The sequence below is a fragment of the Engystomops pustulosus genome, chromosome 6 (genome assembly GCF_040894005.1).
Source record: "Engystomops pustulosus chromosome 6, aEngPut4.maternal, whole genome shotgun sequence".
In the NCBI taxonomy this organism is placed as follows: Eukaryota; Metazoa; Chordata; class Amphibia; order Anura; family Leptodactylidae; genus Engystomops; species Engystomops pustulosus.
In genome coordinates, this window is record NC_092416.1 from 17,679,927 (window position 1) to 17,752,015 (window position 72,089).

General features: G+C 45.2%; 1 protein-coding gene across 1 annotated transcript; it reads left to right on the forward strand.

Annotated features, from left to right (window-relative positions):
- The first annotated feature begins 6,604 nt into the window (after positions 1-6,604).
- Positions 6,605-37,618, forward strand: LOC140134616 (trypsin-like). Its single transcript, XM_072155062.1, has 5 exons — positions 6,605-6,764; positions 22,206-22,362; positions 36,040-36,293; positions 36,739-36,875; positions 36,977-37,618. The coding sequence occupies exons 1-5, from the start codon at positions 6,725-6,727 to the stop codon at positions 37,139-37,141; spliced, it is 753 nt and encodes a 250-aa protein (XP_072011163.1). The 5' UTR covers positions 6,605-6,724; the 3' UTR covers positions 37,142-37,618.
- Positions 37,619-72,089: the final 34,471 nt, after the last annotated feature.

Genomic DNA, 72,089 nt, shown 5'->3' on the forward strand with positions numbered 1-72,089 from the left:
TGCCCCCTATGTACAAGTATATAACTACTATAATACTGCCCCCTATGTACAGGAATATAACTATTATAATACTGCCCCCTATGTACAAGAATATAACTACTATAATACTGCCCCCTATGTACAGGAATATAACTACTATAATACTGCCCTCTATGTACAGGAATATAACTACTATAATAATTCCTGATATCAAAATGTCTATAACAAGAGGCAGCATTATTATACTGATGAACATTGGGACACGTATACTTAGAGCAGTGCAGTGTATACTATGTGCAGTGTCCTGTGTAGTGTGCAGGGGGCGGCAGATTCAGGATTTCATGAATCTGACTGACTCCTCTTATATACCTGTGCAGGCAGTTTACACTACAAAGAACGTGCACTGTCTGACAGAAACGTAGTAAATTTGCCCCGTTCTGTTGTGTTCCTTGATGGATCTGATTATTTTCGTCCTGTTAGAGACGTATCCTGAGGTTCTGCAGTGTCTGAACATCACCGTATTCTCTGATGATGACTGCCGGCGATCCTATGGGGACAGTATTACTGAGAACATGTTCTGTGCCGGAGTCCTGGAAGGAGGGAAAGATTCTTGCCAGGTAACATTTAGGCACTTTTCTCCCACCTTGCTTGTGGACATACTTACTTTCCATTTTAGACTGAAAATATCTATCTATCATTTAATGGGTTTTCCCATAAAAGAACGTCCTCAAATTTCAATTTTACACAATAAATCATTTTTACCCCATACTTTACAATGTTACTCAGTGTTGTTGCTGTTTTAGCTCCTATCACTCAGTGATGGTCAGTGTTATATTCCACAGTGTGAGCGGACACTTCATTATCCCTCTGTGCTATGAGATGCTGTGAGCTGACAATGTGCTTAGATTATCAGGGTACAGGTTTATCTACACTTTCATTTACCTTCTGAACATTCTACTCGTATCTGACATATAGGAAGAGACATGAGACAGATCAGAGATGATGAGATCTATGAGATGCATATAACACACAATGGGGCAGATTTACTTACCCGGTCCATTCGCGATCCAGCGGCGCGTTCTCTGCGGGATTCAGTTTATAGACAATAAAACACGATCCACGACCCGACTCCATTTCTTTTCCTCTGGCCCAATTGATGACCGTTTCACTACTTTGGAAAACGCGCTGCAGTTCTCAGACCAGCCTGACCAGATTTAGGCTGTTTCTGTTAAACTACAATTTTAGCCATAGGTAATGTGCACTATGGATCTGTTTTTCTTATACATAGTCCATGAAAGAGCCTGTACCGGGTCGGGCCAGTCGGAGAACTTTCTGTTATCCTTTATGGAGTTTCTGGATCCCTGTAATCTAAGGTAGAAGCTTGCCATTTAATAATTTTTATTTGCTATATTTCTGGGGTTGACTCTTCCTAATGGGGTATTCCCACGACAATATTCTTATATGTACTCAGGATAAGAAAAAAACACATTCTCTAATTCACTTTTATTAACAAAAATACAGAATCTCACAGATATAAGTCCAACCTGTCTCTATCAGTCCTGGTGTATACAATTTTGGTTGGATCCAACTGTAAATCTTCTGATTATGGTTGGGCAGGACAGATTCTTCTCATGAATTGCTTCTCCTGTCTGCACACTGCAGTGCTCTCTCCCTCCAGCCCCCGTCCCCTCCATTACAAGACGAGCTCAGACACAGGCACTAGTGATGGGAATTCCGGCTCTTCTTAGTGAGCTGGCTCATTAGGCTCCGCTCACTAAGAAGAGCTGGATTTTCTGGCTCCTGAGCGGCTCCCTATTAAATATATAATAGGTAGCCACAGGCCAGTCAGGCACCCGCACCACTCCACTTTTAACCCAATATTAACAGGTTAAAGGGGGCGTGGTGAACCATTTAGGGGCAGGTTTTTTGTGCCGGCTCGTTCGCGAACGACCTATCACTAACAGGCACGCGTCAAAAAGACTTACTCTACAAGCTACAGATATTATAAGATCTTTATAAATAGGAAGTTTGGCAGAGCTGACAGTGTGTGTTATAGCTGAGATGTAGCAGAGCTGACTGTGTCATTGTGTGTAATATGCATCTCTTGGATCTCATCATCTCATCTCTGATCTGTCTCATCTCTCTTTCCATGTGTCAGTATGTTAGTAAAATGTTCAGAAGGTAAATGAAAGTGTATATTAACCTGTACCCTGATAATCTAAGCACATTGTCAGCACAAAGCATCTCATAGCACTAGAGGGATCAAGAAGTGTCTGCTCAGAGAGTACCCACTCACACTCTGGGATCTTACACTGACCATCACTGAGTGATAGGAGCTATTGAATTCTATTCCTGTTGATTTATCATCTATCTATCACTATATGTGCCATTAACTGCCCTCTCTCCTCTCACACAGGGAGACTCTGGGGGTCCTCTGGTTTGTGGGTCACAGTTATGTGGGATCATATCATGGGGGGATCCAATCTGTGGACAAGAGAATAAGCCTGGAGTCTACACCAAAGTCTCCAACTATCTGGAATGGATTAGCAATGTGATAGACACCGAAGATCCCGATATTTGTAGGGGCGTTTAGAGGGATCATCCTCTCTGCTTATTAGGACCTCAAAGCTACATGACAATAACTGAGCAGAATATGAGGTCTGAAAGGCGCCTAATAAACCAAGATCACTGTCACCGAGGTCTATTTCTGAAGATTATAGTGGTATCTATCTATCTATATCTATCTATCTCATATCTATCTATCTATCTATCTATCTATCTATCTATCTCATATCTATCTATCTATCTATCTATCTATCGCTATCTCATATTCATCATCATCCATCTAATGAACTCAATATAAAGTTTTTTTTGGACACAGATGTCAAAATGTGGCACCTCATAGGGCGAGTGTAGACGACGGGTACTGTTTAGCAGAGGCTGTTGGAACGGGATAGAAGGGCTTAAAGGGGTATGCTCATCTGGGCATTAACATTTAATTTAATTACCGTATATACTCGAGTATAAGCCGACCCAAGTATAAGCCAAGGCCCCTAATTTTACCACAAAAACCTATTGACTCAAGTATAAGCCAAGGGTGGGAAATGCATTGGTCACAGCCTCCCCAGTATATAGCCTGCTGGACCCTGTCCCATAGTATATAGCCAGCACCGGCCCCCCAGTATATAGCCTGGCACCCCATATCCCCCACTATATAGCCTGCCGGACCCTGCCCCATAGTATATAGCCAGCACCTGCCCCCCAGTATATAGCCTGCAAGACCATATCCCCCAGTATATAGCCAGCCCCCTGCCCCAGTATATAGCCAGCCCATTGCCCCAGTATATAGCCAGCAGCGGGGAAGCCGGAAAGGTGAGTTTTGATATATTTCTTTTTACTCAAGTATATGCCGAGTTTGGGGTTTCAGCAATTTTTTTGTGATGAAAAACTAGGCTTATACTCGAGTATATATGGTAATCTGCCATATACAATCATTTCTTCAATTGGATGTTATTAAAAAAATTATACCTGTGTGAATATAATTTTCCTTTAATGTCACTTAGTTGTCCCTTAGAAATGAAGGACAGCTCTCCTTGGATACGGACACATCTACTGGAGAGATTGCATAAAGATACAAATATTAACATACAATATATAAAAGATACAAAGTTTTGTATATGAAATGTCTGGGAGTTACTAAATGTCCTACAGCCGTCCTGCGGTAATGATCACTGAATCAAGGTGGTCAGGTGCATCAGTAGTGGCTTTGTGGTCACCACTTGAAGAGTACAGGAGTGGTTGTATCCAAGGACAGCTATCTTGTGTATAAGGGACAGCATGATTAGATTTATCAGGAATTATTTTCATAATGATAAACATTTTTTAATCACGCAGTAGAAGAACTGCATTTATATATATGGCAGATGAATTAAATTAATTGTGAATGCCCAGATGATGAGACTACCCATTTAATGAAAAAAGTGATAGTGCTCAGATGTAATGTAGGGGACAGGGACATTAGGGTTAAAAAAGCTGGCTGTAGCTCTGTGGGGTGCAGGTGGGCACAATGTGTAAGGCAGGCACAGTGCTCCTGCATAGGCTGCCCTTGCTCATCAGGTGGCTGGACTGGGCTGGTGGTGGTATCTACAGGACAACCTACAAACCCAGGGTCCCATGAAATATCTGTAGCTCCCATCTATCATGTGCCACTGATAACACTGGTGCCCTCCTAGGTGGCAATGTGCTCCTAAAGCGCAACAACCCCACTGGGGACCAACAGTATGTGGGGTCAGCTGGATGCTAGGCTCCGGAGTAGCTGACTGGGCTGGGCCATGGGTGTCCTGGACAAGGCCTTATCCACACGCATCTGGGCCGGCAAGGTGAAACAAGAAGAGGGGGTAGCTGCATGACAATGAGGAATTCCTCCTGGGGCACTCCCGGTGTAGGTGACAAATTCCCGGAAGATGGTTGGTGGGAGGCCCATGATGGTAGCAGCAGCCCAGGGATACACACAGCAAATGGAGATCTTTTTGTAAAATATGGGGGGATTTATCACGGCTAATACAAGCTGTGATTTAGTCACAATTCTCAGAGCAGAGTCAGGAATTGCAACTTCTGAGCCCTCTATACCAGTTTGTCGCAGTGCTAGGCCATTTATAGGGCCTGTGCAGGCCATGGCCCAACTCTATTCCCTGGCGGCATAATGCATCTCAGAATTGCTGCCTGCCAGAATTTATCAATTTATCTGGATCCTCTTGAAAGATCCAGTAAGTGCTGGGAAGGGGGGGGGGGGGGGAATTGCAGGAGCACTTACCACCAGTGTATGATAAATGTGCCTTTTTTGGAAGAACTATAACTGAAGCACGGAAGAGGCTAAAGACAGCTGCATGTTGGTCTTTGCTTAGCAGGAACCAGTGGTCCATTTGGCAGGCTAGAATCTCTGGTGAGCTGGGTCATCATCAGCAGCACAATAATTAGACAAAAATACTTGTATTTTTTGCGTTCAGTAACTGAAGACTGACCACATACATCTCAAGAGTGAGACTAAGTCAGAAGAGAATACACAGAACCCCAGACTGAGCTTCTCAATTCTGGAAGGTGCTGAGGAACCGGCCAATCACAGCTTGCAAAGCCTTAGGAAAATACATAATATGTTACAATTATAATGTAATCCTTAGTTACATATAATTCACTATGTAACAGCCTCTTGTTTCCTCTTGCTGGTAAAGTTGTGCCAGGCTACATAACTAGGGGATGTGATATAAAGTAACGTGCTAATGAACAAGGCTTAAATACTAAGATAAATGAGTTTGGAACCTAATGGGGTGATAGATCCGTAGGACAAGAATTCTAGAGCTGAATTTAGTAACGGCTCAACTCTAGGACGCTACTCATGTACAAAGAAAGGTAAACAGGAAATGTATGTCTGGAAATCTTAAAACCTGCCCCATATAACGGTGTCCAGACTATTGGGGTCAGTTGAGAACTGGTGGTAATAATAGATCAAAACTTTTTTCCCCGAAAGGATAATTTGGGAAAGCAGCAGGTGGAGATCACATGGCACACCCATATCTTCTCTGTCGGTCACTACACACGAGACCAGAGACAATTATCTGACTGCACCAGGAGGTGGAAATTTAATTAATCCAGTTGGATCCCGATAAAAGTGTCACTTAATGTTCCAAGTCTGATTGTTATTAGTCACTAATTATTGCAATTCTTTTCATGGCAACAAGTAAATGCACACCCTGCAATAGGTCAATAAAGTGTTTGACATATCAGAGTATAGAAATGGGCGGTGACCTTCATGTAAAGTACATACAAATTGCAGAGAGCTAAGAGCACAACAGTGTGAGGACACTCCCCAGTTAAACTTGGAATCCTAGACTATAAACTCATTTCCCAGGTTTCTGCTGCTTCGAGGGATAATACTAGTGCAGAGATCTATGAGAACAGCAGTGTGAGGACCCAACCCCAGGTCACGTGGAGAAACTACAATCCTGAAAAAAGAAGCCAGTGATCAACAACATGCAGTACACAATAGTACATGCACTGTCTGCTGTTGAGGACAGAGCACGGCAGTGTGAGGACAGAGCACGGCAGTGTGAGGGCAGAGCACGGCAGTGTGAGGGCAGAGCACGGCAGTGTGAGGGCAGAGCACAGCAGTGTGAGGACGGAGCACAGCAGTGTGAGGGCAGAGCACAGCAGTGTGAGGGCAGAGCACAGCAGTGTGAGGGCAGAGCACAGCAGTGTGAGGACAGAGCACAGCAGTGTGAGGGCAGAGCACAGCAGTGTGAGGACACTTCCCTAGTGCATTTGGAAAAGTTGCAATTCCAATAAAATATATCCATTTTTAAAGTCATGTGGGCCCAGGTACCATGGAGAGGTCACTCAGGGTTGCCCTTCAAATTATGGAAATGGGGGAATCCAATGTGGGAGGAATTGGGGTAGTATTGGGGGTTGTATCATGGAGGTCATGAGTTACTGTAAATAATCCATCTCTGTAGTACAATAATGAGGTGAGGAGTGACGCCAGCAGAGCCCTTCAGGTGTATCACATGATCTATAAGTGACGTATTCCCGGACGGATATATATATATACACAGTATAAGCAGCTGGGGAAGCTTATTCCACTATAATCTGAAGCGAGACGAGGGTCACCGGGGTTAATAATTTACACCCTAATCTCTGGTGGAAGGAAGGACTGGCAGAAGTCAGAAAGTTCCTGAGCCTGAGGATCGTCACCATGTACCTGCTGCTGGTGGCCGCTCTCCTGGGGACCCTCGGTGAGTGCAACTGGTCACATACACAAAGGCTTTAGTAGATTTTGGGTCCCCCTGCTCTGCCCTAGCTACAAACTATACACATTATGTGTCCTGAGGCCATTAGTGGGGACCCTAATCAATTGCTGCATGGATACAATGTAGCCCCACGGGGGCAGACCGCTGCCCATTGTGGGTCCCCTTCATTCAGTATATCACATTCCTGGAGAAGCATTGGAATCTGCTAAAAGAATCCCAAATATTCCAGAGGAAACCTATTGGAAATTTTTGTTTTAGGGCTTGGGGGCCAATCGTAACTTTTCATTTTTTAAAGGAATTTTTAGGAAAATACTTTTGAAGGTAATTGTGGGACCTCATGTAACACTTCATCCATTTTTGGGAGAATTGTTTTGTAAGCAATTTATGGTGGAAAAAAATTAGGACATCCACCAGGAACGGGTGGAAGCAGCAACTCGATTCGATACACGTGACTGTGAGTCGGGAACATCAAGGGGGTCATTTATCTTTTCCCCCTCCCCTGAACTGTTTTTTGCGCCTCCAGGGAGTTTTTCTTTGCACCACATTTGCCTTTTTAGTCTCAGCTCTTTGTCAAATTTTTGGAGACTTTTTAGGCACAACTTTTTTGCGTAACTCATACGATTGTCTTTAAACCAAAAAACATGCATTAGACCAAGATGAATCTTCCCCAAGGGATCTCCTATGTCTTAAACAGGGGGTACAATATATGCAATTCAGGAAACAGCACCACACCTGTCTAGAGGACATCTCTGGTATTGCAGATCAACTCTATTGAAATGAACGTGATTGAACTGTAATACCACTCACAACCTGAGGACACCTGTGGCGCTGTTTTAAAAAGAAAGTAGCATCATTTTTTTTTTAGAATCTTGGGTCACCCTTTTCAAAGGTGATTGTATCAATCAATTATATACTGTATCTGTCTATCTATCAATTATGTATCTATAATCTATTTAATATTAATCATTGATATAATATCTATCTCCTATATATCTATATATTTAGCGGCACATTAATCATAGGCTGGTGCCACGTGCACCGGTGTATGATGGTGTCCCTACAATTGCTCGAAAATCACAGCTAAATGTCCCTCATAAACCGGTATACATATGACCCGGATGTATCACTTAATTTTTTTGTTGTTTTTGCGCCCTCTCATATTATCGCATTGTTCATTTTTCATTTGGAGTTTAATTGCCCGGAGTGTCAAGACCGGATTGGGATTTGCACCCACAATGGGGGTTACCCGAATATTTCCGATTTGCGCCGCTTTTCCCTGTATTGCCCCGGGATTTTGGCGCACGCGATCGGATTGTGGCGCATGCATGCACGCGACGGAAATCGGGGGGCGTGGCCGAGCGAAAACCTGACGGATACAGAAAAACCGGCGGATTTAAAACAATAAAATGTATTATCTGTACTAGTGTCTGTACTAGTGTCTGCAGTGTCTGTATTATGTGTACTAGTGTCTGCAGTGTATGTAATGTCTGTATTATCTGTACTAGTGTCTGCAGTGTATGTAATGTCTGTATTATCTGTACTATTGTCTGCAGTGTATGTAATGTGTGTGTATTATCTGTACTAGTGTCTGCAGTGTATGTAATGTCTGTATTATCTGTACTAGTGTCTGCAGTGTATGTAATGTCTGTATTATCTGTACTAGTGTCTGCAGTGTATGTAATGTCTGTATTATCTGTACTAGTGTCTGCAGTGTATGTAATGTGTGTGTATTATCTGTACTAGTGTCTGCAGTGTATGTAATGTCTGTATTATCTGTACTAGTGTCTGCAGTGTATGTAGTGTGTGTATTATCTGTACTAGTGTCTGCAGTGTATGTTATGTCTGTATTATCTGTACTAGTGTCTGCAGTGTATGTAGTATGTGTATTATCTGTACTAGTGTCTGCAGTGTATGTAGTGTCTGTATTATCTGTACTAGTGTCTGCAGAGTATGTAGTGTCTGTACTAGTGTCTGCAGTGTAATAATGTCTGTACTGGTGTCTGCAGTGTATGTAATGTCTGTACTAGTGTCTGCAGTGTATGTAGTGTCTGTATTATCTGTACTAGTGTCTGCAGTGTATGTAGTGTCTGTATTATCTGTACTAGTGTCTGCAGTGTATGTAATGTCTGTATTATCTGTACTAGTGTCTGCAGTGTATGTAGTGTCTGTATTATCTGTACTAGTGTCTGCAGAGTATGTAGTGTCTGTACTAGTGTCTGCAGTGTAATAATGTCTGTACTGGTGTCTGCAGTGTATGTAATGTCTGTATTATCTGTACTAGTGTCTGCAGTGTATGTAGTGTCTGTATTATCTGTACTAGTGTCTGCAGTGTATGTAGTGTCTGTATTATCTGTACTAGTGTCTGCAGTGTATGTAGTATCTGTATTATCTGTACTAGTGTCTGCAGTGTATGTAGTGTCTGTATTATCTGTAATAGTGTCTGCAGTGTATGTAGTATCTGTATTATCTGTACTAGTGTCTGCAGTGTATGTAATGTCTGTATTATCTGTACTAGTGTCTGCAGTGTATGTAATGTCTGTATTATCTGTACTAGTGTCTGCAGTGTATGTAGTGTCTGTATTATCTGTACTAGTGTCTGCAGTGTATGTAGTGTCTGTATTATCTGTACTAGTGTCTGCAGTGTATGTAATGTCTGTATTATCTGTACTAGTGTCTGCAGTGTATGTAATGTCTGTATTATCTGTACTAGTGTCTGCTGTATCTGTAATGTCTGTATTATCTGTACTAGTGTCTGCAGTGTCTGTATTATGTGTACTAGTGTCTGCAGTGTATGTAATGTCTGTATTATCTGTACTAGTGTCTGCAGTGTATGTAGTGTCTGTATTATCTGTACTAGTGTCTGCAGTGTATGTAGTGTCTGTATTATCTGTACTAGTGTCTGCAGAGTATGTAGTGTCTGTACTAGTGTCTGCAGTGTAATAATGTCTGTACTGGTGTCTGCAGTGTATGTAATGTCTGTACTAGTGTCTGCAGTGTCTGTAGTATCTGTACTAGTGTCTGCAGTGTATGTAGTATGTGTATTATCTGTACTAGTGTCTGCAGTGTATGTAGTGTCTGTATTATCTGTACTAGTGTCTGCAGTGTATCTAATGTCTGTATTATCTGTACTAGTGTCTGCAGTGTATGCAGGGCCGATTCTAGCTTTTTTGCTGCCTGAGGCGAAAACTGAAATGCTGCCCCCTCCCCCCCTTTAAAAAAAAAAAAAATCCTAGCCCTGATCTCCTTCTATATACCGCCCACTGAATGTACATACGCAACTTAACACTAGCGCTGTGTTTACTAACATAGCACTAGTGTACAGAGGTGGGTCTTGGCCCGATCACGTATAGGTTTCTATGGAAACGCATGCGATCGGTAACCAGAACCCGGTCTCTTGCAATAAAACAATACAAAACTAAATTAATTTAAATAGTAATAGAAATTAAATAGTATTTACACTAAAAGTACATAAATACGCAAAACATTCTATCTGTACATATATATATATGTACATACAACTTACTACATTAACATTCCACATTAATACACATTTTTAATCTATACATACATCAGCCATATATATGAAATAAACCACTACTCCTATAATGAATCATGACTTACCCATTTTTCTTCAGAGGATCTTGCTGGTACATCAGCAGGTGGTAGATGGAGGGGTCAAAAGAGTAACTGAGGGGGTCAAAAATAAGTAAGCAGGAGGACCATACACAGCATCACATACCGCAGGCAGCAGCATACACACTGCATCATACACACACTGAATATACATGCAGCATACACACAGCATCAGATACAACATCATACACACAGCATATACATGCAGCATCATATACAGCAGGCTGCAGCATACACTCCGCGTCATACACACACAGCAGACAGCAGCATACACAGCATCATACACACACAGCATATACATGCAGCATACACAGCATCATACACACACTGAATATACATGCAGCATACACACAGCAGGCAGCAGCATACACAGCATCAGATACAGCATCATACACACAGCATATACATGCAGCATCATATACAGCAGGCCGCAGCATACACTCCGCGTCATACACACACAGCAGACAGCAGCATACACAGCATCATACACACACAGCATATACATGCAGCATACACAGCATCATACACACACAGCATATACATGCAGCATACACACAGCATCACATACAGCAGGCCGCAGCATACACTCCGCATCACACACACACAGCAGACAGCAGCATACACAGCATCATACACACACAGCATATACATGCAGCATACACACAGCATCACATACAGCAGGCAGCAGCATACACAGCATCACAAACATGAGGAAGCAGCATACACAGCATCATATACACACAGCATATACATGCAGCATCACATACAGTAGGCAGCAGCATACACAGCATCACACACAGCAGGCAGCATCATACACACATGCAACACCCTCGCCGATGCAATGGCGAGGGAGTGTTTGCGAATACGTCTCACCTGCATGTACCCACATCGCACTACATGGTCCTGATAGGACATAGGGGATATTGCAGTGGTGAATCCTGCCTGGCAAGGCAGAGGTTAAGTATTTTGTATGATGCAAGATGCTATTGTCCAATGATCTGTGTTACATCCTGTCCTTTGTAAGCTGAGATGTGATTGGAGGAGCAGCCACCACCTGACCAAAGGGAGGTAATAAAACCCCCTGGCCAGGAATGTTCTGGAGATCTAAGAGAGAGGATTTAGAGAGAAGTCTCTCAAGAGAGAGATTCCAGTGTAGGAGAATCCTAGAGCAGTGAGTGAGTGAGTAATCTCAGTCTAGCCCATACCAGAGCAGGAAGAGCCTAGCCCCTGCCTCTGAAGAGTGGAGCATTAGACTAGAGTTAGTGTAGTGAGGAAAAGGGGTATCATCTTACCTTTAAAGGTGATACCTGAAGCCCTACAGGACAAGCTGAAGCTTCCTACCAGGACACAGCTGCCTCCCAGCCTGCCCTCTACATCCAGGCTGGTGAACTATCTCCTGAGGCTCCCTCCAACTCACATCTCAGCACTCCATCTACCTGTTAAAGGCACGTTGCTGCGGTTCCTGCCGGTTCAAATAAAGAACTGTAAGTTGTTTTCTTCAACTTCTGTCTCCGTCTGGTCCCTGCTAATACGGCTGCCTTCATCACCGGCTCCCTGTCCATCACCCAGAGACTCACACTCGGGACATTAAGGGGTTGCCCCAGGGAGATCCGCTATAGCAGCCTCTCCCTCATCTTTTCTTGCCAACACCACCCTGCTGGAGACCTGCCAGGCTGTAGGACAGCCCTCGGGTTCCCCCGTACCAAGCACCGTGACAATAGCATGCTTAGGCCGCCACCGCCAGCCACTCCGGTACCGCGGGCCCCGGCTGTCACCAGGCCTCTCCTCAAAGGGCTAGGCCCCGGTGGGGGATGTTGCAAGTGGCGTCACGAACAGGATTGATACTTCTGTGCCTTATTACGGCATTAAAGACTTTCCTTTATTAAAAAGACTGTGCTGCCTAACCCTGCTGCCATCCGGGTTTAGGCCCAAGTGATTGTGTGTTTCACATTGAACTGTTATACTGCTGCCACGTGCTGTCGAGTGCCGCTCCAGCACTCAAGAGGTTAATTCCTGCAAGAACTGTGTCAGCTCTGCTACATCCGGCGCTGCCGCGCCTGAAGCATTTTACCTCAGAGGCGTGTGGCGCAGCAAGTATTTCAAGCCCGCCAAATCTTGACTGGCGGTAACTCCAGAGGCGTCATTAGGCTCCGCCCCCTGCGCGAGTGGCGCGAAGCACCGTGGAGGAGGAGCTGGAGCGTGTGCGGCCGGCAACGAAGAGGGTTAATCGGCCATCTTGGATTTCGGCGCAGGCCGCGCCTGAAGCCTGCCAGCAGCGTGCGCCTCATCCGGAGTTCCGGCGCACGTGTCCTGCCACTGGAGGAGAACACCGCTGAGCATCACCGAGCCCCTGCTGCCTGCCGGACATCGGGAACGGAGTCCTTCGTGTACCGGAGCTGTCCTGTCACCGCGGCTGATCCTGAGTGAGTACCGCTGGGGAAGTTAAAGGGGGGTAGAGATTGTTTCCGACGCTAGGTTATTGGCTCACCTCCCAGGGAATAGTGACTGTGTCTTAAAGTGCCCACGTCCCATTCTAGCCATCGCCCATAGCAACGGACTTTGTGTAACCCTACAGGCTTCCCTCAGTTAGGCCAGTCATGTCCACCCAGGACGAAGTTACGGGACTGGAGCAAGTCCCGTCCCCTGGTCCCTCCTCAGGGTACCGGAGCATGTTAAGTCCTCCAGAGAGTCCCTTCAGCCCTGCTACAGCTAGTGTCCCTGGGACTCCCACCATGATGCCTCTGACTATGCCCTACTATCTGGGGGCCCCCTGGTTACCCTACTACGAGGGAGAATCACATACTCTCCCTGAATTCAGGGACAAGTTGTTAGCCACCTTCGCCTTGCTCCCGTTCACAGAGGAACAGAAAGTGGGCATCCTCATCGGGCAGTTGAAAGGACCCGCTCTCCGGGAAGTCAAGTCTTGGCCCCGAGAACAGTGTCAGAATGTGGTCCAAATTCTTGATAGGCTACGCAACACCTTTGACAAGTGTACCGTCTCCGAGTTGAAGCAGAAATTCTTCGGGAAAAGACAGAAGCCCCAAGAGTCCCTCCGAGACTTTGCCCTCTCCCTACAGGAGACATGGAAGGCCATCACCTGCCTTGAGCCCAAAGACGCTAAAACCTCTGATCAAACCTTAAGGGAACAATTTATTAATGGACTTGTTGATAGAAATCAAAGGTGTCAACTAAAGATCATCTCTTCTCAACATGCCCAGGCCTCTTTCCTTGAGTTTAAGGAAATTGCCATTGACATATTAGGAGACCGACCACCTATTGGACCGCAGCAAGAGCCTGAATCCGTGGAAATGGAAGAATCTGCTCTCGCTTGCCATCCCACGCAGTCAGCATCACCTACTCCGGCGGCTCTGGAAGCTACTGGCATATCAGGACCGGTCCCTAATCTGGCGGACACCCTGCATCAAATCCTCGATCGGTTGACCCAGTTGGAAGTAACTGTCTCCGCTATGAGGAGGAAACCTCCAGAGAACCCGGTACGGTCAGCTACTCCTCGTGAATCTCCGACTAAACAGCGCCCAAAGGAAGCGAAGTCGTTAAGCACCTGGAGTCAGAAGAAACCCCGCCAGCAGTGCAGCTACTGCCATAAGTATGGGCATGAAGAGAATGATTGTCGTCAGTTAAACGACAAACCCTTGGAGCTAAGGGACGACCTCCAAGGGAAGAACTTGTAAGTCCCCGAGATGCCAACTGGATGCCCAGGTTCGTGGGGACTCGCCCCATGGTTCATGTAACCATCAACGGAGTTACCCTACCGGCCTTAATTGATACCGGCTCTCAAGTGACCACCCTCCGGAGTGCTGCCTTCGAGAAATGCGGGGGAAAAGCATCCTTAGTCCAGCCTCCCAAGGCTTACTTGAACATTATTGCTACGAACGGAAAACCCGTTCCCATCCGCGGCTACTGGGAGCCCACACTAACCATTGGAGACACTGAGTTAACCAGACAGGGCGTAGTGGTGACACGTGTGCCCGAAAACGGTAACTTCTCCCTGGTACTGGGTACCAATGTCCTCCGCAACTGCTACCCTGAAGTGCTGAAGGCTCTCCACGACTCCCTGCCAACAGTGCCCAACGGTTCCCGGAAGGTAATTCAGGAGACTATGCAGGTTCTAGCGGCGCAACAGAAGTTTGCTGGCCCTAATGGAGAAATCTGCAGAGCCCGGATCAAGGATCCCCAACCTGTCCGCCTTCAACCTGGGACTGAGACGTTAGTATGGTGTCGAGCCTGCATGGGCGTCCAAGGTCAAGACTACCAGGCGATAGTAGAACCTCTACCAGCTGATGAAGACCTGCCCATTCTAGCCGCCAGGAGCCTAGTCACGGTATCCCGAGGACAAGTACCCATTCGACTGCTAAATGTGGGAGACTCCCCAGTGGATCTGAGAAAGTACCAAGCCGTAGCCACTCTCTTCAGCGTCCATCCTGAAGACTTGGTGGAAACCTCTCTGTCTGCCTCCCAGCAGTTGGAACTGAAGCAAAGTGCTGAAGGTGAGCCTGCCGAGCAATCCTGGTGGCTTGAGCTCAATATTGGAGACAACGATTTTACTCCTGCAGACCAAGTACAAGGTGTCCTGGATGTCGTTATGAAGCACCACCGGGCCTTCAGCAAACACCCACTGGATTTTGTGCAGACTACTCTGATCCAACACACCATCCCTACTGGCTCTCATCCTCCTATCAAGGAACGATACCGGCCCATACCTCCAGCCCGCTACCAAGAGGTGAAAAAGCTGGTACAAGAGATGAAGACAGCCAACGTTATCCGGGAGAGTCACAGCCCATGGGCTGCCCCGCTGGTCCTTGTGAAGAAGAAGGATGGAACCCTTCGATTCTGTGTTGACTATAGGAAGATCAACAATATCACCCACAAGGACGCCTATCCTCTGCCTCGAATCGAGGAGTCCCTCGCAGCCCTAGGGTCAGCTGCCTACTTCTCTACCCTGGACCTGACCAGTGGCTACTGGCAAGTGGCCATGGCACCAGAAGACAGAGAGAAGACGGCTTTCACCACCCCAATGGGCCTGTTCGAGTTCAACAACATGCCGTTCGGGCTATGCAACGCCCCAGGCACATTTCAACGGCTGATGGAGAGATGTTTGGGTCATCGCAACTTTGAGACCGTCCTGCTATATTTGGACGACATCATCATCTACTCCAAGACTTATGAAGACCACCTCCACCATCTGGCTGAAGTCTTCCAAATCCTGACCCAACATGGGTTGAAGGTCAAGCCATCCAAGTGCCACCTGCTACAACCTAGCGTCAAGTACCTGGGACATGTGGTGAGCGCTCATGGAATTGAGCCAGATCCAGAGAAGATTGCAGCTGTCTACGACTGGCCTACCCCATCAACCGTACGGGACATCAAAAGCTTCCTGGGATTTGCCAGTTATTACAGGCGTTTCATCCCGAAGTTTGCCCAGCTGGCGGCTCCCTTGCAAGAGCTTCTAAGGGGCCTGCCAAAAGAGAGCCAACGTTCCCGAGTAGCCATTGAGTGGACGGCCGAACGAGAAGCTGCCTTCCAGATGCTCAAGCAACGGTTGACTGAGCCCCCGGTGTTGGGATATCCAGACTATAGTCTGCCTTTCACCCTATACACTGATGCCAGCAAGCAAGGCCTAGGGGCGGTATTATCCCAGCTCCAAAACGGAACTGAAAGGGTCATAGCCTACGCCAGCCATTCCCTCCGAGAACCGGAGCAAAACGACCAGAACTACAGTTCCTTCAAGTTGGAGTTTCTGGCGTTAGTCTGGGCTGTGACCGAAAAGTTCAAGGACTACCTAGCTGCATCATCTTTCACTGTCTTCACAGACAATAATCCTTTGGCGCATCTGAACACTGCACGTCTTGGAGCACTGGAACAACGGTGGGCCTCCAGACTTGCCAATTTCAGCTTTACCATCAAGTACCGGGCTGGTAAGACCAATGACAACGCCGACGCTCTGTCCCGTCTCCCTGACCAGTGGGAGGGACCCTCCACGGATGCTCAGTGGGAAGATGTGGAGATGCCAGCGTTCTATGCCCGGTTTGTGCGTCAAGATGCCCAGAGAGTTTACTCCCTACCGACAGAGGCAGCGCCAGCTACTCCTCAAGAAGAGTCAGAGCCCCCTGCGGAAAAGGACCTCTGGATGAGTCTTCAGGCTGATAGCCATGCCATAGGAGAAGTAATGGACTATCTCTCTAGTGGGCGAGTGCCTGAAAGAATCCGGCGCAGAAGAGCTGATGGAGAACTGTCTCAATTGTGGCGCCAGAGAAAGACTCTGAGCATGCACCAGGGTCTGCTAAAGAGAAGAACTCTGGACCCTATCACTTATGACCGGCTGTACCAGATTGTGATTCCCAGGAGGGATGCCAAAATAGTACTGGAAATGTACCATGACCAGTCCGGACACTTTGGCGCTCAGAAGACTGAAGCCACCCTCCGAAGGCGATTCTACTGGGTCAACATGAAGTCCGACATTGAAGCCTGGTGTCGAGAATGCCCAGCCTGCGCCATCGCTCGAGGAGAGCGACACAATCAAAGGGCCCCTCTACGTCCCATTGTGAGCCAACGGCCCTTGGAGATCCTGGCATTGGACCACGTGAAGTTGGAGCCCAGCAGATCCGGTCACAGTTATGCTCTTACTATCATCGACCACTATACCAAATTTGTGGTTGCAGTACCTGTCAGAGACCTGTCTGCAAGGACCACCGCAGCGGCCCTGTGGAAGAGCTTCATCCTCCCCTATGGCTGTCCGGACCAGATCCTTACAGACCAAGGAACAGCATTTGAGTCCCAAGTCTTCCAGGAGCTGTGCACTCTATATGGCTGCAAGAAGCTGAGGACCACAGCCTATCATCCCCAAGGCAACGGGCTTTGTGAAAAGATGAATCAGACTCTAATCAATATGCTGAGGACTCTGACCCCTGCAAAAAGGGCTGACTGGCCAAAACTGTTGCCCGAATTAGTGTACCTGTACAACAATACCACTCATTGCTCCACAGGGTACACCCCGTATTATCTGATGTTCGGGAGACACGGCCATCTCCCTGCGGATATGACCTGGGACATGGAGTCCCCTGATTCCCAGTCTTTACTCCCCCAGACTGACTGGGTTCACGAACACCAGAGGCGCCTGGCGGATGCCAGAGAAGTTGTGGATCTGCGGTTGGAAGAGGCCCGGGAGAAACAAAAAAGGGACTTCGATCGTAATGCCTGTGCTGAGCCTTTTGCCCCAGGAGATCGAGTGTGGCTGCGCAACAACCATCCTACCAGTAAGCTAGATGGGCGTTGGGAGCGTGAGCCATACCTAGTTAGGGACAGTCTCTCCCCTGAAGTCTACGAGATTTCAAGAGGAGACCGTCCACTACTCCGGGTACATAGGAACCGGCTGAAGAGATGTCTTCGTCCTTTTGCCCCTATGCCCACACCTCTCACCTCGACCCCCAACTTACAGACCTCATTGTGTTCACCTACCCCCAGTTTCTTGGAACTTGTGACTGTGCCTCAATTCTGTTTTGTTTCCACTCCAGTAAGAGGTACCTCGGAGAGACCATCATCCCCACCGCAGTCTCCAATACTGCTGCCTGTGGAGGATGATCCGGCTCCACTGTCTGCAACCCCTGAAGCATCAGAGCCAGCTGAGACTCCGACTCCAGCGCCTGAATCAGAGGAGGACGATGAGGAGATTGTTATCTTCTCCCAGCCGGAACTTCGGAGGTCTCAAAGGGAGACAAAAGGTAAAGCTCCTGCGTACCTGCAGGAGTACCAACTGGTGTCACACAGACGGAGGAGGCAGGTACGCTTTTCTGACACCGAAGTACTTACCACCGAAGAAGATACTGAGTAACCCCTGAAGGGCTGTAGCCCACTTCAGGTACTGTACATATTGTATATTTATTTCTGTCCTTTCCCCAAAGAGCCAGAGACTTTCCTGAGACTCTTACCCTTATTTATCTCAGTCAAGAGATTTCTTCAAAGGACTCTGTCCCTCTACACTAGAGGAGACCCTTTGCATCTCAGTGCACTTTTCCCCACATCAAGGGCTGTACCCAGAAGATGGACTTTGTCATTAGAGACCTTCTGTGAGACTTTTGCCAGATACTACCAAGGAAAAGTTGCCACTTTATTTATTATTATTTTGCACTTAATGCCTTCCTTTTTAGGTACGGACATTATGTTTGCACTTCCATGCCTTTTCTTTGCAGGAAAAGAGACATTTGCTACCGTGCTACCCTGAGTAGCCTATCTACCTCTGTAACGTTTGTAACGTTCAAGATGTGTACCCATTGGGCTCCTAAGCCAATGTGATCTTAACCTGTTTGCACACTGTCAGAATATATGCCAGTAGTCTGCATTAACCCTTTCATAGGCTTTACAGGTTGTAGTGTGGCTGTGTCGGACCGTCTTTTTGTAAAACACTGACCACTACCTGATCCCTCAAACCGAGGTTTGCACATGGGGGTAGTCCGTAAACTGCGGGTCTTTAGGGGACCGGGGGTGTTACAGAGTTAGCACCTGGATGCCACCCATACATGGGTAAGGATGCCAGTCAGGAGGTACTCGTGTCGCATATGCTAACGCAATGCAGATATACACACTATATAATTGCCGCCAGGGAAGAAGTGTTGATATAACAAATATACAGGCCTTGGTGCAAGGAGTGGATTACAGTACATGACACCACACCTTTCCTACTGTACAGTTTGGTTTAATGGCGTCAGCGACCAACTGTCAAGCACTTACATGTTTTGTCTTAGTCCGACACCAACCCAGGTGCCTGTCTCCAGGACCATGGGCGGTTTGTCCCTACACCTCACATAGCCTGCACTTCCCCGAAGTGCCCGTATCCACCTCTGCGCCCCCAAACCATCTGTAGTCGAGCCGAGGGCGGCTCTTTCAATTGCCCCGGGGGTATGCAACACCCTCGCCGATGCAATGGCGAAGGAGTGCTTGCGAATAAGCCCCATAGCATGTCACCACATCACACAGGGGACATTGCAGTGGTTAATCCTGCCTGGCAAGGCAGAAGTTAATCTGAGTATGATGTAAAAGTCTATTATCCAATGATCTGTATTACATCCTGTCTCTGTGAGCTGAGAGGTAATTGGAGGAGCAGCCAGCACCTGACCAAGGGGAGATAATAAAAACCCTGACCAAGAATATTCTAGAGAGCAGTTAGCTGAGCAGTAGCTCAGAAGCAGACTGGAGTCTCTCCAGTACAGACTCTTCGGAGTCTGTACAGCTAGCACACCAGACCAGAGCAGGAAGAGCCTAGCCCCTGCCTGAAGTGGAGCTAATAGCTAGTTAGTGAGGAAAGGGGTATCATCCTACCTTCAAGGGTGATACCTGAAGACATCCAGGACAAGCTGAAGCTTCCTATTAGGACACAGCTACCTCCCAGCCTGCCAGTGCATCCAGGCTGGTGATCTACATCCTGTGGCTTCCTCCAAGTACCTCTCCAGTACTCCACCATCTTGTTAAAGGCACGTTGCTGATGTTCCTGTCGGTTCCAATAAAGAACTGTAAGTGTTTCTGTTCAACCTCTGCCTCCGTCTGGTCCCTGCTACTCCGGCTGTCACCATCACGGGCACCCTGTCCACCACACAGAGACTCATACTCTAGACACCAAAGGGTTGCCCCAGGGAGATCCGCTATAGCAGCCTCTCCCTCATCATTTCTTGCCAACACCACCCTGCTGGAGACCTGCCAGGGTGTAGGACAGCCCTCCGGTTCCCCATACCAAGCACCGTGACACAAGCGTGCTTAGGCCGCAACCGCCAGCCACTCAGGTACTGCGGGCCCCGGCTGACTCCAGGCCCCAAGAAAAGGCTAGGCCCCGGTGGGGGATGTTGCACACAGAATATGCATGCAACATACACACAGCAGCATATACACAGCATTATACACAGCATACATACAAAACAGCATACACAGCAGGCAGCAGCATACACACAGCAATATGCAGCATACCTGTAGCTTACACACAGCAACATGCACAGCAACATGCACAGCAACATGTACAGCATACACCCAGCATACACCCAGCATACACCCAGCATACACCCAGCAACATACCTGTAGCTTACACACAGCAGCACACATAGCTGCTGATGAAGTTCAGGAGCTCTGAGCTGGTGGGCGGAGCTTGCTCATCGGAGCTTCTACAGCAGGAGCAGAGAGCTCAGCGGAGGATCCTTTCTGGCTGCCCGGCTGTGGTGGAGCAGCAGCAAAGTGATAACTCTCCATCTGACTGCTGCTCCACCAGCCAGTGAAGCCTCTGCACAGGCTTCCCGTCTGACCCTTCTCCTTCATCAGCCCACGGGGAGCCAGCCTTCCCCCTCCTCCTGCCAGCAGCGCTGCTGTTCATGTGCGGACCTGCCGCTGCCTCGATTCCTCACAGTAGCGCTGATGGAGGACACAGGCGGCGTTTGATGATGTCATGCCGCCAGCGTCCTCCATCAGCGCTACTGTGAGGAATCGAGGCAGCGACAGGTCCGCCCTGCTTGTGGGTGATTCGGGCGAGTGCCCAAATCACCTACAGCTGTTTCGCCGCCTGCCTCAGGGCTCCGCATCTGCCGCCTGAGGCGAAATTTTCATCCCGCCTCATGGCAGATGCGGCCCTGAGTGTATGTAGTGTCTGTATTATCTGTACTAGTGTCTGCAGTGTATGTAATGTCTGTATTATCTGTACTAGTGTCTGCAGTGTATGTAATGTCTGTATTATCTGTACTAGTGTCTGCAGTGTATGTAATGTCTGTATTATCTGTACTGGTGTCTACAGTGTATGTAGTGTCTGTATTATCTGTACTAGTGTCTGCAGTGTATGTAATGTCTGTATTATCTGTACTAGTGTCTGCAGTGTATGTAATGTCTGTATTATCTGTACTAGTGTCTGCAGTGTATGTAATGTCTGTATTATCTGTTCTAGTGTCTGCAGTGTATGTAATGTCTGTATTATCTGTACTAGTGTCTGCAGTGTATGTACTGTCTGTATTATCTGTACTAGTGTCTGCAGTGTATGTAGTGTGTGTATTATCTGTACTAGTGTCTGCAGTGTATGTAATGTCTGTATTATCTGTACTAGTGTCTGCAGTGTATGTAGTGTCTGTATTATCTGTACTAGTGTCTGCAGTGTATGTAATGTCTGTATTATCTGTACTAGTGTCTGCAGTGTATGTAATGCCTGTATTATCTGTACTAGTGTCTGCAGTGTATGTAATGTCTGTATTATCTGTACTAGTGTCTGCAGTGTATGTAGTGTCTGTATTATCTGTACTAGTGTCTGCAGTGTATGTAATGTCTGTATTATCTGTTCTAGTGTCTGCAGTGTATGTAATGTCTGTATTATCTGTACTAGTGTCTGCAGTGTATGTAGTGTGTGTATTATATGTACTAGTGTCTGCAGTGTATGTAATGTCTGTATTATCTGTACTCGTGTCTGGCTGAGTTATGCTGCCGGGGATGAGCTGCTCTCCAAAGGGGCTCAGTGCTTTCTTCTCAGTTAACGCCACCTTCGGGCTGGAGTGTTTTTGCGCCTAAATGAAAAATCGCAAGTGATGAATATCATTAGGCGCAACAAAACATCTTGGTAGGATAGATGAGGGAAAGCTGGTTATTTTTGCTGCGCGGCTAGTTTAGCGTTTAATCACAAAAATGGCTCAAAAATGGTGCGCCTGAATGAAAAGGCGCAAAAACAACAAAAAAAAAACAGTGATACATGTGGCCCCAGGTGTGGGAAAAAAAAAAAACCATATAAATGACCCCCTATCTTTTTATCTCTTATCACCGTAGTGGATGGGCGCTCCTACAACCGGATTATTGGAGGTTATGAATGTGCACCACACTCTAAGCCATGGCAGGTCAGCCTCCACTACTTTGATCAGCACGCCTGCGGAGGAGTCCTGATTAACGAAAGCTGGGTCCTGACAGCAGCACATTGCCAATTGCCGTAAGTACTCGCATCTTCATGGCAGAAGGGCAACGCAGGGACCATTAGTGACGCATTGTGCACCCACCTTGGTGGCTTTTACAAATCTCCTTGTAGATCTGAGGTATATATTTAAACACTTTCAAGGAGTGTAAAGTAAAATGATAAAGGTATGTAGCAATATATGTGAGCACCAGGTGGCGATATTGGTCCAGACTTATCACAGTTGTATTTCTCTATTTCCGTTTTTGTGCCTAAATTATCACAAGCTACAACTGTCTGTGATGAGCTGCGTTCCTGCCTCTTATTAATCAATTGTGACATGTCCGTGCGGCTGCACTTTACTTTAGTCGCAGTTTAGGCGCAATGTTAGATTTGGGCTCTTACATGTGATCCTCCTACAAGCTCCTCTCTGCTTCTCCCGCACCCCAGCATGAGAATGACCCCCACAGCAGCACCTAGGTGTGTGACCCCCAACACCAAGTGACCTCCTCAGCAGGGGCTTCTCCTGGAGGGGATCCCCCAGTGCTGATCTGATATTCTGCTGCCACCCTGTAATTCTGCACAGTTTCCCCCTCAGACACTAGTGTGGTCATCCTGCTACACGGGGGACACTTCTCTGTCCTGTCTGCAGCTGCCCACACTTCTCCTCTCCCCTGCTCTGAACTGCTGCTTTGCAGATTATTTGTAAATAGAAGGAGAACTGTAAACAGAGGCTGCATAAAGTGTAAACACCGGCTAAGCTCTGCTGCTGTACTATACAGGGGATACACTGCTCTGCTGCTGTACTATACAGGGGATACACTGCCCTGCTGCTGTACTATACAGGGGATACACTGCTCTGCTGCTGTACTATACAGGGGATACACTGCTCTGCTGCTGTACTATACAGGGGATACACTGCTCTGCTGCTGTACTTTACAGGGGATACACTGCTCTGCTGCTGTACTTTACAGGGGATACACTGCTCTGCTGCTGTACTATACAGGGGATACACTGCTCTGCTGCTGTACTTTACAGAGGATACACTGCTCTGCTGCTGTACTATACAGTGGATACACTGCTCTGCTGCTGTACTATACAGGGGATACACTGCTCTGCTGCTGTACTATACAGGGGGATAAACTGCTCTGCTGCTGTACTATACAGGGGATACACTGTTCTGCTGCTGTACTATACAGGGGATACACTGCTCTGCTGCTGTATTATACAGGGGATACACTGCTCTGCAGCTGTACTATACAGGGGATACACTGCTCTGCTGCTGTACTATACAGGGGATACACTGCTCTGCTGCTGTACTATACAGGGGGATACACTGCTCTGCTGCTGTACTATACAGGGGATACACTGCTCTGCTGCTGTACTATACAGGGGATACACTGCTCTGCTGCTGTATTATACAGGGTTTAATCCGCTCTGCTGCTGTGCTATACAGGGGATACACTGCTCTGCTGCTGTACTATACAGGGGGATAAACTGCTCTGCTGCTGTACTATACAGGGGATACACTGCTCTGCTGCTGTACTATGCAGGGGATACACTGCTCTGCTGCTGTACTATAGAGGGGATGCACTTCTCTGCTGCTGTACTATAGAGGGGATGCACTGCTCTGCTGCTGTACTATAGAGGGGATGCACTGCTCTGCTGCTGTACTATAGAGGGGATACACTGCTCTGCTGCTGTATTATACAGGGTTTAATGCGCTCTGCTGCTGTGCTATACAGGGGATACACTGCTCTGCTGCTGTACTATACAGGGGATACACTGCTCTGCTGCTGTACTATACAGGGGGATAAACTGCTCTGCTGCTGTACTATACAGGGGATACACTGCTCTGCTGCTGTACTATACAGGGCATACACTGCTCTGCTGCTGTACTATAGAGGGGATGCACTGCTCTGCTGATGTACTATACAGAGGATACACTGCTCTACTGCTGTACTATACAGGGGATGCACTGCTCTGCTGCTGTACTATACAGAGGATACACTGCTCTACTGCTGTATCATAGTATCATAGTATCATAGTATATAAGGCCGGAAGGAGACTCAAGTCCATCAAGTCCAACCTTTAAGAATTAAATAAATGTTTTATCCCCATAACCCGTGATATTTTTTCTCTCCAGAAAGTCATCCAGGCCTCTCTTGAACATGTACATAGAGTCCGCCATAACAACCTCCTGCGGCAGAGAGTTCCATAGTCTCACTGCTCTTACAGTAAAGAACCTTTGTCTATGGTGATGGTAGAATCGCCTCTCCTCTAGGCGTAGAGGATGCCCCCTTGTCCTGGTCACAGGCCGAGGTATAAAAAGATCTTTGGAGAGATCCTTGTACTGTCCGTTCAGGTATTTGTACATTGTAATGAGGTCTCCTCTCAGTCGTCTTTTTTCTAAACTGAATAATCCCAAATTTTGTAATCTGTCAGTGTTTTCTAATCCCCCCATTCCCCTAATAATCCTGGTTGCTCTCCTCTGCACCCGTTCCAGCTCTACTATATCCTTTTTATACACTGGTGCCCAAAACTGTACACAATATTCCATGTGTGGTCTGACCAGGGATTTGTATAAGGGCAGAACTATGTCTTTATCATGAGAATCTATTCCTCTCTTGATACATCCCATTATTTTATTTGCTTTAGCAGCAGCTGCCTGGCTCTGGTCACTAAAATTAAGTTTATCATCCACCAATACGCCCAAGTCCTTTTCAGCTTCAGTTTTACTAAGTAATTGACCGTTTAGAACATAATTATACTTTTTGTTTCCATGGCCCAAGTGCATAACTTTACATTTATCTACATTAAACCTCATCAACCATTTCTCTGCCCATCCCTCAAGCTTCCACAAATCCCTCTGTAATGCTAGACTATCGACCTCAGTATTTATTACTTTACACAGCTTAGTATCATCTGCAAATATTGAAACTTGACTGTGTAAACCCACTACAAGGTCATTAATAAAAATATTAAAAAGAAGTGGCCCCAATACTGACCCCTGTGGCACTCCACTGGTAACATCAACCCAATCTGAGAATGTGCCATTAATGACCACCCTCTGTTTTCTATCACTAAGCCAATTACTTACCCAGATACACAGATTTTCTCCTATTCCCAGCAGTCTCATTTTATATACCAACCTTTTATGTGGCACGGTGTCAAATGCCTTTGAAAAGTCCAGATATACAACATCCACAGCGTCCCCCAGATCCAGTCTTGAACTTACCTCCTCGTAGAAACCAATCAGATTAGTCTGACAGGACCGATCTCTCATAAACCCATGCTGACGCTGGGTTATAAGGTTGTGCACAGTGAGATACTCCAGGATAGCATCTCTAATAAACCCCTCAAATATTTTCCCCACCACAGCAGTTAGACTTACGGGTCTGTAGTTTCCAGGATCGCTATTTGATCCTTTTTTGTATATTGGTACCACATTTGCTATGCGCCATTCCTGTGGAACATAACCAGTCCTCAGTGAATCTTCAAATATTAAAAATAACGGTCTGTCTATCACCGTACATAATTCATGCAGAACCCGGGGGTGTATGCCATCTGGCCCAGGTGATTTATCTATCTTAGTGGTTGCGAGGCGGCGCCGTACCTCTTCCTGGGTTAAACTGTTGACATTATAAAAAGAATTTACATTATTCCTCATTGTGCCTTCCACCAGGGGATTTTCCTGGGTAAAGACAGTTGAGAAGGCGACATTCAGTAGATTGGCCCTTTCCACATCTCCTTCCACCTTGACCCCCATGTTATTTCTAAGGGGACCCACACTCTCTGTTTTTAGTTTCTTATCATTTATATACTTGAAAAATAATTTGGGATTATTTTTGCTCTCCATGGCAATATTTCTCTCAGTCTCTATTTTTGCGTCCTTTATCTGCTTTTTACAGGATTTATTTTTCTCTCTATAATCCTGTAATGCCTCATCGCTACCTTCACGTTTTAGCACCTTAAACACTTTATCTTTCTCGCTTATTGCTTTCCTTACAAGACTAGTTAGCCACATAGGGTTTTTCTTGTTCCTTTTATGCTTTTTCCCATAAGGTATGTGTTTCTCACAGGACTTTTTCAGAATATATGAGAAAAAGTCCCATTTTTTGGGGGGGCTTTTGTCTTTGAGAGCATTATCCCAGTCTATGCCTTTAAGGTCTTCCCTTAGTTGATGAAAATTTGCCCTCCTGAAGTTTAGAGTGTTGGTTGCCCATTCACTAACGTGCTTAGTAAAGCGTAATACAAAATCAATGATATTATGATCACTATTCCCCAGGTTCCCCCCAACCTGTAGTTTTGATACCCTATCAGGTCTGTTGGAAAGGATAAGGTCCAGCAGTGCCCCCCCTCTTGTTGGCTCCAGGACTAGTTGCGACAGATAATTGTCTTTTGTTGTTGACAAGAACCTGCTACCTTTGAAGGACCTGCAGGTTTCTGCCCCCAGTCAATATCTGGGTAATTGAAGTCCCCCATGATAAGTACTTCACCATGCTTTGAAGCCGCATCCATTTCACTTATCAGCATTTCCTCTGCTGCCTCCATTATATTTGGAGCCTTATAACAAACCCCTAGTAATATTTTATTATTCTTTTTCCCTCTTATCTCCACCCATAGGGACTCCACATTTGCGTTACTGATGTCATCTCGCAGGACGGGCTTGAGGCAAGAATTCACATATAAACAAACCCCTCCCCCTTTTTTATTTATACGATCCTTTCTAAAAAGACTATAACCATCTATAGTAACAGCCCAGTCATAGCTACTGTCCAGCCATGTCTCGCTGATACCCACTATATCATATTTCCGCTCCAACATGAAGAGTTCCAGTTCCTCCATTTTGTTTGTGAGGCTTCTGGCATTTGTGTACATACACTTTATATGGTTTTCCCTGTCCGTATTCCTTTTGTCCTTATTCCCCAATCTCATTCCAGCCCCCCTTCCTCCCCCATGGACTATGACTCTTCCCAGCTCTCTATGTACACCGTCTATTTGCCCTGCACAAGTGTAGTTGCCCTCCCCCCAGGTCTCTAGTTTAAACACTCCTCCAACCTTCTAGCCATTTTTTCCCCTAAAACAGCGGCCCCCTCCCCATTGAGGTGCAGCCCATCCCTACTGTAGAGCCTGTAGCCGACAGAAAAGTCAGCCCAGTTCTCCATGAACCCAAAACCCTCCTTCCTACACCAACTTTTGAGCCACTTATTTACCTCCTTGATCTCCCGCTGCCTTTCTGGTGTGGCACGTGGTACAGGCAGTATTTCTGAGAAAATTACCTTTGAGGTCCTTGCCCTGAGCTTATGGCCTAAATCTCTGAAATCATTTTTAAGGACCTTCCACCTACCTGTTACTTTGTCATTAGTGCCAATGTGGACCATGACCGCTGGTTCCTCACCAGCCCCTCCCAGTAATCCGTCAACCCGATCCGCAACATGCCGAACCCGAGCACCCGGCAAACAACACACTGTTCGGTATGCACGGTCTTTGTGACAGATTGCCCTGTGTGTTCCCCTAATAATGGAATCTCCCACTACCAGCACCTGTCTGACCTTGCCTCTGCTCCCATTACCCTTCTTACTGGAGCAGACATTCCCCTGGTTGCTAGCGGCCACGTCTTTCTGCAGCATTGCTACCCCAGAGCTGATATCCCCCTCATCCGCCAGCCTGGCAAACTTATTGGGGTGCACCAGATCAGGACTAGACTCTCTACAACTCTTCCCTCTACCCCGCCTTCTACATGTTACCCAACTAGCTGCCCCCTCACTCTGCACCTCCATACTTCCCTCCCTACACCCATCTTCCCCAGAGAGTTTGTGCTCCAGGAGCAGCAAACTTCGTTCCATATTATCAATTGCCCGCAGCCTTGAAACTTGCTCATTTAGATCCAGAATCTGGGCTTCAAGATGAGCAATTTTCACACACCCCACACAGCAGTATTCCCCCTCGAACGGAATACTGAGGATACACTGCTCTGCTGCTGTACTATACAGGGGATACACTGCTCTGCTCTGCTGCTGTACTATACAGGGGACACACTGTTCTGCTGCTGTACTATACAGGGGATACACTGCTCTGCTGCTGTACTATACAGGGGATACACTGCTCTGCTGCTGTACTATACAGGGGATACACTGCTCTGCTGCTGTACTATACAGGGGATACACTGCTCTGCTGCTGTACTATACAGGGGACACACTGTTCTGCTGCTGTACTATACAGGGGATACACTGCTCTGCTGCTGTACTATACAGGCGACACACTGCTCTGCTGCTGTACTATACAGAGGATACACTGCTCTGCTGCTGTACTATACAGGGGATACACTGCCCTGCTGCTGTACTATACAGGGGATACACTGCTCTGCAGCTGTGCTATACAGGGGATACACTGCTCTGCTGCTGTACTATACAGGGGATACACTGCTCTGCTGCTGTACTATGCAGGGGATACACTGCTCTGCTGCTGTACTATACAGGGGATACACTGCTCTGCTGCTGTACTATACAGGGGATACACTTCTCTGCTGCTGTACTATACAGGGGATACACTGCTCTGCTGCTGTACTACACAGGGGATACACTGCTCTGCTGCTGTACTATACAGGGGATACACTGCTCTGCTGCTGTACTATACAGGGGGATACACTGCTCTGCTGCTGTACTATACAGGGGATACACTGCTCTGCTGCTGTACTATACAGGGGATACACTGTTCTGCTGCTGTACTATACAGGGGATACACTGCTCTGCAGCTGTACTATACAGGGGATACACTGCCCTGCTGCTGTACTGTACAGGGGATACACTGCTCTGCTGCTGTACTATACAGGGTATAATCCGCTCTGCTGCTTTGCTATACAGGGGGTACACTGCTCTGCTGCTGTACTATACAGGGGATACACTGCTCTGCTGCTGTACTATACAGGGGATACACTGCTCTGCTGCTGTATTATACAGGGGATACACTGCTCTGCTGCTGTACTATACAGGGGATATACTGCTCTGCTGCTGTACTATACAGGGGGTACACTGCTCTGCTGCTGTACTATACAGGGGATACACTGCTCCGCTGCTGTACTATACAGGGGATACACCGCTCTGCTGCTTTACTATACAGGGGATACACTGCCCTGCTGCTGTACTATACAGGGGATACACTGCTCTGCTGCTGTACTATACAGGGGATACACTGCTCTGCTGCTGTACTATACAGGATATACACTGCTCTGCTGCTGTACTACACAGGGGACACACTGCTCTGCTGCTGTACTATACAGGGGATACACTGCTCCGCTGCTGTACTATACAGGGGAAACACTGCGCTGCTGCTGTACTATACAGGAGATACACTGCTCTGCTGCTGTGCTATACAGGAGATACACTGCTCTGCTGCTGTACTATACAGGGGATAGACTGCTCTGCTGCTGTACTATACAGGGGATACACTGCTCTGCTGCTGTACTATACAGGGGATACACTGCTCTGCTGCTGTACTATACAGGGGATACACTCCTCTGCTTCTGTACTATACAGGGGGATAAACTGCTCTGCTGCTGTACTATACAGGGGATACACTGCTCTGCTGCTGTACTATACAGGGGATACACTGCTCTGCTGCTGTATTATACAGGGGATACACTGCTCTGCAGCTGTACTATACAGGGGATACACTGCCCTGCTGCTGTACTATACAGGGGATACACTGCTCTGCTGCTGTACTATACAGGTGATACACTGCTCTGCTGCTGTACTATACAGGGGATACACTGCTCTGCTGCTGTACTATACAGGAGATACACTGCTCTGCTGCTGTACTATACAGGGGATACACTGCTCTGCTGCTGTACTATACAGGGGATACACTGCTCTTCTGCTGTACTATACAGGGTATAATCCGCTCTGCTGCTGTGCTATACAGGGGATACACTGCTCTGCTGCTGTACTATACAGAGGATACACTGCTCTGCTGCTGTACTATACAGGGGATACACTGCTCCGCTGCTGTACTATACAGGGGATACACCGCTCTACTGCTGTACTATACAGGGGATACACTGCTCTGCTGCTGTACTATACAGGGGATACACTGCTCTGCTGCTGTACTATACAGGGGATACACTGCTCTGCTGCTGTATTATACAGGGGATACACTGCTCTGCTGCTGTACTATACAGGGGATACACTGCTCTGCTGCTGTACTATACAGGGGATACACTGCTCTGCTGCTGTACTATACAGGGGATACACTGCTCTGCTGCTGTACTATACAGGGGATACACTGCTCTGCTGCTGTATTATACAGGGGATACACTGCCCTGCTGCTGTACTATACAGGGGATACACTGCTCTGCTGCTGTACTATACAGGGGATACACTGCTCTGCTGCTGTACTATACAGGGGATACACTGCTCTGCTGCTGTACTATACAGGGGATACACTGCTCTGCAGCTGTGCTATACAGGGGATACCCTGCCCTGCTGCTGTACTATACAGGCGATACACTACTCTGCTGCTGTACTATACAGGGGATACACTGCTCTGCTGCTGTACTATACAGGGGATACACTGCTCTGCTGCTGTACTATACAGGGGATACACTGCTCTGCTGCTGTACTATACAGGGGGATAAACTGCTCTGCTGCTGTACTATACAGGGGGATACACTGCTCTGCTGCTGTACTATACAGGGGATACACTGCTCTGCTGCTGTACTATACAGGGGATACACTGCTCTGCTGCTGTATTATACAGGGGATACACTGCTCTGCAGCTGTACTATACAGGGGATACACTGCCCTGCTGCTGTACTGTACAGGGGATACACTGCTCTGCTGCTGTACTATACAGGGTATAATCCGCTCTGCTGCTTTGCTATACAGGGGGCACACTGCTCTGCTGCTGTACTATACAGGGGATACACTGCTCTGCTGCTGTACTATACAGGGGATACACTGCTCTGCTGCTGTACTATACAGGGGATACACTGCTCTGCTGCTGTACTATACAGGGGATACACTGTTCTGCTGCTGTACTATACAGGGGATACACTGCTCTGCTGCTGTATTATACAGGGGATACACTGCTCTGCAGCTGTACTTTACAGGGGATACACTGCCCTGCTGCTGTACTATACAGGGGATACACTGCTCTGCTGCTGTACTATACAGGTGATACACTGCTCTGCTGCTGTACTATACAGGGGATACACTGCTCTGCTGCTGTACTATACAGGGGATACACTGCTCTGCTGCTGTACTATACAGGGGATACACTGCTCTGCTGCTGTACTATACAGGGGATACACTGCTCTGCTGCTGTACTATACAGGGTATAATCCGCTCTGCTGCTGTGCTATACAGGGGATACACTGCTCTGCTGCTGTACTATACAGAGGATACACTGCTCTGCTGCTGTACTATACAGGGGATACACTGCTCCGCTGCTGTACTATACAGGGGATACACCGCTCTGCTGCTGTACTATACAGGGGATACACTGCTCTGCTGCTGCTGTACTATACAGGGGATACACTGCTCTGCTGCTGTACTATACAGGGGATACACTGCTCTGCTGCTGTACTATACAGGGGATACACTGCTCTGCTGCTGTACTATACAGGGGATACACTGCTCTGCTGCTGTACTATACAGGGGATACACTGCTCTGCTGCTGTACTATACAGGGGATACACTGCTCTGCTGCTGTATTATACAGGGGATACACTGCTCTGCTGCTGTACTATACAGGGGATACACTGCTCTGCTGCTGTACTATACAGGGGATACACTGCTCTGCTGCTGTACTATACAGGGGATACACTGCTCTGCTGCTGTACTATACAGGGGATACACTGCTCTGCTGCTGTACTATACAGGGGATACACTTCTCTGCTGCTCTGCTGCTGTACTATACAGGGGATACACTTCTCTGCTGCTGTACTATACAGGGGATACACTGCTCTGCTGCTGTACTATACAGGGGATACACTTCTCTGCTGCTGTACTATACAGGGGATACACTGCTCTGCTGCTGTACTATACAGGGGATACACTGCTCTGCTGCTGCTGTACTATACAGGGGATACACTGCTCTGCTGCTGTACTATACAGGGGATACACTGCTCTGCTGCTGCTGTACTATACAGGGGATACACTGCTCTGCAGCTGTACTATACAGGGGATACACTGCTCTGCTGCTGTACTATACAGGGGATACACTGCTCTGCTGCTGTACTATACAGGGGATACAATGCTCTGCTGCTGTACTTTACAGGGGATACACTGCTTTGCTGCTGTACTATACAGGGGATACACTGCTCTGCTGCTGTACTTTACATGGGATACACTGCTCTGCTGCTGTACTATACAGGGGATACACTGCTCTGCTGCTGTACTATACAGGGGATACACTGCTGCTGTACTATACAGGGGGTACACTGCTCTGCTGCTGTACTATACAGGGGATACACTGCTCTGCTGCTGTACTATAAGGGGATACACTGCTCTGCTGCTGTACTATACAGGGGATACACTGCTCTGCTGCTGTACTATACAGGGGATACACTGCTCTGCTGCTGTACTATACAGGGGATACACTGCTCTGCTGCTGTACTATACAGGGGATACACTGCTCTGCTGCTGTACTATACAGGGGATACACTGCTCTGCTGCTGTATTATACAGGGGATACACTGCTCTGCAGCTGTACTATACAGGGGATACACTGCCCTGCTGCTGTACTATACAGGGGATACACTGCTCTGCTGCTGTACTATACAGGTGATACACTGCTCTGCTGCTGTACTATACAGGGGATACACTTCTCTGCTGCTGTACTATACAGGGGATACACTGCTCTGCTGCTGTACTATACAGGGGATACACTTCTCTGCTGCTGTACTATACAGGGGATACACTGCTCTGCTGCTGTACTATACAGGGGATACACTGCTCTGCTGCTGCTGTACTATACAGGGGATACACTGCTCTGCTGCTGTACTATACAGGGGATACACTGCTCTGCTGCTGCTGTACTATACAGGGGATACACTGCTCTGCAGCTGTACTATACAGGGGATACACTGCTCTGCTGCTGTACTATACAGGGGATACACTGCTCTGCTGCTGTACTATACAGGGGATACAATGCTCTGCTGCTGTACTTTACAGGGGATACACTGCTTTGCTGCTGTACTATACAGGGGATACACTGCTCTGCTGCTGTACTTTACATGGGATACACTGCTCTGCTGCTGTACTATACAGGGGATACACTGCTCTGCTGCTGTACTATACAGGGGATACACTGCTCTGCTGCTGTATTATACAGGGGATACACTGCTCTGCAGCTGTACTATACAGGGGATACACTGCCCTGCTGCTGTACTATACAGGGGATACACTGCTCTGCTGCTGTACTATACAGGTGATACACTGCTCTGCTGCTGTACTATACAGGGGATACACTGCTCTGCTGCTGTACTATACAGGGGATACACTGCTCTGCTGCTGTACTATACAGGGGATACACTGCTCTGCTGCTGTACTATACAGGGGATTCACTGCTCTGCTGCTGTACTATACAGGGTATAATCCGCTCTGCTGCTGTGCTATACAGGGGATACACTGCTCTGCTGCTGTACTATACAGAGGATACACTGCTCTGCTGCTGTACTATACAGGGGATACACTGCTCCGCTGCTGTACTATACAGGGGATACACCGCTCTGCTGCTGTACTATACAGGGGATACACTGCTCTGCTGCTGCTGTACTATACAGGGGATACACTGCTCTGCTGCTGTACTATACAGGGGATACACTGCTCTGCTGCTGTACTATACAGGGGATACACTGCTCTGCTGCTGTACTATACAGGGGATACACTGCTCTGCTGCTGTACTATACAGGGGATACACTGCTCTGCTGCTGTACTATACAGGGGATACACTGCTCTGCTGCTGTATTATACAGGGGATACACTGCTCTGCTGCTGTACTATACAGGGGATACACTGCTCTGCTGCTGTACTATACAGGGGATACACTGCTTTGCTGCTGTACTTTACAGGGGATACACTGCTCTGCTGCTGTACTATACAGGGGATACACTGCTCTGCTGCTGTACTATACAGGGGATACACTTCTCTGCTGCTGTACTATACAGGGGATACACTTCTCTGCTGCTGTACTATACAGGGGATACACTGCTCTGCTGCTGTACTATACAGGGGATACACTTCTCTGCTGCTGTACTATACAGGGGATACACTGCTCTGCTGCTGTACTATACAGGGGATACACTGCTCTGCTGCTGCTGTACTATACAGGGGATACACTGCTCTGCTGCTGTACTATACAGGGGATACACTGCTCTGCTGCTGCTGTACTATACAGGGGATACACTGCTCTGCAGCTGTACTATACAGGGGATACACTGCTCTGCTGCTGTACTATACAGGGGATACACTGCTCTGCTGCTGTACTATACAGGGGATACAATGCTCTGCTGCTGTACTTTACAGGGGATACACTGCTTTGCTGCTGTACTATACAGGGGATACACTGCTCTGCTGCTGTACTTTACATGGGATACACTGCTCTGCTGCTGTACTATACAGGGGATACACTGCTCTGCTGCTGTACTATACAGGGGATACACTGCTGCTGTACTATACAGGGGGTACACTGCTCTGCTGCTGTACTATACAGGGGATACACTGCTCTGCTGCTGTACTATACAGGGGATACACTGCTCTGCTGCTGTACTATACAGGGGATACACTGCTCTGCTGCTGTACTATACAGGGGATACACTGCTCTGCTGCTGTACTATACAGGGGATACACTGCTCTGCTGCTGTACTATACAGGGGATACACTGCTCTGCTGCTGTACTATACAGGGGATACACTGCTCTGCTGCTGTACTATACAGGGGATACACTGCTCTGCTGCTGTACTATACAGGGGATAGACTTCTCTGCTGCTGTACTATACAGGGGGTACACTGCTCTGCTGCTGTACTATACAGGAGATACACTGCTCTGCTACTGTACTATACAGGGGATACACTGCTCTGCTGCTGTACTATACAGGGGATACACTGCTCTGCTGCTGTACTATACAGGGGATACACTGCTCTGCTGCTGTACTATACAGGGGATAGACTTCTCTGCTGCTGTACTATACAGGGGGTACACTGCTCTGCTGCTGTACTATACAGGGGATACACTGCTCTGCTGCTGTACTATACAGGGGATACACTGCTCTGCTGCTGTACTATACAGGAGATACACTGCTCTGCTGCTGTACTATACAGGGGATACACTGCTCTGCTGCTGCTGTACTATACAGGGGATACACTGCTCTGCTGCTGCTGTACTATACAGGGGATACACTGCTCTGCTGCTGTACTATACAGGGGATACACTGCTCTGCTGCTGTACTATACAGGGGATACACTGCTCTGCTGCTGTACTATACAGGGGATACACTGCTCTGCTGCTGTACTATACAGGGGATACACTGTTCTGCTGCTGTACTATACAGTGGATACACTGCTCTGCTGCTGTACTATACAGGGGATACACTGCTCTGCTGCTGTACTATACAGGGGATACACTGCTCTGCTGCTGTGATATTTTTGGTCCATATTTTATTTAGTAATGATTGGGTTCTCGTATAACTGCACAATGTCAGATGTTTCTCCTTAGGAGTATACAGATTCGTCTCGGAGATCACAATTTGGAGACGTATGAGGGGACGGAGCAGTTCACCTACGCTGATAAGATATGTCCTCACAAAGGATTCAACCCCAACACCTACGATAATGATATCATGCTGCTGAAGCTACCCTCCCCCGCTACCCTCAATGACTATGTCCAGACCATCCCCATTGGCTGCCCCAGTCCTCCTGATGGGACCTGCTGCCTCGCCTCGGGATGGGGGTCCACCACCAGCCCTGAGGGTAAGAATATGGAGTCCTAATGGTCTTACTAGTGTAGAGATATAGAAACAATCATACAATTTAAAGGGTATGTCCACCTTTTATTGCATTTAAAAGAAACAATGAAGCATTTTTGTCACCATAGCGACAGACTACAAAGCTATGAACATTGTAGCTGACCCTAGAAATTGTACCTGGTCCTTGAAACTTTGACATGGGGCGGAGCTAATGTTAATTGAGTTAATGGGATTTTTGTAGATGGATTAGTGGTGTTTCAGGTTGGGGACAGGGATTGAATTATGACATAATTTCAAAGGTGGACATGCCCTTTAAGCATTTCCTGTTAGTAATAATGAATATAACCCCCCCCCCCCACCAGATATGCAGCACATTATGCATCGAAGTCTAGTATTTAGAGCCGCATAATTAGGCAGGAGACCCTCTCACATATTTCCTATCAGTGCAGGAACCTATCCAGCTGCGCTCCAGTGTGTGAAGGTGAAGATAGTCCCTGATGATAGCTGCCGGGAGGCTTATCCTGGAGAGATCACAGAGAACATGCTGTGTGCCGGAGTCATGGAGGGCGGGAAGGACACCTGCCAGGTACTACTTCTAACATACAATAATAAGGAAGATACAGCAGCACAGAGTATTTCAGGAGGGTATTAGAAGTCCTGTGTCCTTATAGATATGTTTTCTTGCAGGGAGACTCCGGGGGACCCCTCGTATGTAATTCACAGTTGACTGGAGTCACATCTTGGGGTAATATTCCCTGTGCCGAACCTAATTATCCCGGAATATACACTAAACTGTGCAACTACCTGGACTGGATCCAAGACACGATGGCGAATGGCGACTGCCTACCATGAAAGAGATTCCTACAGGACGGTGGCCAATGGCAAGACTAAGGCTCGAGTCATCCATCGAGAGGCGTGACCCTACTGTAGATGTGTAAAATATCACTAATCACTGCAAATCCTGCGCATACAAAACCATTAGATCCCTGTAGCTTTATGTATCCAAGAATCTTTCTCCAAAAACTCCTAAATTAGTTCAGAATTGCTCGCTACTTGATTTCTCATTACATTTGGACCAGTTTTTCCCCATACAGAGCTCCAAATATTAAGCTATTAAACTTGGAGGTAAATTATACAATTCTGTCTTCCTTGTGGAACCACCAGAGGGAGCTCTGAAACTTAATGTAGTCTGTCATCTATCATGTTGTCTGCATTAAGCTCCTGAGCTCCCTCTAGTGTTAGCTACAGGAAGGCAGAATTTAGAATCAGAATCAAAAGTAATTTTGTAGATGTAAAGAAAAGCTAAAATAAAAAGGTTATTAGATGCAAAGCAAATGGCAATCATTTTATTACTGCGTTATTTCACATTTATTTGTAGCATGGAATTGGATAAAAACTTGGTTTTAGCACTTTTAGGGTCAAAAAGTTCACCTTCAACGATAGATACTTCGTATTTGATCAGACGAAAAGTTAAGGGAAGCGTTAGCACAATGACTGGGAATCACCGCTGCCTGGTGAAAGATTCTCATTAATAAAATAACCTGTTTTTGAATCGAAGACATCCTATTGGTCAGCCAATCTCTATGGGTCTAGTGTGGCAGACCCCCAGCTATGATAGAGGGTCTTGATTAAAGGACCACCCTGTGTCACATCAATATCTTAATAGGGCACATGGCATTAGGTAAACCACGTTCAATTCCAATACTGATTCAGAATGGGGCAAAGTTAATGCAACCCATGGTAACCCCTGCAGATTTCAGCTCTGAAGCCCTTCTATAAATCACAGATGTGACCCCATTGGGCTGCAGCTTCTGGCAGAAGTGATATCCACAGATTGTGAGCAACAGAACCGCGACAAGGTCCTTCCCGTGTCTGTTGAAAAGTTTTGGTGGAGCTCCGCCCCCCTCCAGACAAACAGAGAATACATTGTATATAATAGATGAATGTCATGTATGTAGAATGAATCATATAATACTTACTCCTTACTGCTGCTGCAGTGTACAAAGCTTCATATCCATCATCCCTGCAACATACTACACCGCCACATAGTGCAAACATACAACCATTTATACCATAATTACACTGACAGGTCCACATTATGTAAAACACCAGCCAAAAGATTGTCAGAGCCCTGCGATATCTCTATATATCATGACCTTTACACCATGTATTAGAATAGTCTGTATCCACGTTACCTATGACCCCGCTGGGATCCTCCGGATGCAGTTTGTCCACTCTGAAGACCCAGCGACCCGTGACATTGACATTGCTGGTGGATGATATATTAATAACAGCGGCAGATAGAGAACCTGGGATCTTATAATATCCAGTCTTGAGTCCACTATTCACACCGGCCTGTGGGTGTCAGAAAATAAACATATAATATTTCAATTTTTTGATCCTGCTGCAGAGATAAAGTTACTTGATAACTTTTTATCTACTTTTGGCCACCACTAGAGGGAGCACAAGACTTTACTGTACACTATGTATACATAGATACATACATGTACCCGAGAGCTCCCACTAGGGGTGGCCAAGGGAAGGCAGAATGTTATTTACTGGTATGTGGATGCTATCTCATAGCATATCAATGATCTATAGGATGGGAATATGTCTAATAAATTGGGGGACATAGCCCCATAGGACCCCATGGAAGAAGAGGAGCTAATACGGGGCCTTTAGAGATGGGTATCTGAAGGTCTGGTACTTACTAAAGCTGGGGTTCCTCCAATTCCCTTACTGTCCCCTCCGCTGTCTTTCCCTGTAGTCCATAGGATGCTCCCGTAATTAAACATTACAAAGGTTAGGCTTCCATTAGAGCAGAGGACGGCCTGGAAGGTGTTCACCTGCAAATACACAACACAATTTGGTAAAATCGAGGTCCTGTTAGATCTTAATTATCCAATACATGATGAAGACCTGGTGGTCATTCAGGAGGTCTCCCTAGGGCTCCTTCATGTGATGTGAGGTTATAGTAGATGGTGGTTTCACCGAGTTCTGGCGGTAAGAAGCTGACATATCCTCCAGACAGGAAATGAAAGGGAAGAAGTTATCTGTGAGTTGCCAGATTTACAGTAAGTGCTGGTATTACACGTTATCTGACAATTCTGTACTCAAAACACAAAGCTGAGTTTCTTCCGATCACATGTGCATAATGCAAAACACTAAACACTAAAGCTACGGCCTGTCCATCATGGTTGTAGATATGTTACCAGTAATCTCTACGTGTACACAGTGCCATATAGTAACATAATAATACCGTGCTGGATGAGGCGTTGGATCCATAATAAGCCACATTGCTCCAGGTGGCCACAAACACCAGCGAGGCGGAGAAGCCCGGGACACTGAAGTAGGAGCGGATATCAGACGTGGCCTGGCCGAGGAGCGCTGAATCATTGCTCTGATGGTAAGTAATGTCTCCAGCCACATAGTTGTTCACATCGGCCCAGAATGGAGCCAGGAAAGGGTTATAGTTATTCACCGGGAGATCTGTAGGTGTAAACACTGAGATGGCAGCTCCGAAGGACAGCAACCCATTATTATTCACCTGTAATACACAGATTAGACAGACAGGGGGCAGTCATTATCCATCTGTATCTATCTATCTATCTATCTATCTATCACCACTAATCCTTCATTACTCACATATAATGATGACGACACATTCCCAAACAGTGTGATATTAGAGTACAGGGCTATCACGGGTGATGAGGCATCATCTAATTTTGGGTTGGGTATATCGGTCCCGGATCCATACGGATAGAGAATACCTGGGGGTGAGAAGATTATTAGTCCACACCTAACATTCCCATAGTGGAGATATTTCTATGAACAATTAGATAATTACTTGCGGATGAAGATGTTGCTTGCAGAACTATGATTTCAGCTGGAAAAGAAAAGCCGTCTGTCATCTCACGTCTTATAAACCTCTGAGAAATGGGGGGATAGTTGTAAAATCCCTTCTCAAAGGCGACTGCACAAAATGTTTTTGAGTGCATCATGGAGACCTCTCACCCTGAGGTGCCTGACCCAGAAGTGGTCTCTTAGAAACTTCTCTCTCCTATGTGGGAGGACCCTTTATGTATTTAGACCACACCCATAATCATTTACATAATTTCTTGTGGTCTGTTGACTTTTGCAATAAATCTATTTGGATTATTTTTTTTCCCATTTATATTTTTATTGTGATTTTCCTATGGGCAACCCCCTGGATTGTGGTAACCATCATCAGCCATAGGATAACATTGGATGAGTGGCCATCACACGACTTACCTAGAGCAATGGCAACAAGAGCCGTGTAGACTTCCATTCGTTACAGTGTGTATCAGCTCATGAATGTGGTCCTGGGAGCTTACACTCATCTACAGGAACAAAAAGAAAGGATCTGATTATTCACAGCAAATAGACTTACACAGTGGGGCACATTTACTTATCCGCTTCGACGGAGTTCACCAAAAGTGCATTGTCCGTGTATAATGTGCTGTGCCGTGATTCACTAAGATCGTGCGCCCAATATCCTGCATGTGTCGCTTCCCCGCTCAGGTCCCCGGAGTTCACCTTCTTCTTCCTGGTGCATGGAAGTGCATTGGATTGTGACACAATTTGAAAGTTAAATCCCGCCCTCAGTCCGAATCAGAAAACGATTGCGTGCCACACAATCCCAGCACAATGCCCCAAAAACTGTGCAAAGTCCGATGAAAAAGCAGCATGCCCCAATGGCTGCCATCAGCTGCGTTTAGGGCAAAATCAACATTGTAACATAAACCTGTAATACCATGTCCTACCACTGAGAGTGCTAGAAACACACAGTCATGCCCATGCCCCACCCACAGAAGAGCAAGGACAACCTCCGAGGATCTGTCTCTCTTATAAGACAGTGTAGCAGGAATTTCTGTGAATGGTCATATTTTATACATGAAGAGACACATCCAGTACTACAGAAGGAGCAGCCGGCTCAAGCAGCCGCCTCCATCATTTATGTCTCTATGTGAAGGTGTAAGTACAGATTATAATCAGCTGCATGTGATACAAGTCCTCCATGTCTGACACCGGAGACACTGTACAAACATTCAGAAAGTGACAGAACAGGCAACAATTTACACTGACAGCCGATGAATAGAGAGAAACACAATAGACTCAATAGACTCAGACGTTGTGTCCCGAGCTCAGACTAGACGGAGAAATAGAGGGTTATGGTTGAATGAAGAGGTGACTCTAGAGATAGATATGAGATAAACAGATGGCGCAACTAAACACTAAACCAGCCACGCATCCAAAATAACCAGGTTTTCCTTATTTTTCCTATGTATCCAGATGTCTTGCTGCACCTACTAACGATTCTTCATTGGAAACTATTTATTCGGGCACAATTGTGGTGCAAAAACACTGTAACCTGAATGTGGCGTAGACTGAGTAACTAAGCCCTGAGCTCTTCAGCAGAGCAGTGTCTCCCCTGTATAGTACAGCAGCAGAGCAGTGTATCCTCTGTATAGTACAGCAGCAGAGCAGTGTATCCCCTGTATATTACTGCAGCAGAGCTCAAACAGTTTTTGCACTACGTGCAGCCTCTGTTTATACTTCAATGTTTACAAATATTTTCCAAAAGCAGGATAGAAAAGCAGGGAGTGAAGGAGAGACAGTACTGAGTAATGTCTCCCCGTGTAGCAGGATAGAAGAGCAGGGAGAGGGAGAGACAGGACAGAGAAGTGTCTTGTGCAGCAGGATAGAAAAGCAGGGAGAGAAGGAGAGACAGTACTGAGTAATGTCTCCCCGTGTAGCAGGATAGAAGAGCAGGGAGAGGGAGAGACAGGACAGAGAAGTGTCTTGTGCAGCAGGATAGAAAAGCAGGGAGAGAAGGAGAGACAGTACTGAGTAATGTCTCCCCGTGTAGCAGGATAGAAGAGCAGGGAGAGGGAGAGACAGGACAGAGAAGTGTCTTGTGCAGCAGGATAGAAAAGCAGGGAGAGGGAGAGAGACAGTACAAAGAATTGTCCCCATGTAGTAGGGGAGATAGGCAGGGAGATTGGGAGAGAAAGTACAGAGAAGTGTACCTGTGTAGCAAGTAAGAATAGAAGTGAATGGGAGCTGTAGACAGGACAGAGAAGTGCCCCCGTGTAGCAGGAGAGAAAATCAGGGAGTGAAGGAGAGACAGTACTGAGTAATATCCCTATGTAGCAGGATAGAAGAGCAGGGAGTGGGAGAGAGAAAGTACAGAGAATTGTCCCCATGTAGTAAGAGAGATAGGCAGGGAGATGGGGAGAGAAAGTACAGAGAAGTGTACCTGTGTAGCAGGAAAGAATAGAAGTGAATGGGAGCTTTAGACAGGACAGAGAAGTGTCCCCCATGTAGCAGGATGACCACACTGGTGTCTGAGGGGGAAACTGTGCAGAATTACAGGGGTGCAGCAGGAGACCAGCACTGGGGGATCCCCTCCAGGAGAAGCCACTGCTGAGGAGGTCACTGGGTGCTGGGTGTCACACACCTGGTTGCTGCTGTGAGGGTCATTCTCTGCTGGGGTGCAGAGAGGAGCAGAGAGGAGCTTGTAGGAGGGTCATATATAAGAGCTTGAATCTAACATTGCACCTATTTTGTGCTTAAAATATAGTAGAGTCGCCAAATCCTGCTGGGCAAATGAGTGAATTAATCATATATCAGATGTTTTCCTGATTCAACATTCAATTGCTCCTAAAAGAGTGCAAATAATTGCGCAGAAACACTCCAGTCCTGACCGTGCAAAGGAAAAGCAATTATCCACAAAATATAACAGATGCAAAAATACTCAGTATATATACTGGAAGTATATCCACATACCATACTCAATCCCAAAATGGACAATCATAGCATGAGCTAGATATAGATAGATGGAGATAAATATGAGATAGATACATGATAGATAGAAGAGATAGATAGATAGATAGATAGATAGAAGAGATAGATAGATAGATAGATAGATAGATAGATAGATAGATAGATAGATAGATAGATATGAGATAGATAGATAGATAGATAGATAGATAGATAGATAGATATGAGATAGATAGATAGATAGATAGATAGATAGATAGATAGATATGAGATAGATAGATAGATAGATAGATAGATAGATAGATATTGGATAGATATGAGATAGATAGATAGATAGATAGATAGATAGATAGATAGATAGATAGGAGATAGATAGATAGATGGATAGATATGAGATAGATAGATAGATAGATAGATATGAGATAGATAGATAGATAGATAGATATTGGATAGATATGAGATAGATAGGAGATAGATAGATAGATAGATAGATAGATAGATAGATAGATAGATAGATAGATAGATAGATATGAGATAGATAGATATATAGATAGATAGATAGATATGAGATAGATAGATAGATAGATAGATAGATAGATAGATAGATAGATAGATAGATGAGGTAGATAGGAGATAGATAGATATGTGATAGATAGATATTGGATAGATATGAGATAGATAGATAGATAGATAGATAGATAGATAGATAGATAGATAGATAGATAGATAGATAGATAGATATGAGATAGATAGAGACAGACATTTGCCCCTCATTGATCTATGATGATGTTACACACAGCTCCTCGCTCTCTTACCTGCTCCTCCTGTCCTGTGTGCGGTGGTCTCATCACAGTTGCGCTGCACTTTATACTGTCTGTGTGTGGGACGATCCGTCTCGTCGGTCTTCATTCCGTTTTGCCATTGTCGTTGAAGCATCTGCAGTGATGACGTCCGGCTTCTAAAAATGTCTGTAGTCTTATGGAAAGGTCATGTGTGTTTTGATAGTAATGTGCTCGTCATGTACGTTCCGCCATCCTGACCCAATCACCCAATTTTCACAAAGCGGAGTTGTGTATAATAATACTGTCTATAATAATAATAGTCTATTCCAGACTATCCCTATAAACCTGCCTTCATCCTTCTTTGGAGAGGTAAAGCCTCTGATTGGGAAGTTTATATGGGCGTCCTCCCCCTCCAGGATAGTAAGAGTGATCCTACTGTAGAAAATTGGCTAGAGGACTGGCCCTTCCGGACTGTAGGACTGTACTTCGTAGCCACCGCTGCTGGGACTAGGATTCTTGACTGCTTGCACCTTGCCAAATGTAAGCTCTGGGTGCGTCTCAAAACTGAATTATCTCTGCCCCCGTTATGGGCGCTGCATCTTCCGCTGCTCTTAGGAAGTCTGAATTGTCTTTAGTAATGTCCCATACTGTCTCTATACTCCGACCATCCTCGGGGACACCCGTTTACCTTTTCTCCCGATGGCCCTTTGGTTCCCATTACTGGGAATTCTGACTTCGTACCTGGCGAGAGTGGTTCTTTTCCTAGGTAGAGTTAGAGGTCATCCCCCTGTGACCTTCAGGAATGTCCTGTCATCCTCTGGTGTTCGCCCCATTGAATCCTTGGTTCCCGATCACTAGAACTCTACCAGGACATCCTTGGAACATCAGCAACTCATTCATTATTGTTCCTATGGGAAAACGGGCCTTAAGTTGCACAGAGATCTCACCCATGCGTCCCCCCTTAATACGGACCCTCCATATTATGAATGCTGGTCCCCATGGCTGGACTCCCGTGGGTCTCCTGATTACAACACTTTTAGTTGAAGTGCATTTGGGCGCAGATGTTCTCTGCCCCTCCCTATCCCCCCTCATCTCTTTCATCTTACCTTCATCTTTTCTCTTTTTCTCCTTTCTATTAGTCTTTTGGGTGATTTATCTTTCTTTCGTGCTATTACTGATCCTGCTCAAGGTGAGGGAATCACTTCCGAAATGATTGCTATTCTACTACAGCGCCATGTCGCCTTATTGGTGGCCTAGTTTGCAATGTCTCTGAGTGTTGTATTGTATTAATATGCGTCTAGACTAGGACACGCTTTTCTTGATCCATTGATCTGTTTTGTAAACTGTTGATCTCTTCAATGTTTCTTTTCAATACAAAGAAAAAAAAATATCACATTCTCTAATTCTTGTTAATGTTATTAATAAAAATGCAGCATTTCACAGATATAAGTCCAACCTGCTCTTCAGGTTACAGGTTACACTTAAATTGCATTTGAAACGCATTTGGAGCACTTTGGGTGTAACTCCTCCTAATGCATACTACTGGTACCAAGAGTAAGGACATAGAGCGATGCAGCAGGAGAGGACCCGGGAGCAGTGAGGACCTATGAGATACACCAGGGTGCGGACACAACAGAGCTTGGCAGCCCACATGTAGCCTATTGGCACAGGTTGTACATGCACTTCTTGGCTTTTAGTTGATATGTGGCTGCACTTTATGTACATGCTCAGTAGTGAATGTCCTTAGCTACAGATCAGAAGAAAAAGGCACTGGGAAGAAACACCGGAGTCTGAAGATTGGCTTACTGACTCCTCTGGCTTACTGCTGCCAGTGTTCACTCCTGCCTGAGGGGTAACTTTACTCTGTACAGTTACAAAACCTCCAGACAAATGTTTGTTATGGGACACAATGAATTTCAGTTCAGCCTTTGCGAATACCTAACACTGTCTGCTGTGCTGCATGGTCTAAACCACTGACATGTTTCCTTTTCTGCTAATTCTGAATTCTAAAAATTGTCAGCGATGGATTCCTCAGAATGACCACAGATGTAACGTGTCACAGGGTTACAAACAGTTTCTTTTTGCCCTGATAGTCTTATTCTACTTTTAGCTGTTTTGACTTAGTTTGTTTTCTTGGATGATGAGATGAGTGTGGGCCGTCATGCGGCTTCAATAGAAGCAGATCTTGTTTCTCCCGGTGACATCACAGGGTAAGATCTTCAGAGAAATGGCGACTCACTGGCAGCGCCAGTAATTACATGCCGTGAGCCTCTCTGCCCATTGTATATAAGGGATAACCAGCTGTGATGTTACCAATGAGCATTCAGCCAAACTCCAACATGGGCCTCGAGAGCCCCTGAGCTCCCTCTAGTGTTGATTACAGGATGGCAGAATCTATTCACTTTCCTCCATGTCTATGCAGAGAATTTGGAGCTCTATTATATTTGATTAGGGTCAACACTCACTTACATGTGATGCAGATGTTAGTGATTTTATCCCTGCAGAACTGTATAGTTCACCCCTTTATTATCAATTAAAATTTTTATGCATATCCATCATTTATTTAAAAAAAACCTTTGTAATATAGCTTACTACAGAAAAGTGCCTCTTTCTTCCATCCTGGTCATATTACAGGCTTTTTGAAGGATCAGTCTGTCAGGCACCAGGGGTAGTGGATCCTCTGGACCACTGTAGACGATGACATAAACCAACACCTGGGAGCAGAGTCTAAGTGGCACCTGGTTTTCCCCAGAGCCCGCCGCAAAGCGGGTTGGACTTGCTCAGCGTTGTGCCACCAGGTAACTCCACAGGCGCAACTTTGTCCGTGTGGGAGCCAAGACGAGGTACAAAGTTGTATAGCAGAATCGTAGTTTGGGACAGGCAGGAGGTCAGGACTGGCAGCACAGGATCAGAGTCAGGGATGTAGCGGAAGGTCAGGACAGGCAGCACAGGATCAGAGTCTGGGACGTAACGGAAGGTCAGGACAGGTGGCACAGGATCAGAGTCAGGGATGTAGCGGAAGGTCAGGGGTCAGGACAGGCAGCACAGGATCGGAGTCTGGGATGTAGTGGAAGGTCAGGACAGGCAGCACAGGATCGGAGTCTGGGATGTAGTGGAAGGTCAGGACAGGTGGCACAGGATCAGAGTCAGGGATGTAGTGGAAGGTCAGGACAGGCAGCACAGGATCGGAGTCAATAATGGGGTCAATAATCAGGATCACAACAGGAAATCACAATACAAACACAGGGCATCAGGAACAAGGCTTTCTCTAGGGCACAAGGCAAGAAGATCCGGCGGGGTGTGCAGGAAGAGGCTGGCTTATCATGGATTCAGGGAATGCCCAGCATTCAAGGTGCGATGGCCCTTTTAATCTTCAGGAGCCGGCGCGTGCGCACCCTAGGAGGCGCTCGCCAGACCACCGGAGAAGATATAAGATGGGTGAGTTAGACGCTTAGGGGAGCACACAATAATGAATCAATTGGAACAATTCATTTAGAAGTAGCAGCAAGAATGTGGAAAATGCATTTATATTATATATTTTTAGCTTCCCCGATGCAGGGAAGTGTCCTCACACTGCTTTGCTCTTAGTCCTGTGCACTGAACTGCTCTCTTTTGAGTTGTAGCTTGACCAGGATTCTGGTTGAATACTACAGCAGTCATTGAGAGGAAAGAATTGGTCTTTGGAGCAGTTCAGTGCAGAGAACTTTGAACACAGCAGTGTGAGGAAACACCCCCAGTGCACTTGGGAAAACTACAATCCTGGATTATAAATGCAAATCTTACAGTCCTGCTACTAACAATCAATTTTTTATTGATTTACTGGCACATTGCACAGTACAATAAGATTATTGATGAAGAAAACATTTCGAAAGTCTCAAAATTATAACTGTAACCCTACCTAGATGGTGGGAAATTACACAGTGGGGGTCATTTACTAAGGGCCCGATTCGCGTTTTCCCGACGTGTTACCCAAATATTTCCGATTTGCGCCGATTTTCCCTGTATTGATTTTGGCACACGTGATCGGATTGTGGCGCATTGGCGCCGGCATGCACGCAACAGAAATTGGGGGGCGTGGCCGAACGAAAACCCGACGGATTCGGAAAAACCGCCGCATTTTTTTTAAAAAAATGTGTCGCGAAACTTGCGCTTACCTTCACTAGGTATAGGCCGGTGAATTTCAGGGCATTCCAGCGGACCTCGTCGGACTTCAGCGCAGCAGCGACACCTGGTGGACGGTGGAGGAACTACCTTAGTGAATCGCGGCAGAACCCGAATCCTCCGCAGAGAACGCGCCACTGGATCCCATATGGACCAGGTAAGTAAATCTGCCCCAGTATCTTTGTGATGCATTGTGATGAATTGTGCTCTTTTTTTGGGGGGGGGGGGGGGCTGAGGGTTGGGAAAAGGGAGAAGTTGGGATCTTATTTGGGAAGGGATGGGGGGGGGGGAGAAGGGATGGAGGGAGTGGATAAGAGAAGGAAATAAAAAAATCTACAACATTATAACAATAATAATTCTTTATTTATATAGCACACACAGATTACGCAGCGCTGCACAATGCATGACAAATTATTCCCTGTCCCCAATGGGGCTCACAGTCTAATCAACCTACCAGTATGTATTGGAGTGTGGGAGGAAACTTACCCAAACACGGAGAGAACATACAAACTCTTTGCAGACGTTGACCTGGTTGGGACTTTAACCCAGGACCCCAGCACTGCAAGGCTGTAATGCTAACCACTGAGCCACCAACATAACAAAGTAACAAGTCCATGTAAATTAATTCTTTCATGTGCAGATTCTTTATGCACGGTAGGTTGTCTTAGCTCATTTTAAAGTGTCAATAGTGTTGAGTATAGGGCGACTGGGACACTAAACCACAGATCCATAAGGAGGAATTTGTGATATATTCTATATGTACAATATCTGCCTATGAGAGCCCATCCAGACCCTTCTCTTTAAGCTTCACCATCCTTTGAGACACAAATTTGGGGGAAGCGTTAGCACAATCGCTGCGGATCACCGCTGCCTGATGAGAGATTCTTCAAAAAATAACATGTTTTGAAATCGAAGACATCCTATTGTTCAGCTAATATCTATGGATCAGGTGTGGCGGACCACCAGCTGTGATAGAGGGGTCTCTGCTACTAATTAGTGGGACTCCTAAATGGGAGTTGAGCATCAAACAGTGTGACATTAATATGTCTCACAATAGGACATATGGCAATAGGTGACACCAAGGCCGTTTCAAAAATTGATTCAAAACAAAGCAAACTTGGTGCATGGTCACCCCACAGATTTCAGCTCTGAAGCCCTAAATAATAGCTGCACCAGTCTCTCCTGGCAGAAGTGATATCCACAGATTGTGAGCAACAGAACCGCGACAAGGTCCTTCCCGTGTCTGTTGAAAAGTTTTGGTGGAGCTCCGCCCCCCTCCAGACAAACAGAGAATACATTGTATATAATAGATGAATGTCATGTATGTAGAATGAATCATATAATACTTACTCCTTACTGCTGCTGCAGTGTACAAAGCTTCATATCCATCATCCCTGCAACATACTAAACCGCCACATAGTGCAAACATACAACCATCTATACCATAATTACACTGACAGGTCCACATTATGTAAAACACCAGCCAAAAGAGTGTCACAGCCCTGCGATGTCTACATAAATCACCAGAGGTCATGACCTTTACACCATGTATTAGAATAGTCTGTATCCATGTTACCTATGACCCCGCTGGGATCTTCCGGATGCAATTTGTCCACTCTGAAGACCCAGCGACCCGTGACATTGACATTGCTGGAGGATGCTATATTAATAATTTTCTCCGTTAGGGAATCCGGAATTTTATAATATCCAGTCTTGAGTCCACTATTCACACCGGCCTGTGGGTGTCAGAAAAAAAATAGAACATATATTAAATTTTCTGAAACAGAGCACCAGATCCCCTGCATAGAGAAGGTTACATGATAACATTTTGTCTAGCTGTGGTCACCACTAGAGGGAGCTCAAGAGTTTACAGTATACTATCGGGCACATTAGTCTGGAATGGTGCGCCTTTTTACAATGCTTTTCAGCTCGTCTCGTGTATCTTAGTATCAATATTTTCTGCAAACAATTCAAATCTAATTCCAACAACTAATGGGGGAAGGAGAGTTTTTAAGCCAAAATCAAGAATCCCACAACTGGAATCAAATGATATTTCTGCAGAAAACGCAACCACAGACGTCTTTGGAGAGAGAGGGTTTCCTAGATGCAAAAAATATTTCCCAAACTCACCACTGTGCCCAAAATTATGACAAAAAAAGTAAACAAGCAAAAAGTATGTAGAAATTAACGCAAGAGCTCCCACTAGTGGTAACAGCGAGAAGTCGGAATGTTATTCACCACCCTGTTACTGCAGTTTATTTTACAATTGTCTCAATCGATGCAGAATTTTTATTTATTATCTAAAATCATTACAATGAAAAGTGGAATTTTACTTAACCCCTTCGTTACCAAAGGTCATTGGAACCTGAAGTTCCAGGTCAATTTTTTTGCTGTTCTGCTCGACAATATCTTTGGTGCCGTTTTGTACATCATATATATATATATATTTACACACAATATCTACCTTATTTTTTTTTATAGAATATTTTATTCAGAATTATTCTTTCTTGTATAGAATTAGCGGACACTGAATTTTTTTTTTTTGTTGTCATTTTTGCCGAATAAATTTTTTTAATACGTGGTTAAATTGTATCATATGTTTGTAGGCCATTTTCTGTGGCGGAATTCATCTGATGCGACCGATAAGATTCATCAAGTTCTGCGGTAAGTTTCTCATATGGACACATTTTTGGTTACTACACGGCCAAACAATTGAGCTGCATCCACAATACAGAGAGAGAGAGAAGAGTTATATAGTGATTCCTATCTGGTGTACTCCACTATGAAGGTCCCATGAAGAGTTAATATGATGCCAATGAGGACAGGCATAAATGTCTTGGTTGCTGTATTCCCGATCCCTGTAACAACCTTTGAGCTGGAGCAATGAGTTCAGGGCTAGAGGTTTTCAGTAAATCAATGACATCAATGGTTCATTCTCCTTCATTAGTAAAACAGATTTTGCCCTTGAATAGTGGTCATCCTCCATTGAGATCTTATCTAATCTATACTAAATATAATCCATCAAAGAAAACAGTTGAAGACTTGACACACCAACATTTTAAGGGAAACTGTGATGAATGAGGCATGTGGTATCTGTAATATCCAGGAGGGGAGCATAGTCCTCTGTAACCGCCACTAAGCCACCAATGTTACAAGGTAACTCCGCCACTAGAGTATTCTCTCATTTTTCAATCATGTGCTCCAGTGGTGGAATCAAGGATATTATTTTATCGTTATAGCATGAATCCAGCAGGGTGGCCACCCATTAAAAGACGCAATGGGAAAAACCTGGCCCTTCTTTTCACTGCCATAAAAAACAAAATGGATATCCAGACGCATTTTTGGTCCACATATCGCTGCTTTTGCCCTGAAAAAAAATGGATTGTGTAGTTTATGTTTTTGTAAATATTTTAATTTTTTTTTTGTTTTCCAAAAAGTGTATTTTTCCACAAAGTTCTGTTTTTCCTTAAATTTTTTTTTATTTCCCTCCCAAATTTTATGTATATTTTTTTTTTTATTTTTTTCCCAAAAATTTTAACGGACACTTTAGAGAGTAGTTCTTGAGAGGGAATTATTCTTTACTTTGGATGGTGTGTGGTCTTCTTTTCAGACAGATGAGTTACTACCTGGCCCTTTGGCTGTGCTGAAACTGGTGGTGCTGGAATGATGACTCAATAAGGAGGCAGGAAGAGGTAGTGGTGTAAGTGGAGGAGGCAAACGGAGGCAACCCAACCGGCATTTTATTAACCCAGTGGGCGATTAAAAAGTTGTAACGTCCCTGCCCATACTCACTTGTCCACATATCCGTTATGATGTGCACCATAGCATTGCATAGTGCACACCTGATTTGCTCCACAACCTGTTGGTGTAGGCCGGGGATGGCCAGAAAAGTAGTGGAGGCTGGGAATGACGTACTGTAGGACAGCCACTGCCATAACATTTTTAAAGCTCTCAGGAATGGTAGCTTTTCAAAGGCCGATAATTCTGAAACTCTCCCAGTCAGTACCAGGGCTCATGGGTTAGATGGATCAAACTTATGCTTTCTTTCACATTGTTTGCTGGATAGAAAGCTGGACCCTTCCCTGGAATGGCATGGACAAGCCTGGTAGCGGTGGGGGTGTCACATCCCCCCATTGCAGGGAGACAATTGGCCTTGTCACTCTGGAGGCAGTAGTAGAGGCTTAGGAAACCAAAGCTATAAAAGGAGCCCTTGGTGTTTCCATGGTTTTTTCTTGGTGTGTCATCCATTACAGTTCATATCTCATTTGCAGGTGGTCTGCACATGGCTTGCAAAAATTGCCACATGGAGACTCTCTGAACCGGCCTTTGTGTGCTGAGCTCTGGTCACAGTGGGCAGTAACAGGCCACGCCATAGCTATGGGCTCCCTGATGCACCTTTCCAACCTTCCACAACTTCTGCTGGCTACCTAGGACTTTGTGACCACCACCACTTCCTTCAACTATCATTCCCTTTGAGCCATAACGGGTCTAGGACATCACCCCTTAAGTCTTTTTCCACCAAGGCCTGACCAATGCCTCCTTGTCATTCTCCACATTGCAGAAAGCCAACACTTTGTTTTCATCAACATCATGGTAGAAGTTCACATCCTTATCCTCCAACACAAGTTGTTGGAAATCTTGCAACTGAGGAAGGTGCAGGTAGTTGGCCTATGGAATCCCAGCTAGGAGACTTATCATAGAGGATTATGACCTTCTCCGTGGTCTGTGGTTGAGAAATTCTTGCTGTTTTGACCAGGGTTGAGCTGGTGTTTTTGGACAAAAGAGATGGGGTGGGTTGAAGACAATGGGGCAGATTTGCAGATTTACTTACACGGTCTTGTCGCAATCTCACAGTACGTTGTCCGATGAGGATTTGGGTCTGCCGTGATTCACTAAGCCTGTGCGCCCGAGTTCTTGCATCCGTCACTTCTGCGCCGAGGTCCGCCAGAGTTCACCTTCTTCTTCCTGGTGCATGTGAGTGCTGATATTGCTACACATTGCGAATCCATCGGATTGTCCGACGGCCAGGCCCCCCCATATTTCTGTTGCATGCAAGTCGGTGCCGATGCACCACAATCCGATAGCGTGCGCCAAAAACCCTTGGGCAATTCAGGGCAAAAAGGAAATATTCGGGAAACCTGACGAAAGTGCGGCGTTCGGACCTGTAGTCAATGAGCCCCAGTAGGTTGGAACTTGAGGCACTCATTGTGATATAATAGTTCAATTCCTTAAAATAGTTTGGCCTCTCCATTTTGGCAATACACACACAGGGGCTTATTTACTAAGGGTCTGCGGACCACATTTTCGTCGGGTTTCCCGACTTTTTCCTTTTTGCGCTGCATTTAACTGGGGAATTTGGTGCACGTGATCGGATTTTGGCGCAATCGTGTCGACTTTCATGCGACACAAATCGGGGGCAGTCGGACAACCCGACTGATTCGGACTAATCGATGGATTTAGCATTCAAAATTGTGTCGCAAGCCATGCACATGCACCAGGAAGAAGCAGGTGAACTCTGGTGGACCTCAGCGAGGAAGTGACACATGCAGGATATCGGGCGCACAATCTTAGTGAATCGTGGCAGCTCCGAATCCTCGTCGGACAACGCACCTCAGGGATCACGACGGGGCGGGGAAAGTAAAAGTGTCCCACAGTACTTGACAATGCCTTTAACATTCTAGCTGCCTCCTCTGCCATGAACAGTGCTGGTCGGGTCCACTCATCATTACATCTACCTTCTTCTAACGCGGTGACATCAGCAGCATTTTATTATTGCTCTTACTATTATTATTTAATTATATTTTTTTAATATTTCTTTATTTATTAATTTTGTTATGTCATTATTTTAAGTACTTATCCTATTGTGGGCAGGGCAACTGCCCAATTATTGCCACCGTATTTCAGCCCTCTAGCCCTTACTAGACCCATTTTATAGCCATTTTGGGTGTTAAAATCTGGGTCTACATTGACTTCAATGGGGTTTATGTTTGGGTCAAAGGTTGCCCGTGAATCGAATTTTACAGCAAAATTCGGACTAACCTGTTGAATCCGAATTTCGACCAACCCAGTCATCTCTATTCAGAAGATATGACGGTTTAAAGTTTGACCCTGGCATGACTGTTGGCACATTTATCCATAAGAGGGTCATGAGAGGGTTAAAGAAGCTATCCCAAGAATGAAGTGTATCAGCGATCCAAAGGATAGGTCTCATAAGCGGTCTAGGCCACTGGGAACCCCATGCATTGTGAGCCAAACATACCATGAGCATGCTGTAGCTACACTGATACAGAAACATATCTTGTTTAATCCCTTAACCAAGTTGTTTTGCTCAAAACACAAACATAAAATTCAGGTTTTTGGAAAAGCTGGGTGCCCAGGCTGCTGTACATAAACACTATGGGGATATTTATTATACACCAGATCTCCGGCACTGCTCTTTCGTAGCCCGATACATCAAGAGGCTTCAGCCAATCAACCTGAACTGAATGACTCATACCCAGCCACTGGGATATGGTGCAGCGATTGATTACTTTTGCCTGTCAGGAGCAAGACAGTGAATACAGTGTTCTCTGGAGCAGCGAATAATTAGGGTAAGAGGAGAAGCCCCGGGACAGCTGCAGGAGTGATAGAGCCTCATTATCATAATTGTATAATTGTTTTTTTCAGGGATAAAACAAGATATGTTTCTGCATCAGTGTAGCTACAGCATTCTCAAGGTATGTTTGCTTCATAAAGTATCAAATCAAAGGGTTTGAGAACAGAAGCTAATACCATTGTGTGAACAGAGCCATAGGATTGCACATGCGTGTGTGGACCTTCAGGGATGAGTATCTTAAGTTCTCATACTTACTAAAGCTGGGGTTCCTGGACTTTCTGAAACAGCATATACCCCTTTAGTCCATAGGATGGTCCCGTAATTAAACATTACAAAGGTTAGACTTCCATTAGAGCAGAGGACGGCCTGGAAGGTGTTCACCTGCAAATACACAACACAATCCATTAAAATCTAGATCGAGGACATGGTAGATCATGGTTACATACAATGCATGATGAGGACTTGGACCACCGCGGGAGGTGGTACTAGCCGACACCTGGGAGTGGAGTCTAAGTGGCTCATTTCTCGCTCTCCATCTTCAAAAATCCATAACATTTTTCATTTTTCCGTGTACAGAGCTGTGTGAGAGCTTATTTTGTGATGTTATTTATTATTCCATGCCGTGTACTAGAAAGCCGGAAAAAAAATTCTAAATGTGGAAAAATTGAAAAAAAAAACATGTGTGCGTGACGTTCTTGTGGGCTCAGTTTTTACGACTTTCACTCTGCGCTCCAAATAACATGCCTCCTTTATTCTTTGGTTCGGTGCGATCGCGGTGATACCAAATTTATACAGGTTTTATTGCGTTTTAATACATTTTCAAAAATTAAACGAATGTGTACAAAAAATAATTTTTTTTTTTGCCATCTTCTGACGCTAATAACTTTTTCATACTTTGGCGCACGGAGATGTGTGAGGGGTAATTTTTTGCGAAATGAGCCGACATTTTCATTGCTACCATTTTGAGGTCTGTGCAACATTTTGATCACTTTTCATTAAATTTTTTATGTCATGTAAAAAGGTGTAAAAGTCGCATTTCAGACATTTGGGCGCCATTTCCCGCCTCGGAGGTCACCGCCGGCCGTAACCGTTATTATATTTTTCTAGATCGGGCATTTTTGGACGCGGCGATATCTAATGTGTCTGTGATTTTTACTGTTTATTATGTTTTATATGAATTCTAGCTAAAGGGAGTTAATTTGAACTTTTAATATTTTATTAATTTTTTTTCATTTTTTTTTCTCTTTCTTTTCACTATTTCTTACACCATCTAGGGCACATTAACCCTAGATGGTCTGATCGCTCCTACCATATACTGCAATACAACTGAATCGCAGTATATGGCATTTCTGCACAGTATACATTACAATGAGCCACAGGCTCACAGAAGCCATGCAGCCTCGGGTCAAGCAAAGACCCGAGGCTACCATGGCAATCGATCACCGCCCCCCAATGACGTTCGGGGGAGCGGCGATTGGAGGAATGCCGTCAGTGCCGCCGGCGACTTTGAGGGTGTAAGTGATGTGTCTTTTCTGCGTTATGCAGCAAAGCCCATCTCTGTATGAAGAGGGCTCAGCCAGTGAGCCCTTTTCATACACCCTTCATAGCTCCGTGGCGGAGGTTAATATAGATATTTTGTAAGTACATGTCGGAATCCCCGGGATCTGTCCTTACAACGTATGGCAAAAAACAAGCTGTTGACCCAGCCTTAGTCTGTGGAGAGATAATTGTCGGCTGCTACGGACACCATCCAGACATTGCTAGGCTGCTGATGCAGCAGAGCCAAACGGGCTCCCAAGGAGACAATCCAGCCTAGTTGTAAAATGCTACTGCAACTAAGGAATATTGCCAGTACTAAAGCCAATAAACAGTCAGACCTGTTAGCCATAGGATAAACTCTTGCATAGTCTGTATTTTGCTGCCCTTTGGACTGTTTGCTATTAAAGGAATTGTAAGTTTTTACCACATTACTTGACTGTCTGCTGCCAGGGATTGACCACCTTTATACACTGGGAGTTCCCCAGGGGATTATGTACATTACTACGGCCTCCATCTCCTTCTATTGCATTTACCCTGCTGGTCCAGACAAGAGTCGAAGAGACCTAGTTCAGATTCAATCCATCGTGACACCGGCCGGAAGGCCACTACCGGAACCTCCGGTCCAAAGCTGCAACCTCCGGCCGTAACCACCTTTCAAACTGTCGGTCCGTGGTGGGATAACGTGAATGCTGGGAGGTCACACAGTCTAGGTAGGGGGTCAGTTGGGGATTGTTTGATGGATGTTATAAAGTAAATACAGTGAGGACACATAGTTTTGGTTGATGATGTCACAGAGTAATATTTTATCGTATTAATCTCCACATATAAATGGCCAATAATAATATTAATAATAATAATAATACCGTGCTGGATGAAGAGTTGGATCCATAATAAGCCACATTGCTCCAGGTGGCCACAAACACCAGCGAGGCGGAGAAGCCCGGCACACTGAAGTAGGAGCGGATATCAGACGTGGCCTGGCTGAGGAGCGCAGAGTCATTGCTCGGATAGTAAGAAATGTCTCCCCCTAAGTTGTTGTTCACATCAGCCCAGAATGGAGCCAGGAAAGGGTTATAGTCATTCACCGGGAGATCTGATGCCCTTATCGATGTGATGGGAGATCCGAAGGACAACAACCCATTATTATTCACCTGTAATACACAGATCATATGACAGGGGGCAGTCACTATCCATCTTTAATCTATCTCTTTAAAGGGGACCTACCACCACGATTCTATCTATAAAGGTAGAACGGGTGGTAGGTGGATGAATGGGACGTAAGGATAGCCCGTTTTGGGCTAATCCTTACGTCCCGGCTATCCTTTTGCAAACTTTAATGTCTTTATATGCTAATTTTGTTAAGCGGCTACTGGGGCGTGGAGTAGCCGGACATGAGGCTACTAGTCGCGGCTACTCCACGCCCCAGTACCCTCGTTCCTCCGCCTACCAGGTAATCTTCGGCGCACAGCTCCTCGTAGCTGCCCGCCCTCGTCAGAGTACCCGGCGTTCTGCGCATGCGCAGTAGCGGCGGCCTCGGAGCTACGGCCACGCACCCGTAGGCCTGCGTTCAGCGCATGCGCAGAACGCAGGGTATTCGCACGAGGTAGCTGCGCGCCGAAGATTACCTGGTAGGCGGAGGAACGAGGCTACTGGGGCGTGGAGTAGCCACGACTAGTAGCCTCATGTCCGGATACTCCACGCCCCAGTAGCCGCTTAACAAAATTAGCATACAGACATTAAAGTTTGCAAAAGGATAGCCGGGACGTAAGGATTAGCCCAAAAAGGGCTATCCTCACGTCCCATTCATCCACCTACCACCCGTTCTACCTTTATAGGTAGAATCATGGTGGTAGGTCCCCTTTAATTTCTATTTTTTCCATATCTATCTATAAAAATATAATAATAATAATAATATTTATATAATATTATAATATAATATTATATAATATATTATATATATATAATATTATAATATTATATTATAATATTATATATTATATTATATATATAATATTATATATAATATTATATATAAATATATATAAATATATATATATATATATACATATATATATATATATATATATATATATATATATATATATTAGTGACATCATATTCTGTAGCTCTTTACAAACCATGATGATCGCATCTACCGTAATCTTCAGACTATAAGGCGCACCGGATTTTAAGCGCAGCATCAAAAGATGCCTGCTAAAACATCTAGGTTCATATAAAAGGCGCACCGGATTATAAAGCGCACCTGATCCTTCATTACTCACATATAATGATGACGTCACATTCCCAAACAGTGTGATGTTAGAGTCCAGGTATATCGCCGGTGATGAGCCGTCATCATCTGGTGGGTTGGTGGTCCCAGGTCCATACGGATAGAGAATACCTGGGGGTGAGAAGATTATTAGTCCACACCTAACATTCCCATAGTGGAGATATTTCTATGAACAATTAGATAATTACTTGCGGATGAAGATGTTGCTTGCAGAACTATGAATTCAGCTGGAAAAGAAAAGTTTCATAAACTTCTCTAAAATGAGGATATTCCTATCACCAACCCCCTGGATTCCGGTAACCATCATCAGCCATAGGATAACATTGGATGAGTGGCCATCACACGACTTACCTAGAGCAATGGCAACAAGAGCTGTGTAGAATTCCATTCGTCACAGTGTGTAACATCAGAATGTGGACCTGGGAGCTTACACTTGTCTATAAGAATGCAAAGAGAGCATCCGATTATTCACAGTGAATGGACTTTGCTGAGTATATTGTGCATTGAGGGCAAAATCCACATTGGAGAAGAGGCCTGCAGTACCACGTCCTACCACTGAGAGTGCTAGACACACACACATGGAGGGACACATCCACTACTACAGTAGGTACAGCCGCCTCCATCACTTATGTCTCTATGTAAAGGTGTAAGTACAGAATATAATCAGCTGCATGTGATACAAGACCTCCATGTCTGACACCGGGGACATTCAGAAAGTGACAGCACAAGAAAGATAACAAAATAACACAATAACAAGTCATCGAGTCCCGAGCTCAGACTGGATAGAAATAGAGGATTATCGTTGAGATAGATATCAATAGGTAATAGATGGATATAAGAAAGAAAATAGATATGAAATAGATATAAGATAAATCTAATATATAAAGCTGCATGTATGTGTGTGTGTGTGTGTGTATGTATGTGTATGTGTGTATGTATGTGTGTGCATGTGTGTGTGTATGTATGTATGTATGTGTGTGTGTGTCTGTGTATGTATGTGTGTCTGTGTATGTATGTATGTATGTATGTATGTGTATGTATGTATTTCTGTGTGTGTGTATGTGTACGTGTGTATGTATGTGTGTGTGTGTCTGTGTATGTATGTATTTCTGTGTGTATGTGTCTGTGTATGTATGTATGTGTGTGTGTATGTGTACGTGTGTATGTATGTGTGTGTGTATGTGTACGTGTGTATGTATGTGTGTGTGTGTATGTGTACGTGTGTATTTATGTGTGTATGTGTACGTGTGTATGTATGTATGTATGTATGTATGTGTGTGTATGTATGTATGTATGTATGTGTGTGTGTGTGTCTGTGTATGTATGTGTGTCTGTGTATGTATGTGTGTCTGTGTATGTATGTGTGTGTATGTATGTGTGTGTGTATGTATGTATGCGTGTATGTATGTATGCGTGTATGTATGTATGTATATGTGTGTGTGTGTGTCTGTGTGTATGTATGCTTGTGTATGTGTATATATATATCTGCACCGCCACACTTCCAAATGTTGCAAAGACACTCTAGGTGACTTAGGGAACGTCTTAGACTTGATATTAGAAATTTTCACCCCGTGCTTTCCAAAATCCACTCATTAACCACCATGTACAGAAGCCATTGTCTGCTGTGACAGTTAGAAGCTGTGCTGTGATTGGTTGCTTTTCTGCCACAGGTCATTAATATGAGCTCTGAGCTGTGATTGGTTGCTTTTCTACCACAGGTCATTAATATGAGCTCTGAGCTGGGATTGGTTACTATAGACAATGAGTATAAGACGCTTATGTGTGAGGTAAGATGGATAGATACAGAGATAGGGGGAAATTTATCAGAAATGTCTGAGGTAAAATTTTTCCTGTTGCCCATGGAAACCAATCAGAGATCAGCTGTAATTTTATAAACTGCTGTGGGAAAATGAAGCTTGAGCTCAAATTTGTTGCCATGCGTAGAACAGTAGAACAAAAGTAGAACAGTTCTGCTCTCAGACACTTCTGATAAATCTCTCCATAGACAAACTGACAGTCAGCGACAAACACAGTCATAGACAGTCAGAGACAAATACAGAGACGGTCAGCGACAATCACACTCAGAGACAGTTGGAGACAGAGACAGACAAAACTGGAGATCGAGGCAGACGGAGACAGAGACAGAGAGAGATAGATAGTCAAAGACGAAGACAGACAGTCGGTGACAAAGACAGTAAGAGACAATCAGAGACAGAGACCGTCAGAGAAAATCAGAGACAGAAATGGTCATAGACAGTCAGAGACAACCAGTTACAGTCAAAGAACACCGGAGTCAGAGACAGACAGACAGAGATAGATACTAAAAGGCAAAGACAGACAGTCGGAGACAAAGACAGTCAGAGACAATTAGAGACAAAGACAGTCAGAGACAATCAGAGACAGAGACAGTCAGAAAAAATCAGAGACAGTCAGAGACAACCAGTTACAGTGAAAGAAAACCAGAGTCAGAGACAGGCAGAGATAGTCAGAGACAGACTGAGACAGTTAGAGACAGTCAGAGACAGAAATTGTCAGAGAAAGTCAGAGACAGAAATTGTCAGAGAAAGCCAGAGACAATCAGAGACAGAGACAGAAAAAGACAGATTGTCAGAGACAGAAACAGAGACAGTCAGAGACAGAGACAGTTGGCAACAGAGACAGTTGAAGAAAGACAGTCAGAGATGGACAGAGACGGTTAGAGACAGAGATCGTCAGTATCAGAGACATTAGGAGATGGAGAGAGTCGGAGACAAGACAATTGGAGACAGGAAGAGACACTCCGAGAAAGAAAGAGTCACAGAGACAGTCAGTAACAGAGACAGTCAGTCAGGACAGAGATACACAGAGACAGTCAGATTGAGAGATGGACAGTCAGAGAGATAGAGAAAGATGCACATAAAATATTTTCCACCCAAGATTGTTAACCCAATCAATGTCATAGCTAAGAGCAGTTATTTAGAGAATATTTATGAATTAGAACATAGACATTTGCCCCTCATTGATCTATGATGATGTTACACACAGCTCCTCGCTCTCTTACCTGCTCCTCATGTCCTGTGTGCGGTGGTCTCATCACGGTTGCGCTGCACTTTATACTCTCTGTGTCTGAAGATCTGTCTGGTCCGTCTTCATTCCATTCTGCAATTCTCCTTGAAGTTTCCTTGATGATATCACACTAGCGATTTCTTATCTAATCCATATATCAAGTGTGTGTTTTTAGTTGTGCGCACGCCATGTAAGACATACTTTACAGACCTCAGAGCACCATCCGGACCACCGATCACTGCCATTCTGACCTCAGAGGGCCATCCTGACCTCACAGCACCATCCTGACCATGACCACAGAGGGCCATCCTGACCTCAGAGGACCACAGAGTGACATCCTGAACTTGACCTCACAGCACCATCCTGACTATGTCCACAGAGCGACATCCTGAACCTGACCTCACAGCACCATCCTGACCCTGACCACAGAGCGACATCCTGAACTTGACCTCCCAGCACCATCCTGTCCATGTCCACAGAGCGACATCTTGAACCTGTCCACAGAGTAAGATCTGGAACTTGACCACAGAGCGCCATCCTGTCCCTGACCTCAGAGTGCCATGCTGACCTTTACCACAGGGCTCCATCCTGACCTTGACCACAAAATGCTATCCTGACCAAAGAGCCCCATTATGCCCAAACAACAGATCTCCATACTTGCCCTTAGCACAGATCATCGCCACCCCATCCCTGACCACAGAGCTCCATCCTGACCCTGAGCACAGAATGCCATCCTGACCCTGATGACAGAGCGCCACCCTGTCCACAGAGCTCCATCCTGAACCTGACCACAGAATGCCATCCTGACCCTGATGACAGAGCGGCATCCTGACCCTGACCACAGAGCGCCACCCTGACCACAGAGCTGCATCCTGAACCTGACTACAGAATGCCATCCTGACCCTAATCACAGAGCGCCACCCTGACCACAGAGCACCACTCTGACCCTGACCACAGAACTCTATCCTGACCCTGACCACAGAACTCTATCCTGAACCTGACCACAGAGCTCCATCCTGACCCTGACCACAGAGCTCCATCCTGACCACAGAGGGCCATGCTGGCCCAGGTCACAGATCACCGCCATCCCGACCCTGACCATCCTGACCCACAATATAGACCACACTCCCCTGCTGCTGTGCACCTCAGGCATATCTTCTAAATCAGGATTGAGCACAGTGTATTGAATTACACCTCATCCTTTCTCACTGCTGTAGTTTTTCTCATCTCGGTAACCTTCTGCAGCTTTTACTTTGAGCAGTGGAGAGGCGTTGTGAATCAGCTTAATTCCGAGATTTCAGTGCACAGAAGTGTTAGGACACAACCTCAGTGACCATCAAGAAGAACCGTCAATCCAGGAATAGAAATCACATACAAAAAAGTATCATTACTCCCAACTAACACCAATTATCGTGGACAGATTCCTCAGAAACATTTACTTGACAAGTAGCGTGCCTCAGGATTAGTGCCGCCTCAAATCATTTTTGCCCTCATAGTTTTTTCTACTTTTAGTTGTTTTGACTGAGTTTGTTTTCTTAGTTGAGGAGTGTGTTCGGTCATGCGGGCGCTAATGCATCAAAAGACGTAGATCTTACCTAGATGTCTTATATCCTCATGTGAAGAGGAAGTAAGAGATTGTTAGTTCTTCGCCCTGAATCTTCTCCACCAGAAGCTGTAGGCTGGAGCTGGAACATACACACAACGCTACAGGAGATCTGGTACAATGTAGAGTTACTTCCAGATACTCACCTTGAAGTCAATTGTGTGGAATTCATCCATGGAAGCCAAGTTATTTTGACAAAATAATTACAGAATAAATCCCCCCCTCCCCTCCATTGCCTGCACCCTCAAAGTGAAGAAAAAACAATAAAAATGTTTCAAAAACACCAGCCAAAAGGAATGCATGAAAAATGATGACATCAGTCACATGACCTGACTAGTGGGGATTGTTTACTACCACGAATCACCTTGTCACCTACCTACTCCCTCATACATATATTCAGGGTTGAGGTGGAAGGCCCAGCGTCCAGTAACGTTCACATTACTCCTGGAGGACACGTAGATGATACCAGAGGTCAGAGATTGTGGCTGGCAGTAGTGAATGGAGCCATCGTCATTGGCGAAACCAACCTGTGAGACATGTAATAACCTTATAATGTCTGGTCATTGGTATTGGTGCACCACCTATGTGTGGTTATTGCGTTGTTGGTAGAAGACCTCATGGGGTCTCCTGTAACTTGGACATCAGTATTCAATCCATGGTTCTCCTGATGTTGTTTCCATTCACTTGACCTCATCAGTCTATCTTTAACTTTATTTTCAATATCAAGGGAACACCATCCACACATGGTGCAAGGAGTGTTGGGTTCATCATCTATGAGACCTTATGGGTCCTCCTGTAACAGTGACTCAGGCACCAGAGGTACAAATCTCTGTTTGGTTCTGGGGATTTTGGCATCATCAACTTGAGTTCTTGAGTCCTTATTAGTAGAAGATACTCTATCGAGCCACCAGGGAAATGATTGGAAAGCTAATGGACTATTTTGAAGAACCTGTTTGCACTACGTCCAAATCATAACTTGTCAAGCCATGGATAACTTAAAAACCATGGATCTTACCATTGCACCATTTCCTCCAAGTCCTGTTGTTTTATCTCCTCCCGAAGACGTGGCTGTTGTCCACTGGATGTCCAAGTAGTTATAAAGAACATACGTCTCAAACCAGTCTGTAATGAGGACAGCTTGGAATGTGTTGACCTGAAAAAAGAATTGGGGGCTAGAATATCTCCTGAGCTTCAAGGAAGTTAGACTTACATAGAAACGATTGTTAACCCTTGTAAGCAAATGGGTTCTCCTAGATCAGTGATGGCGAACCTTTTAGAGCCCGAGTGCCCAAACTTCAACCAAAAGCCACCTATTTATTGCAAAGTGCCAGCGCAGCAATTTAAGCAGTAGTGTATTTATCTTTGTTCATTGACAACTTTCAATCCTTCAGCCTCCTAAGGAGACCAACCCAGTTGAATGGAGGAGGGCAAATTCATCTATCATTGTAGGAAGATTCTGCAGGCAGATTCTTTGAGTTCTGTCTGATGAACTTCATTCTGGGGTGATGTCCTGGGTGCCCAGAGAAAGGGCTCAGAGTGCCACCTCTGGCACCCGTGCCATAGGTTCGCCACCACTGTCCTAGATGTTCAGCGGTTCTCATGGTGTTCCAATGTGTACCGTTTTTCCAGCCATTTTAGGTTCTATACATTTACCCCTGACATCATTAGCCATCACAGCCTTTCTAATTCAGGACAGAAACTCTTTATAACATCTCCCCACCCTGAGGGTCCAAAGCAAAAGACCTGCTTTGGTCACAATAGAAGGAATGGTCATGACATTGCTGAACATTGAGGCTAATGAGGAGCTGCAGGCATCACCCGACCACAATGACTCGGGAACAAGAGTCGGGAACAAAGAAGAAGGTGTGAAGCCCTTTTGAACATCCCCAGGACCACAAGACTCATTTTGCACGATTATTAAGTACTAGTGAGTATTATTTATCAACTTTAGTAGGGAAATATGAATTCAACCACATACATAAGGAGACGTAATGGAAGAATTACCTTATCTGATACGGATCCGAAATAAGACACCCGATCCCACGTGGCTATTAAGAGCCATTGCACTTCGAAATCAGGCCTTTGGAAGTAATTGCTGATATCAGCTGATGCTCTAGTCTTTATTTTTGGATCATCACTGACTCGGTAATATATGTCTCCCTTCACTGAGTTATCCACATCTGCCCAAAAAGGAGCCAAGACGGGAACTCCAAAACCCGAATTGAGAGCCATTGGACCATTTCTATCGATTACTTTTTCAAAGGACAGAAGGCCATTGTTTATTACCTGGTGGGGTAAGAGAGTAAAAATATGTTGTATATCGACCTATGGTTCCAAAAACACATCCCCATCTCCCTTCTATCTATCTATCTCACTATCTATTATTTATTTATTTAATATCTTTTTTTCTAATTCTCCCCCATTAACTATACTCACAGCAACAGAATACCAATGCTGTCCAAACAGGGGAACTCCATAAGGGATCATTATTAGAGGAGATGCTCCCTCATTAGCTTTTGGATTTGAGGCATCAAGCCCTGGACCGTATGGATAGAGCAAGCCTGTCAACAAAACAGAGGAAAGCAAAGTTATGGATAAGTCTATGGTGATCAAAAAACTGTTTCAGTAAAAATAGATTTCTCACATGGAAAAGGTTCTGGACACAACCATACATTGGACAATCTCTGTTGCTTGGTAGACCATTACTCCATTTCAAGCTAAATTTTCTGCTTATTTTCTTTACCTCTAATTTAAATTAAGGACCTAAAAATAAATAATCTAACCCTTCCATGCTCTAGATCTCTAGAGAAAATATTACTACTCCTTCACCCATAATGCTAATTGTTAATGCCCTCCCTCTGCCTAAGACCATAAGGTAATATAATACTCACCCTTCACTACCTTGAACAACCAGGATTATAATACTAGCCCCTTATGGCGTAGACCACTAGAGAACATAACACTAAACCTTTATTGTTCTAGACCCTCAATTAACATAATATTGATACTTCAGAGCTCTAGAACACAAGAGAACATACTAAATGCTTCAGTCCCCTAGACAACTAAGGAATGCACAATGACCCCTATTACTACTCTAGACCTTCCGATATTTGAGGTCTGTGGTCAATCATCCAGTTGTCTTCCAGCACATATCTACATGGGTCTACAAGGGAAAAGTCTGAATATAGTGTGAACCTTAAACTTATTAGACGATCTATCATTCTACAAGATCCTATTTTCGCTCCATATTGTCTCCCTATAGTCATGGACAACCACATTCAGTTGTTTTGGTAGATATGGGACAATTGTAAAATATTACCTGATTCAGCTGCTCTCGGAGAAGCCTCAGTAGGACATTGACTTGTGACTACAGGAAATAAAATGAGAACATTAAGAACTATTTTTTAGGAACCCATGGGGGGGGGGGGGGGTAACTATCAAAAGTTCAACCTTTCTCCAAATTGGTTTGTGTTTTGCTGGACTTCTGAAGAACTTTTGTTACAGTCTGGACCCATCTGGTTTTCTGGCAGGTCAATCCAAACCTGGTCAATAAATGGACCAAACAGAAGAGTTCTCCTTGCTTTTCCTATACAAGGGGGGTTATAAAAGTGGACCTTCCAGGTATAGCATGTAATGTAAGACTTTCATATAAACACAATAATAAGTCCCAAAGGTCAAGCAGATGACAACCCAGTTTGGAGAATACTTAAAATATATTGAATACAGCACCCAACTAATTTCATATAGTTTTCATTACTCCACTATGTAATTCCATATTATTATTGGGTGTAATGTTCCTCAAGGTTTTTCCCACACACTAGGCCCAGATAACTTTCTAGTATGGGAAGAAACATAAGTGTAAATGAAGAGAACATCCATCTAACACACAGATATTTTCCCTGGGTGGATTCCTTAGTGAAAAACCTTTAAAATTTGTTTTGGATCAATTTGGGATTAGAGTTCCTCTTGTCATGTCATGTTAAAAAGTTCTATATAACACAATGGAATATCGGAAATTTTACGCAGAACTTGGGCATGAAATATCAGTGAAAAATGATCTTTAATGACACTCCCCATAAATATGCATGCTAGGCTTGGTCAAATTAGCATGTTTACGTCATGGATAAATGAGAAACATTGGAAACTTGACTTCTCCTCCACTTACACAATCTTCTAGTAAATGCTGGGCTCTTCTGGGAGGCGGCTGGATGAACTTCTGTCCAAACATCCCCCCCATTCACAATTGTGGGAGTTTCGATCAAATCTATCTTAATGTAAAACATCTTCTAGGACCCAAAGCAGCATCTTCAAACCTTGTTTGACTATTATCAAGTCTCAAAAAATTGCGGTTGCGCCTATTTTATTTCCCATCGTCCATAAAAGTACATCCTACATGATACAGTATTTGACCAAAATGTTGGTTAGCATCCATGGGGTGTAAGGTGGCCTTGGGATGTCAAAGCTTTGTGTGGTCATTGTGCTATTGTTCTGACTGCCTTAACTTCACACCATTCAATCTCCTACCAGTCTCTGATTATACAGAACTCACCAAACAGAAGAACCACCAGAAGAAATCTTGTTGAGCACGAAGACAACCAGACCAATGGATACATGTTTTTCCTGGAGAATGGAAGTAATGTCTGGGTTATTCCATGGAGAGTGTTTCCAAAGGTAACAATGAAAATACTTCTAATAAGTAAAGCGTACCTGTGTATAAAGCTCCAGGACTCTCCTGTCTTACGTCTACAACCTGCAGCCACTAGGAGCTTGGAGTGTCCTGACTTTTATCCCTTTCTGCCACTGCTTAGGGGTAATTTCATGGGTGGTGTGTCATCTCTAATACTACGGAATAACAGTTTTAAGGGTGTGCGTTTCTTTACGCTAATTAACAGCTTCACAAAATGAGTATGACCACTTAACCCCAGCGTGATATCCCGAGAGCAGAGGTGTTATTCATCTCCGTGGGGTTAACTAGACATAATGCACCATATATAATAGTAAGAGGGAAGTGAAATTGATTTATAATCCATTAGTCTTTCATGGACATATAGATAGATGGAAGAGTTGTAGAGTTGTAGTTGTAGACACGTGAGACCTTCATATCAAGCACAATGATAAGTCAGAGGTCCAGCAGAAGACAACCCAGTTTTGAGAATACTTTGAGTACATTGAATCTACCACCCAACTAATTTCATATACCTTCATATAACTCCATATTACTGTTGGGTGCAACGTTCCTCAAAGTTTTCCTCACACACTTGGGCCAGATGATATTCTCAGCTCAGTAGACTTAAGGAGGCCATAAAGTGTCTTATTTCAGATTTATTCATAACTGGGTCTGAGCAGCTTCCAGATATTCTTCTGGTCCAGACAGTAATACATTTCTCGTGTCATGAGATCCTTGTGGCTTGAGAACATCCTCCAGGTGCTGCCCTCTTGGCCTTCACATAGAAGCTGAGAATTGGCACGTAATAGAGGATCAGTGACTGTATTGTATTGTCCTCACTACTTCAGGCTCCAGATGAACATCAACCTGGTCTCTATATTAGTCACACTCTTATATCATCAGATATGAAGCCTCACAGATATGGCATGTGTGGCTGATATTTGCTTTTCCCTAAGGAGGTCACACCCTCCCCCCTATACACAGTGATATCCATGGTCTCCCACCTATCCAATATCTATTATTCTGGCTTCGCCAGGTTTCTGTCTGCGCCAGTTTTGTCCGACAAGACAGAAAAATGTGCACTTAAAGGGGCTCATTACTGCTTAGTCAAAGATTGCAAAATATTTAATACAGGGACTCAACAAAATTGTGTCATGCACTATATGTTAAAGGTGCACACTTCCCGAGTGGAGGCGCCAGACAACTGAAGATCGGGCGCCAATATTCAATAACCTGCTGGACCCTGCACATTCTTCAGGCAAACTGCATGAAGCAAACAATCACAAAAGCAGAACATCAGCCAACAGCTAACCAACCACGCAGATCAACTACCTAAGTACCAGCAAAAGACAACCAACTACCCAGCCAACCATCTAATCCACCAATCTTCCAACCACCTAACTAACCAGTTACCAAATTATCAACCATCTTATCAACTGTCAACTAAACGAAATTAAAAAAACCAAAAACTAACCATCCAACCAACATCCTAACCACTTGCCATTCAATCAACCTAACCTACCAACTTATCAGCCAAATCATCTAAGTAGCTACCACCCTTACCAGCCAGCAAATAACCAAGCTACTGCCTAACCAATCGACTAATCTACTAACCAACTTAATGACTATCCAGCAGAACAACCACCTACACTGTCAACAAAACTATCCAAAACGGTTGTCCCGAGGTAGCAAGGTAGGCCCTATCCACAGGACTCGGTTATCTCCGTCATGTCCATACAGATAAATGGGGCAGCCTACGCATGTAATCCCATCTGCTCTGCTCATCTAAGAGTGCCACGGGGTACATCAGAACCCTGTTCTCGTGATCCGTGGGCGTCCCATCACTGAGACCCCCATGATCAGCAAGTTAGGCACTATCCTGTGGATAGGGCAGAACATGCTACGATGGGAAAACCCCTTTAATAACCAAACAGCTAACTGACCAGTCAAGTTACCTACCCAACCACCTAGTAAGTCAGCATCCTACAAACCAATCCTCACCAGTCAACAAACTAACCACCAACCAACCCATAGACTGATTTATAGAATATTATTGGGAACCTATCCCCATTTGGTATTGTTGGTAGTCATCACGTCATGTGTCTTCTCTCATATGTTTCTAATGATGATTTGCTATAATCACAATATTATGTATAAATTAGGAAGCGTTGGCACAACCAATATTTACCCTGCAACCTGAGCCTTGGGTGGGAGTGGGAATGGGGACAGGAGCTCTACAACTGGTGTCCCATCAATGATGTTACCATAAATCATATTAAATCTGGGACAGGCCAATAGTTATAGTCACGATATCGAAATAATCCCATAGGTTGATGTCCAATTAGGAGTTGTATTTTGTTCTAGTATCTTGGTCCATGCCCAATAACATGGAAGTGAATGGAAGGACAGGACATTATGACCCAGAAGAACATGTTTAGTCAAGCCAACACTTCCCCAACCCAACTTCAGTCTCCTGTCACATATGTAGCAGTGGTAGGATTAGGACAGGTAGGAGGATCTGGCTGCAGTGAGGTCCACAAGATGTGAGCAACAGAACCACGGCAAAGTCCTTCCTGCGTCTGTTGAAAAATATTGTTGGAGCTCAACTCCAAGACCTGATCCAGGACCATCAAAAAGTGGAAACCACCAAAAAGTCAACAAATGCAAAAAATACATCTAAAATATCTAAAAAAAATTTACTTACCTATTAGGTCTCCTCAAGATTAATGGAACATCCTTTTTTTACGGGAAACAACCGAAATATTCTCCATGATCTTTTCCAATGAACAGTCTTCGTATTGTTTGAGGAGCATATACATAGACAGTGGTGCAGTACAGCAGACTGCCCATCCAATCTGCTATAACTTGTCTTAGTCCTTGACTTGAAGCTATAAAAAACTGCATATTTATTTTTTTTTAAACACATAAAACATACAAGACCTGTGGGAGATGGAGATACTGGGGGTCATTTACTAAGGGCCCGATTCGCGTTTTCCCGACGTGTTACCCAAATATTTCCGATTTGCGACGATTTCCCCTGAATTGCCCCGGGATTTTGGCGCACGCGATCGGATTGTGGCGCATCGGCGCCGGCATGTAAGTGATGGAAGTCGGGGGCGTGGCCGAACGAAAACCCGACGGATTCGGAAAAACCGCCGCATTTAAAAGAAAAAATCTGTCGCGGAGCTTGCACTTAACTTCACTCAGCCCGAGCTGGTGAACTCCAGTGCGTTCCGATGCTTTTCGGCAGCAGCGCCACCTGGTGGACGGCGGAGGAACTACCTTAATAAATCCCAGCCGCACCTGAATCCAGCGCAGAGAACGCGCCGCTGGATCGCGAATGGACCGGTCACACTGTCTCCACCACTCGCTGTTCCTGTAGTCCATTGAATGCTGGCGTAATTAAATATGACAAAAGTTTTCTGCCTATCTGTGGCCAGGACCGCCTGAAAGGTGTTCACCTACATGTACAGAAAGAGGAGCAGCATAATAGTAGTTATATTCTTGTACATAGGGGGCAGTATTATAGTAGTTATATTCTTGTACATAGGAGACAGTATTATAGTAGTTATATTCTAGTACATAGGGGGCAGTATTATAGTAGTTATATTCCTGTACATAGGGAGCAGTATTATAGTAGTTATATTCTTGTACATAGGGGGCAGTATTATAGTAGTTATATTCCTGTACATAGCGGGCAGTATTATAGTAGTTATATTCTTGTACATAGGGGCAGTATTATAGTAGTTATATTCTTGTACATAGGGGCAGTATTATAGTAGTTATATTCCTGTACATAGGGGGCAGTATTATAGTAGTTGTATTCTTGTACCTAGGAGCAGTATTATAGTAGTTATATTCTTGTACATAGGGGGCAGTATTATAGTAGTTATATACGTGTACATAGGGGACAGTATTATAGTAGTTATATTCTTGTACATAGGGAGCAGTATTATAGTAGTTATATTCTTGTACATAGGGGGCAGTATTATAGTAGTTATATTCTTGTACATAGGGGGGCAGTATTATAGTAGTTATATTCTTGTACATAGGGGGCAGTATTATAGTAGTTATATTCTTGTACATAGGGGGCAGTATTATAGTAGTTATATTCTTGTACATAGGGGGGCAGTATTATAGTAGTTATATTCTTGTACATAGGGGGCAGTATTATAGTAGTTATATTCTTGTACATAGGGGGCAGTATTATAGTAGTTATATTCTTGTACATAGGGGCATTATTATAGTAGTTATATTCTTGTACATAGGGAGCAGTATTATAGTAGTTATATTCCTGTACATAGGGGACAGTATT

What these genes read in the sequence shown, in the direction of transcription:
- LOC140134616 (XM_072155062.1), top strand. Translation starts at nt 6,725, where the DNA reads ATGTACCTGCTGCTGGTGGCCGCTCTCCTGGGGACCCTCG. An exon ending in CGCTCTCCTGGGGACCCTCG is followed by an intron (nt 6,765 to 22,205) that starts GTGAGTGCAACT and finishes TTATCACCGTAG; the next exon opens with TGGATGGGCGCTCCTACAAC. An exon ending in GCGGGAAGGACACCTGCCAG is followed by an intron (nt 36,876 to 36,976) that starts GTACTACTTCTA and finishes GTTTTCTTGCAG; the next exon opens with GGAGACTCCGGGGGACCCCT.